The following is a 72,089-nucleotide window of genomic DNA, read 5'->3' on the forward strand; positions in this document are numbered from 1 at the left end:
TTTTCACCAAGTAAATTAGGCTATGTTTTTAGCATTGCCACATAGTATACTCTTTGGTATTACACTAAAGATATATGTAACGTTAGCTAACTAGGTTGCTAGCTATGCTTTGGTTAAAGCCAGCCCATCGGATCCTTTGTTGTTTTCACACATGCAGTTAGCAACGTTAGCTAGCAGAGTTAGCTTGCTAGCTAACTATCTAGTTAGCTTGCTTGCTAGCTAAGCTTCCTATCCATGAAACGTGCAAAACTGTTCTATCGTTGAAGTACATGAGGTACTGTGATATGTACAGTACCAGTCAAAAGTTTGGACAAACCTACTCATTCAAGGGTTTTTCTTTATTTTTACTATTTTTTACATTGTAGAATAATAGCGAAGACATCAAAACTATGAAATAACACATATGGTATCATGTAGTAACCCAAAAAGGGTTAAACAAATCAAAATATATTTGAGATTTGAGATTCTTCAAATAGCCACCCTTTGCCTTGATGACAGCTTTGCACACTCTTGGCATTCTCTCAACCAGCTTCACCTGGAATGCTTTTCCAACGGTCTTAAAGGAGTTCCCACATATGCTGAGCACTTGTTGGCTGCCTTTCCTTCACTTTGCCGTCCGACTGATCCCAAACCATCTCAATTGGGTTGAGGTCGGGGGATTGTGGAGGCCAGGTCATCTGATGCAGCACTCCATCACTCTCCTTCTTCGTAAAATAGCCCTTACACAGCCTGGAGGTGTGTTGGGTCATTGTCCTGTTGAAAAACAAATTATAGTGGGACTAAGCCCAAACCAGATGGGATGGCGTATCGCTGCAGAATGCTGTGGTAGCCATGCTGGTTAAGTGTGCCTTGAATTCTAAATAAATGACAGACAGCGTCACCAGCACAGCATCCCCACACCATAACACCTCCTCCTCCTCCTCCTCCTCAATGCTTTACGGTGGGAACTACACATGAGAAGATCATTTGTTCACCCACACCGCGTCTCACAAAGACACAGCGGTTTGAACCAAAAATCTACAATTTGGACTCCAGACCCAAGCAGGTCTCTTCTTTTTATTGGTGTCCTTTAGTAGTGGTTTCTTTGCAGGAAATCGACCATGACGGCCTGATTCACACAGTCCCCTCTGAACAGTTGATGTTGAGATGTGTCTGTTACTTGAACTCTGTGAAGCATTTATTTGGGCTGCAATTTCTGAGCCTGGTAACTCTAATGAACTTATCCTCTGCAGCTGAGGTAACTCTGGGTCTTCCTTTCCTGTGGCGGTCCTCATGAGAGCCAGTTTCATCATAGCGCTTGATGGTTTTTGAGACTGCACTTGAAGTAACATTAAAAGTTCTTGAAATGTTCCAGATTGACTGACCTTCATGTCTTAAAGTAATGATGGACTGTCGTTTCTCTTTGCTTATTTGAGCTGTTCTTGCCATAATATGGACTTGGTCTTTTACCAAATAGAGCTATCTTCTGTATACCCCCCCCTATCTTGTCACAACACAACTGATTGGCTCAAACCCATTAAGAAGGAAATAAATTCCACAAATTAACTTTTAAGAAGGCACACCTGTTAATTGAAATGCATTTCAGGTGACTACTTCATGAAGCTGGTTGGGAGAATGCCAAGAGTGTGCAAATCTGTCATCAAGGCAACAGGTGGCTATTTGAAGAATCTGAAATATAAAATATATTTTGATTTGTTTAACACGTTTTTGGTTACAACATGATTCCATATGTGTTATTTCATAGTTTTGATGTCTTCACTATTATTCTACAATGTAAAGAATAGTAAAAAATAAAGAAAAACCCTTGAATGAGTAGGTGTGTCCAAACTTTTGACTGGCAGTGTATATGTGTTGTTATATAGCTATGTTGTCAACATTAACTTAATATTTGTGTTGAATTATTGGATTCCTTACCGTCCGATAATAACCGCTGGCCTCGTATCGGTCTCATTGAGGTGTATAAAAAATAAAGTTGATCTCAAGTGTCGTCAGCGCATGCAAATTACGCATGCAGTTATGTCTCAACTCACTTTCGTTTCTTATATTGACCACTAGATGTCTCTGTGGCACCACTATCTTTGATAGCTAGGTCTAAAATGTTACATAACATAAGAAAAACGATACTATTTTTGTCATTTTCGCATTGTAGCCCATCACCAATCATAAATATTTTACTTTTCATTTAAGTTTTGGTTCACAAGATCAAGATAGGGTAAAGTTAAACCAAAACAGGTATTTCATCTGTAAATGTAATGCATAATGTAGTTGATAACGTTATGTACAGCTAACTGCCAAAATAAAGGAAACAACAACATTAAGTGTCTTAACAGGGCGTTGGGCCAGAACAGCTTCAAGGCACCTACAAAGATCACAGTTTTGAAACTGCAGTAAAAGTGCAGTAACTGCTGTTGACTGTGGTATTTTGGATGCAGTGATTGCATAATAACTGCAGTGTACTGCAGTTGAACTGCAGTTTCACTGCACTGTAACTGCAGTTTCACTGCACTGTAACTGCAGTAAAGCAACTTGTGTTATTTTGGACACAGTATTTGCAGCAACTCTAACTGTACTGCAGTATTCCTGCACTCTGACTGCAATCTTTTTTTTCGTAGGGGCATAGATTCAACAAGTGTCTGACATTCTATTGAAGGGATGTGAAGTCATTCTTCCACGAGAAATTCTATTATTTGGTGTTTTGTTGATGGTGGTGGAAAATGCTGTCTAATGGCGCTGCTCTACAATCTCCCATAAGTGTTCAGTTGGGTTGAGATCTGGTGACTGAGATGGCCATGGCATATGGTTTACATAATTTTCATGCTCATCAAACAATTCAGTGACTACTTGTGCCCTGTGGATGGGGCCATTAATGGGGGCATAGCCATTGTAGCCAAAATAATGGCCTGCCCAGCATTTTTATACATGATGACCCTAACCATGATGGGATGTTAATTTCATAATTAACTCAGGAACCACACCTGTGTGGAAGCACCTGCTTTCAATACACTTTGTATTCCGTCATTAATTCAACTGTTTGTATTATTTTGGTACTGGCAGTTACCTGCATGTATTTGTGTATGTATGCATGCATGCATGCTGTTTACAATGATGTATGTAATCAGATGTGAAGGTGGTAGCTAATTCTTCTTCTTCTACAACATTTGGTCAGAATAAGGCCAAAATAACGTATTCTTATGCCATACTAGTCTAACATTACACGTACAGAAATCATGCAGATGATTTCAGTACGATTTGTACTTTGCAAAATATGCCAGTCAGCAAAACTTATTGGCAAACGCATACGGGTCTTTATCGGGATATGTGTTGTCGTCACCCATTCTCAGCCATCTTGTTGAAACGGAGAGAGCCACACAACTCGAATACAAACCCTGTGCTGTCAGTAAAAGCAGAGGTAAGACAGCGAAGACAAAATGCACAGTTTTGCTATAAAATAAAGCTAAACTATCGAAACAAGCATTCACGATGCTAAAGAGCCCAGTTTAAGCGATTTGAACGCGTTTATGAGTGTTGTTGTACCAGCATGTTTGCTTGGCCTTGAGGCTTGGGACTAAAGTATGTGGGAGCACCGCATTGGATCGGAGCGAGGTGGGAGGTATTTCAGCGTTGTGGCAGAAGGCTCGTAGGCCGCACGGAGGTTTGGGGGTTAAGGATTAACTTGTCAGCCCATTACTTCTGTGCGATTTTGTGACAGTATGCCTTTTTGATTGTTTTCCTTAAGATACATTTAGCATTTTCGTAGAAATTACTGAGCATCAATGATCGATTGTTGCTAAAAGCTTTGTAAATCAAAGTTTGCTAACTGGTAACAGTAGTTACGCTAAATAGTTAGCTACCTAGCAAACTAACCTCGCTAACCTTATCGATATAGCTAGCTATTGTACCTACCAGTTAGCTAACTGTCTTATAATGTTTGAACCAGGTATCATTATTGATGGTTAAATACAGTAGCTACAACGTCAATGATTCTGCAAACTGTTTGATTAACTAGCTGTCATGCCGTTACTTAGCTAGTATGTTACTACCTTATTAAGCTAGTTTAGCTGTCGTTAGTTTGCCAACCAACTTGGCAGCACAGGTGCCACATTGGCTAGCTAACTAGTTACTGGTAGTTGGTCTTTAAATGTTAACTATCAGGTTAGCTACACTGTGTATTAACATTAGCTAATTAGCTAGTTAACAGCAGTATTGCTAGTTAGCATTTAGCTAAATTCACGTATGGGAACGTGCGTGGGTCAGTCGGATTAGCAAGCTAATTATGGTCAGCCAAGTGGGAAGTTAGCTAGCTACTGTAGCTCATGTGTTTGAAAAGATATGACGGCGCGTTATACAACTTATGTAAGTAACTAGTAAAGTTTATTGTTAGCCAGGTACCTAATTTGCGAAAATTCCTTGTCTTATAACAACGTTATACAAAATTGATCAGACATAGACATGCATATAAACTCATTTGAGCTTGATAGTTAGGCTTATTCTAAGCCTAGTACATTGTCGGCATTATCCATTTTAACTAAAAGTCCAATAGTATTGGCTACTTGAAATGTGTAGGTTGAAACTTGAATATTTTCCTTACAGTTCCATTTGTTCAGCTGCAATTTGTTCCAAGTCACAACCTGAAGTTACAGGCTACAGTACTGACAGTGACATACTGTATGTTGTAATCTAATACATCATTCGTGACGGGTGTTTTGGTGTAGGATATAAACGTTATTTTTTACAAGAGTTGGCAGCTTGATCTTTTTTTTGTCACAATAAATAATACATCAAATTCGAATGTTGATTGGTTGTAGTCCACACGTGGCTTGCAACAGGCGAAAAGTCCACCCTCTGCATGTTTCCTGTTTATCCTATAGATAGCTGGCGAGACCGATTGCATTTTGAACATCCATTTAGGTAGCTGACTAAACTCCACAGTGAAGGAAGTTTCTGATTAACTCCATCAACGGAGTGGCGCAGAGACCAGGCTTTGTGGAAACCAGATCAGACAACATTGACTGAACCAAGGTCAATATAAAAAAGAAAACAAATAAATTATGAAAGCTTACCTTGTACCTATGTTTGTCCCCTGTAGATGTGTGCCTTTGTTTGCTGTATTTAATACTTTTTCAATAAACATTTTATTATAGGGATACTTCGGGATTTTGGCAATGAGGCACTTTATCTACTTACCCAGAGTCAGATGAACTCTCGGATACCATTTTTATGTCTGCATGCAGTTTGAAGGAAGTTGCTAACTAGCGTTAAAGGAATGACTGGAGGTCTATGGGTATCTGCTAGCATTGAATCTGGGGAAGTAGATAAAGGGCCTCATTGGCAAAATCCTGAAGTATCCCTTTAACGTTTATTGAAAAAGTATGGATTTCATCAAACTACAGAGGACAAACAAACTGTAGGTACAAGGTAAGCATTTCATAGTTAACATATTTTGAAGTGTTGATTTTGAGCGAATCGGAGCTGAATTCCACAAAGCCTGGTCTCTGCTCCACTCCATTGGTGGAGTTAATCAGAAACTTCCTTTACCATGGAGTTTAGTCAGCTAACCTTTAGGCTGACCTAGGGTCATTATCTAACTGGTCTGTGAACTTAAACTAGGTAGCCTGCATACAGCACACAATAACTTGTTTGTTATTATGGGAATTTGCATGCAAACATCCAAGTTTATTGTAGTGTTTCCAGAATAAAGCCTGTCAGTGCAGGGAAGGGGCGACGCTGTTGTCAATTATAGGTGTCTGAGGAGCATCTTTGCTAACTGGGAAACTTCCCAAAATAGCTTCAGTCAATTGAAATTGTACCCCTTGTGTAAGGGAGGGATGGGGCTATCCTCAGGAATGAGCTGGAATACCATCAACTCACTGCAAGATCCAATAGGCCTACATCTAAAGCATTAATAGCTTAGGAAATTAATGGGCTGATGCAATATTTGTTACACCATCTAATTATTTTTTAAACCATTATTTGGGTCTGTAATCTTTGATGACAAGAAATTGATATATGATTTTCAGTTGCATCAGCAGATCGATTACTGAAAACATTTCCAATAAAAAATATTCAACCTAAAGTTTGGTGTTTGTTGTATTAGGCTAATAATTTTGGCCCTTTCCTCCCCATAGAAGTTCTAGGAAGAATGGCAGAAACTCAGACACTCAACTTCGGACCAGAATGGTTAGTATAGCCTCATGTTAATGATTTCTTCTTGCGCTGAAATGTTGTATTAGGTTGATTAACAGGGATCTGGGTTGTTAGCTGGTTTTTCTTTTGATACCTGGTGCCTCACATTTTGAGGCCTGCCAGTTGTCCTCTAAACTTCACTTTTGTCTTTCTCCTTCTGTCCCTATTCCCCCACTGCGTTTTCCCCAGGCTCCGGGCCCTGTCTGGGGGTGGCCATGGGGGTGGTAGCAGCAGTAGCGTTGCCACCTCACCACCTCTCTCGCCTGCATTGCCAAAGTATAAACTTGCGGACTACCGCTACGGGAGAGAAGAAATGCTAGCACTTTATGTAAAGGATAGGGAGGTGAGGCAAATGCATTCTGATGTGTTCTAAAAGGATACAGAAATACATGATTGGCATGTAAATAAAGTGACTTGTATCAGCAGGTTGTAAATGGTGTGAAATTTAGATGTATCCTTTTGTGGAGTAATATTTGTTTCTATTCAAATATATAATGCCCTTTTCCTGTAATTTGTGTATTAAAACCTGACATTGCAATGGCTCATACTCTTTTTTTTCTTTATCCTTATCAGATCCCTGTAGATCTACATGATAAGGATTTTCTGCCAATTTTACAAGAGGAGCCCCTGCCACCACTGGCACTTGTAGCTTTTACAGAGGAAGAGCAGGTTGGTGCTTTCACTGTTCCTATAGGAGGCCATGCTAAAATGAATATGCAAAATTATAACTACACCTTTCTCAGTGTTTTTACCCATTTTGTTTCTAACCTAATAAGTATAATTGTTGGTCATAGACATGTCTTTTTAAAGTCCTGTCAGCCTCCCTCTCTCTCTTTCTTCATCCCCCTCTTTTTCCCTCGATCTCCCCCCACAGAGAAATTTCTCCATGTCTGTAAACAGTGCAGCGGTGCTCAGGCTGATGGGAAGAGGAGTGGGTCCAGTGGGGCCAGGGGCACCGAGGGGTCGAAGTACTTCACGGGGCAGAGGTGAGGTGGAGCGCCTTATTGTGTCAATGTGTGCATCCCAATAGTCTAACGTGACTTACTCTGCTTGTCTCCTCATCTGAAAACAGTGGTATGGAGGAGGCAAAGCATACTTAAAGTTGCTTTCAACTGTTAAGCTATTTCAGTCAGTGCTGATTTAAGGAGAGGAGAGGAACCCACTTTAGATTATATTGATTATTGAGACCCACCCCTAAGAATGTTAACAATCTTGTGCCAGCTGCACAGAAGGGAATTAACAGTAGCACTTTGTTTCTATGCTTGATTATGCCTCTGTCAGTAGAAGCTATCACAGCTGGCTGAATTCATCATCACCAGCTAGCGCCAACATTAAAGTGTAGTGTGTGTGTGTTTGAATCCTTCTCGAGTGTAATGTGATTTGTGGATTCAAATAAAGTATTTAAAATGTGTATCTGGCAGGACGGGGTAGAGGAGACGGAGGGTTTTACCAAAGAAGTTTTGATGACGTGGAGGGAGGCTTTGGCCGCGGAGGCAGGGAGATGCACCGCTCCCAGAGCTGGGAGGAGAGGTAATGGACTACACTCACTGGAGACACGAGCGTGTAACTGGAATTTTCACACACATACACTTTGACTTCAATGTATGATTTATGCAAATGTTGAGTGGGCGCATCTTAAGCTGGGTTCCAAGCTAGTGGAATGAGAATGGTCTAGACCACGGCTTTCCAACCCTGTTCCAGGAGATCTACCGTCCTGTAGGCTTTCACTCCAACCCTCATCTAGCCCACTTGATTCTAATAGTTAGCTGGTTGATACACTGAATCAGGTTAGTTACAGTGGGGAAAAATTGTATTTAGTCAGCCACCAATTGTGCAAGTTCTCCCACTTAAAAAGATGAGAGGCCTGTCATTTTCATCAAAGGTACACGTCAACTATGACAGACAAAATTAGATTTTTTTTCCCAGAAAATCACATTGTAGGATTTTTTATGAATTTATTTGCAAATTATGGTGGAAAATAAGTATTTGGTCAATACCAAAAGTTTCTCAATACTTTTATATACCCTTTGTTGGCAATGACACAGGTCAAACGTTTTCTGTAAGTCTTCACAAGGTTTTCACACACTGTTGCTGGTATTTTGGCCCATTCCTCCATGCAGATCTCCTCTAGAGCAGTGATGTTTTGGGGCTGTCGCTGGGCAACACGGACTTTCAACTCCCTCCAAAGATTTTCTATGGGGTTGAGATCTGGAGACTGGCTAGGCCACTCCAGGACCTTGAAATGCTTATTACGAAGCCACTCCTTCGTTGCCCGGGCGGTGTGTTTGGGATCATTGTCATGCTGAAAGACCCAGCCACGTTTCATCTTCAATGCCCTTGCTGATGGAAGGAGGTTTTCACTCAAAATCTCACGATACATGGCCCCATTCATTCTTTCCTTTACACGGATCAGTCGTCCTGGTCCCTTTGCAGAAAAACAGCCCCAAAGCATGATGTTTCCACCCCCATGCTTCACAGTAGGTATGGTGTTCTTTGGATGCAACTCAGCCTTCTTTGTCCTCCAAACACGACGAGTTGAGTTTTTACCAAAAAGTTATATTTTGGTTTCATCTGACCATATGACATTCTCCCAATCCTCTTCTGGATCATCCAAATGCACTCTAGCAAACTTCAGACGGGCCTGGACATGTACTGGCTTAAGCAGGGCACTGCAGGATTTGAGTCCCTGGCGGCGTAGTGTGTTACTGATGGTAGGCTTTGTTACTTTGGTCCCAGCTCTCTGCAGGTCATTCACTATGTCCCCCCGTGTGGTTCTGGGATTTTTGCTCACCGTTCTTGTGATCATTTTGACCCCACGGGGTGAGATCTTGCGTGGAGCCCCAGATCGAGGGAGATTATCAGTGGTCTTGTATGTCTTCCATTTCCTAATAATTGCTCCCACAGTTGATTTCTTCAAACCAAGCTGCTTACCTATTGCAGATTCAGTCTTCCCAGCCTGGTGCAGGTCTACAATTTTGTTTCTGGTGTCTTTTGACAGCTCTTTGGTCTTGGCCATAGTGGAGTTTGGAGTGTGACTGTTTGAGGTTGTGGACAGGTGTCTTTTATACTGATAACAAGTTCAAACAGGTGCCATTAATACAGGTAACGAGTGGAGGACAGAGGAGCCTCTTAAAGAAGAAGTTACAGGTCTGTGAGAGCCAGAAATCTTGCTTGTTTGTAGGTGACCAAATACTAATTTGCAAAGAAATTCATAAAAAATCCTACAATGTGATTTTCTGGAATTTTTTTTCTCAATTTGTCTGTCATAGTTGACGTGTACCTATGATGAAAATTACAGGCCTCTCTCATCTTTTTAAGTGGGAGAACTTGCACAATTGGTGGCTGACTAAATACTTTTTTCCCCCACTGTACAACAGGAGGGTAGCTCTCAAGGAACAGGGTTGAAGAGGCCTGGTCTAAACCCATTTGTTTTATGAGGTTTACATATTGTCATGTTGATTTATATCTGTCTGTTTTTAACTGCGTCATCCTTTTTGTCTTTTTTCCAAGTCATGCTGAGTCTATTTTCTCCCCATCTAGGGGAGACAGAAGGTTTGAAAAGCCAGGTCGAAAAGAGTCAGGTTTGTGTCAATACTTTCTAATCAAATAGTCAATGCAGTTAGAATGTAATGTACTTAAATGCCAGTTACAGCATTTGCAGGTAATGTAATCATTTATTTTTCTCTGTCGCTCCTCTGTTCCATTGACTTGGCAGACGTTGCTCCTGCCCACTTCCCGATGAATCATAGTAAGTTTGCCCTCCACGCCCTTGCACTTATACACGTCCCTTTCTTGTCAAGGGGAACTAGATGCTGTTTCTCCAAAGAATATATATTTTCTATGCTAAAACTGAGTGTAAAAGTGTACTTCACAAGGGCCTAACTGTAACGCTGTACACTACTTAATCAGGCAACAATACAGCTCTGCAAATGTTTAGACATCTCACCACTTATTTATTGAAATCAAGGACAGTATCAGGCTAAAATATGATCTATTTCTCATGTAGTGCTACATATGTATGTACAAAAATAATGTTGAACTTGATGTTCCCCTTTTGATAAAATAAAGTTATTCAATTGTTTCCCCTCCTCTCCAGTCCGTGCTAACTACGAGGAGGTTGGGACCGGCATGGGGGGCCTGCCTGTGAGGAAGCACGATTTTACACGATCGGAGAGTGAGAACTGGCGTACGTCCCGCGACGAAGTGAATGGTGAGGACGGTGACGAGGGGGGCTGGCGCCTGGCGGGTGCCCCACGACGGGACAGCGACCGGTGGTGCCCCCCGAGTCCAGGTGCGCCCTGTAGTGATCCTACACTGCTGCCACCACATTGTCCTTTGGATGGGTGTGCGGGTGGTGGTTTTAATTGCAGGCCTAACTCGCTACAGGTTGATTTTAAAAAGGCAGTCTTATCCTGAACTCTTAAATCACAATGGACACCTCAAATCATACTACAGTCCTGTAATCTAGCTTGTCAATATATGTATCTTGGTTAGGCCACCTAAATGAGAATAGGTTTTCAACAGGGAGTACTGGAATCCATTCGGACACACGATAACATCACAAAAAAAGGCATCACATCTAAAGTGGTGGACTTCAATGTGAGAGAATGGCTGGGGTAAAGCTGAGTGACAGGGTCTCTAAACCGCTCCTCTCCTCAGACGGGCTGCGGTCGGCAGGGCGGCGAGAGGCGCACCCGGGGGAGCAGCCACGGCAGCGCCGGTTCCCGTTCGACGCCAGAGAGGACGAGCGTGGCTACAGGCGTCCCAGGTCGGGCAGCGGCAGCCTGGAGGAGGATGGTGGTAGCCTGCCAGAGTGGTGCCTGGAGGACGCTGAGGAGGAGACGGGCACCTTCGATTCCTCCGGAGCCTTCCTCTCGCTCAAGGTCCGAGTGAGTGTAAAATCCATATAGTCAAACGAACATCACTTGTTAAAAGGGATACTTCGGGATTTTGGCAATGAGGCCCTTTATCTACTTCCACAGCATCAGATGAACTTTTGGATACCATTTTTATGTTTCTGTGTCCAGTATGAAGAAAGTTAGAGGTAGTTTTGCGAGCCAATGCTAACTAGCGTTAGCACAATGACTTGAAGTCTTTGGGTATCTGCACAATGACTTGAAGTCTTTTGGTATCTGCACAATGACTTGACGTCTTTGGGTATCTGCTAGCAGATAACCATATACTTCCAGTCATCGCGCTAACGCTAATTAGCAACTTCCTTCAAACCACACGCAGACATAATAAATGGTATCCATGAGTTAATCTGACTCCTGGGAAGTAGATAAAGTGCCTCATTGCCAAAATCCCAAAGTATCCCTTTAATGGGTGCTGGGCCAAATAAAGGTTGAAGAAATGAAGTAGGACCTGCACACATTATCGAGGTCTATCGAGTAGATATGCAATGATTATTGGTTTTCCCCAATGGGCAATTTGTTTGCAGCTATTACAAGAGGTATGGCATCGGAGCACTGTGACATGGAACTATGTGAATGCAAGGCTGCTATGAGAAGGAGATATGGAGACTTTCATGACAATTCGTGTATATATTTCTCATCCACAGAAAGCTCCCAAGGAGCCCATCCTGGAGGAGGCAGAGCTGGACTTCAGACCCCTGGAGGAGTGTGATGAGGGCCTGGAGGAGGACAGACAGCCCCGGGAGACCAAAGACTCAGACGGAGAGGCAAGGAGAGAGCCCGACAGAAAACAGGGTGAGTTAAGAGGGGTTGAAACTATGTCCGGCATACTGTATTTTTGCTCCCAATAGTATGTATGTGGAGATTAACATAAATTAATGTATCTTGTCTTGGTTTTTTCCCAGATGTGGGGAGAGGGGTAGAGGAGGCGCCGCCTGCTCCCTCGACTCCAGAGCCCCAGCCACCCGCCCCTCGGCTGCCCCCCAGCCAGCCCGACAGAGCAGAGGAGCCTGAGAGGCCACTTGAGCGGCCCCCAGCCCCCGAACACAGGCCAGAGGCCAACAAAGTCCCCCTGCACGTCCCCATGTCGATGCCCATGTCCAACACAATGCTGGAGTCCCTCCCCATCCCCCACACTGCAGCACACACTCTCACAGGTAAGCTTACACAAAAGCAGGGGATGAGTACAGTCAAATCTGCCACATTTGTTTCTTCTTAAGGCTGTTTGATGACATATTGTAAAGTAAATGACAATGGTATTTCCCCCTGTAACCTTGTGCTTCAATTATACAAACTCAGGATTGCATGTAGTTTGAGATTGTCACCTGCACATAGAATCTAGAAGTTCCACCTCCATCTGTGACAGACTAACCCCACGCCCTCTGTCCTGTCCAGTGTCTCCAGTGTCGGCCCCGTCGTCCACCATCCAGATGCAGCAGAAGCCCCTGGACGTGCCCGTGGCTATGCCGGCCACGCTGCCCTTCAGCGCCAGCCTCATGGCCCAGAGCACATCTATCATGGCCCCTAACATTATGGCCCCCAGCACGCCCATTGGAAGGCCCACGGTCATGCCGCCACACCACACCATGGATGAAGATGAGAGACTGAAGCACTTTGAACAGGTAAGAAGACAGTAGGCAGGTTTCCATTGACCCAGGTTTATTCAACAAAAGCAGTGTCACAAGAAAAATCATTGTGACATTTGTAATGGACATGGCAGACGTAGGAGACATTTTCAAAAGATCAAATACATTTTTATCCATTAGATGGGCGGATTTTTCTTTTGTCTAAGTTTATTGCGACAAATGATGGAAATTCAAATAAATTATGATTGCGAATAATTCTGAAAGTAAGCGGGGCACGTGATGTTATCACGTAACTATAAAGCTCCACTCTTCATTTAATTATAAAAGCCTATTGCTTGCAAAATCCATTCATTAAACTATAAAAATGTTTATTTGTAAGACAAGGATTGTCTTGACTTTCAAGAATGCCTGAATCGCTTTACATTGCAATTTGAAGTTTCATCATCAAATAGTTTGAGATCTCTACTATGAGTGCAAGTTACACTATGGCACGGACTGTGGCCATAATAAGGCACGTGAGAATTATTAGAATACAGTATGGCAAATATGAGTCAATTCTTGCATTCAACCCTTGCTGGCTTTTGCAGGCTACTTGAGACATGAAACAGATGAGTGGGCAGGGCATATAGGCTGTCGCCACTTTATTAATAAACAATTAGTCTATATGGATAATGGAAACACTTTACCACTTCATTTTTATTCGAAATTCATTTTTTTTGCATATATATATATTTTTTTGTTGTGACTTCATTACGTCCAGCTGTTTTGATCGACATGACAGATCAATGGAAACTCACTTTGGCAGGCAATTGTCACATCTACTTTCTATCCGAACTTTCTAAATGTCAACAAAAAAAATCACTGACAAGTTCATGGAAACCTAGCTTATGACGGTTTCTGGTAGAAGTTAGTTGGTTGCAGAGCTGCATGTTGAGCAGGGTAGTGAAAGTTACCAAGCTGGTTTTGGTGAAAATGAATTTGGACCATCTCTGGACATGAAAGTGCAGTGTGGGTTCACTTCTGAAACACGTCAAGAATATGGAGAGGATGTTAATTGAATTGTAATGAAATCAAACGCCTTATTGCCATTCTGTATCTCTCTGGGATAAGCTGAGATAGTGGTGTTTGTTTTGTGATATGTATACATTCATGACGCTCTACAGGACTTGACAAACTTCTTTAGCCACTTCTTTAGCCACTGTTACAGCCCACAAAGGGTCTGTAACACCATGGGCCAAAAAGGTGACTGAAAATAGTTTTGTACGATGCAAGGAAACCACGGCTGGTCTCTGATCCCATGTACAATCTCCTGCTGTTGTGCCCTTAAGCAAGGAGCTTTACCCCCCCACAAAGTAAAGTAACTGCACTGTTAGGCTACTGTATTAAACATTTGGTGAACCCATCTGGAGAGCTACTGGGTGTACAGGCTTTGGATCCAGCCCTGCTCAAACACCAGAGTCAGCTTATCAAGGTCATGTTGAGCAGGTGATTTTTTTTTTTTACAATGTGGTGTGTTAGAGCGGGGAACAAACAAAAGCCTGCACACCCAGTAGCTCTCCAGGAGGATGTAAACATTACATTTACCAACCAAATACTTTTTGTCTTTATTTCAAAGATTTTACCAAGTTACAGTTCATATAAGGAAATCTGTCAGTTTAAATAAATAAATGAGGCCCTAATCTATGGATTTCACATGACTGCGAAAACAGATATGCATCTGTTGGTCACAGATAGCTTAAAAAAGGTAGAGGTGTAGATCAGAAACCCAGTCAGTATCTGGTGTGACCACCATTTGCCTCATGCAGCATGACACCTCCTTCGCATAAACTTTAAAGTTTTAATGTCACATGCACAAAAACCCAACAATGCAATGCTAGAAAAAAAAACATGAGAAATAAGAAATAGAAGAAAACTAAGTCAGTTCCAATACCATATTTACAGTGCATTCAGAAAGTATTTAGACCCCTTCACTTTTTCCACATTTTGTTACGTTACAGCCTTATTGTAAAATTGATAAAATTATTTTTTCTCTCAGCAATCTACACACGCTACCCCATAATGACAAAGTGAAAACAACAGGTTTTTAGACATTTTTGCAAATGTATTACAAATAAAAAACAGAAACCATATTTACATAAGTATTCAGACCCTTTGCTATGAGACTCGAAATTGAGCTCCGGTGCATCCTGTTTCCGTTGATCATCCTTGAGATGTTTCTACAACTTGATTGGAGTCCACCTGTGGTAAATTCAATTGATTGGACATGATTTGGAAAGGCACACACGTGTCTATATAAGGTCCCACGGTTGACAGTGCATGTCAGAGCAAAAACCAAGCCATGAGGTGGAAGGAATTGTCCGTAGAGCTCCGAGACGACAGGATTGTGTCGAGGCACAGATCTGGGGAAGGGTACCAAAACATTTCTGCAGCATTGAAGGTCCCCAAGAACGCAGTGGCCCCTATCATTCTTAAATGGAGGAAGTTTGGAACCACCAAGACTCTTCCTAGAGCTGGCCGCCGGCCAAACTGAGCAATCGGGGGAGAAGGGCCTTGGTCAGGGAGGTGACCAAGAACCCGATGGTCACTCTGACAGAGCTCCAGAGTTCTTCTGTGGAGATGGGAGAACCTTCCAGAAGGACAACCATCTCTGCAGCACTCCACCAATCAGGCCTTTATGGTAGAGTGGCCAGACGGAAGCCACTCCTCGGTAAAAGGCACATGACAGCCCGCTTGGAGTTTGTCAAAAGGCACCTAAAGGACTCTCAGACCATGAGAAACAAGATTCTCTGGACTGATGAAACCAAGATTGAACTCTTTGGCCTGAATGCCAAGCGTCACATCTGAAGGAAACCAGGCACCTGGCCAAAACCTGTGCGAGGTTTCCTCCAGACGGGCTGTCATGTGCATTTTACTGAGGAGTGGCTTCCGTCTGGCCACTACCATAAATGCCTGATTGGTGGAGTGCTGCAGAGATGGAGGCCACTGTGTTCTTGGGGACCTTCAATGCTGCAGAAATGTTTTCGTACCCTTCCCCAGATCTGTGCCTCGACACAATCCTGTCTTGGAGCTCGACGAACCATTCCTTCAACCTCATGGCTTGGTTGTTGCTCTGACATGCACTGTCAACTGTGGGACCTTATATAGACAGGTTTGTGCCTTTCCATATCATGTTCAATCAATTGAATTTACCACAGGTGGACTCCAATCAAGTTGTAGAAACATCTCAAGGCTGATCAATGGAAACAGGATGCACCTGAGCTCAATTTTGAGTCTCATAGCAAAGGGTCTGAATACTTATGTAAATAAGGTATTTCCGTTTTTGATATAAATAAATAAATAAAAAAGTTTATGCTTTGTCATTATGGGGTATTGTTTGTAGATTGATGAAGGGGAAAAAGCAATTTAATCAATTTTAGAATAAGGCTGTAACGTAACAATGTGGAAAAAGTCAAGGGGTCTGAATACTTTCCGAATGGACTGTACAATAAAGGTGTCTACATTCACCCCCATGTCTTTCTCACTCTTCCTGTTTTCCCTCTCTCCTTGTGAAGGAGGCAGAGAAGATGGTGGCGTATCTACAGGACAGTGACGACCGGCTGGCTGCCAAGAGCTCAGTACACAAACCAGCTGGCCTGCCGCTCACACACGAGGCTGCTCTGAAGTGGTTTTATAAAGACCCCCAGGGAGAGATGCAGGGTAAGACAGAGGGAGAGAGTGAGGGGAGGGGGGAGGCTTCTTTGAATGAAAATCTGCATACTCTGCAACCAGTATCATTTCAACTAGTCACCACTGCTAGAGAGAGACTGGCTTCTTTATCTATTATCAATGGCACGGACTGCTCAGAGTGCATACACCTGTATTTCCTGGTCTAAAGTCAATTATTAATCTTTGATTAGAAGTGGTTGTACAGCCCCGGAGTAGAATATCCTTTCAAATAGTCAGACTCGGAACCACTTTCATTTCTAAAAATAGTTTTTAAATGGATAAATGTAAAAGTGACATTGTCAAATCTAATCATCTCCCCCTCTCCAGGTCCATTCAGTAACCCGGAGATGACGGAATGGTTCCAGGCAGGCTACTTCACCATGACCCTGCTGGTGAAGAGAGGTTGTGACGAGGTCTTCCAACCCCTGGGGGAGATCATCAAAATGTGGGGCAGGGTCCCCTTCGCCTCCGGACCAGCACCGCCACCCTTACTGGTAACCATCACTACTTTTAAATATTGTCAAATAATCTTGATATGGGCAATTCAAAATTATTCAGACACTCCCTGGACCACCTTAATTTCTCATTGTCAAGACAGAGCAAGTTTGTGTTGGCCGCCGGCACGTTCAGAAGGAAAATGTTGTGAATGTTGCCATTATTTATTTTGCAAGTCAGAGAGGCATGTTAGCTGTACATAATTTATTGCGTTCCACAACGTTGTGCATGTTGAACGCATCCAAGGTGGGCTTCCGTTTGCCTATCCCATGTCTAACTTGCTGTGTTCACAGGGTGACGCTGGGGACCAGGAGCGTCTGAAACTGCAGCAGGAGCTGACGGCCCTCAACCTGTACCAGCTGCAGCAACTGCAGTACCAGTACCTGTTGAGGCAGCAGTACGCCCAGGCCCTGGCCCAGCAGAAAGCCCAGGCACTAAACTCAGCACCACACCAGCAGCAGCAGCAACAGCAACAGCAGATAAACCTGCTCCTCCAGCAATACCAGGCCCTCAAGATGAGGTCAGCGGAACACACGTAAGTGTACCCACGCACACACACCTCTACTGCAATACCAGGCCCTCAAGATGAGGTCAGCGGAACACACGTAAGTGTACCCACGCACACACACCTCTACTGCAAGACCAGGCCCTCAAGATGAGGTCAGTGGAACATACTGTACGTAAGCACACACACCGACAGTAATACCGGTGTCCGAGAATATGTCAGGCACACATTAACACAGAGTAGGGTGACGTTTTCCCTAGACACTGATCTTGGGTCAGTTGAGCATTTTCCCCACTAATGGTTAAGTTTAGGATTGGGGGAGAGGATACTGATCCTAGATCTGTACTTAGGGGAAACTTCACCCTGGAGAACCCTCACACACACAGCAATACCAAGCCCTCAAGATGACGTCACACATACAGATAATGCAATGTCGATCATGTCTATGTTGTTAATGTAATTTGTTTCTGTGTTTGTCTCCCTGTGTAGAACATCTGAGAGTCTCTTACCTCCTGTGACGCGGTCCATGTCTGTACCAGACTCCCAGGGTTCTGTGTGGGAAATGCAGAACCCCTCCTCTCAGGCCTCTTGCACACCAAACATCCAGCAACCTGCCCCCAGTGGTACGTCTCAACCCAGAACACAAATACTTGCACAGAATTTGTTTCGGCTGAAGTTTTATAGCAAATAGACCTTTTGATAGTTTGAGTATCTGAACCTCTAAACAGGACGTTCTTCAATTTACAAAAATAAGAGAAGCCTCAAGCCTATAATGACCATCCGGCCTGACTGACTGTCTGTTTTGTGTGTCCTTTGCAGCGTGGGAGGGCAGCAGTGTGTGGGATCTGCCCATAGACTCCATGGCCCAGGCCCCCACCATAGAACAGATGCAACAGCTGGAGAAGAACAAGGCTGCTAAGGTAAGAGCACCATATTGTCTATACTTATGCAATCCTTAGTCCTAGATGATGTAGATGTAGGGCTCAATGTGGGGAATTGGGACATTTTAAACCCTTTAAAGCTAGACTAGATTCAGCACTGCATCTATTGAGATGAGAGCGATGCAAGACTTTGCTCTCACACTGTCACACAGAATATCTGCGTATGTGCACGGGTGTGCTTCACGCTGCTACAACGTGGTAACTACCGGACCAAAACAGCGGTGAAGTTTGGCCTCGCGCTTCAATGCTCTTAGTTGTTGCGGAAATCGGACCGATATCGCTGAGTCTACCTTTTTAGAACAAGTATTAAAAATAAAACAATGTGATTTGCTTTTTAAAGGTCTCTCCTCCTCATCAACTGGAGCTGGAGCGGCGTGAGGCGGAGCTGAGAGCCAAGAGGGAGGAGGAGGAGGAGGAGGAGAGGAAAAGACTGGAGGAAGCGTTACGGGCCCGACAGGAGGAGGAACGCAAACGCGTGGAGGACGAGCTAGCACGTCATAAACAGGTTAGAGGGGGTGGTCATCAGACTGTTGCCTGCTGAAATAAGACGGTCATAATACCACTCTTTAGAGAAGTTGGTATGAAATGTTATGAATTTCAGCTGCACCTCACCTAGTCTTTGTTGATTTTCAATACATGTTTGCCTAGAGAGTTGCAATTTGACCCAGTAGCCAGTCTATTCCTAGGAAGAGGCCTTGATTTCTGTTTAATGCAATTCATTTGATTGATTGATTTTACTATCCACAGGAGGAGGAGTTGAGGAGGCAGCGGGAGCAGGAGGAGGCACAGCGCAGACAGATGGAGGAAGAGGAGCGGCAGGCACAGGAGGAGGCCCTCCGCAGACTGGAGGAAAGAAGGCGGGAGGAGGAGGAAGAGCGGAAGCAAAGGGAAGAGTTCCTCCGTAAACAGGTACTGGGCTTAACATTAGGCTATAACTAGCAATGCAAATGGCTTTCTGAGATACGAATAATATTACTACACAGAGCATACATGTAACGTTAGCTAGCGAGCCAGGAAGCTAATGTTCGCTATCTAGCTAGCTAACTACGTTTTAACTTGCAATGAAAACAACTTTCTGACAAAATTAGAAACTTATAATATCTGAAAATGTAGCTAGACTCTTACCCATATGTATGGATGAATGCTTCACAGAAGCATGTCTTTTTCATTTGGTTTGTAGCTAGCTACAGCTTGTTTGGCCCATTGTGTCAAGCCACTCTGGTTCACAATGACCGTGTGCAGAAAGTAGTCCATCACAACTTTTTCCCAATTGATCTATGTTGATAACGCAATGTTGAGAGCAGTAGCAACACTTTTGCAGTTCTCCATGGCTAACATATCTTTCAAAAAAGCTGCGGTAGCAAGGATTATCTATACAGACTGAGCAGCTCATGTTATAGACAGAAGCATGCTACATGACCGACCAATCAGAACTCATCTCTCGGCTTGTCCAGCCCATCCATCTTCTCAGCCAATCATGGCTAGCGGGAAGGTTCCTGTCTTTTTCCGTGGCTAAACCAACTAGGCTCGTAATTTAACAATTGTATTCGTATTTACAGATGCCATACACGTTTGTTATTAAGGCACATGAAAGTTCACGTTACTGAAGACATTTCTGCCCAAAAATGCATTTAGACAAATAAATAAAGTTAAAATGCCTTTCCTGTGAAGTAGTGACCTGTGACATACAGTACGCCTAGCTTCTTGAAATGGGTATGTTAAAATAATTGTTACATAATTTTACCAATATGTTATTGGGCTCATTTCTGGAGGTTGAAATTACATTTTAGTGTGTGTCAGCATCATTTTATGTTGATTCATTTTGGAGTAGAATGTACATTTTAAAAAGTCACCAGAACTGAGCTTCTCAGTCCTTCTACATAAAAATTATCCCAGGGGAGGAACCAGGACTCCCTAAGAAAGGGGACTGGAATTGGCTAGATTCGCAGTTTAATGCATCTACAAAATTATCCTCTTTCCCTAAAAGCATGATGGTCATGACATTTTTACATGAAAGGAGAGATCGACTTAAGTTTCAGTCATGGGATTTTTTTTTTGCTTTAAGATTATATGGACAGGGGTGACCTGATCCTAGATGAGTACTCCTACTCTCAGATGCTTTGTGAATACGGGCCCAGAGCTGCTGTGAGGAATGCTAAAAGGCATGTTGCTACGTAGTGTTAATACTAAAGTTGACCCTATTCTAACAACCACGTTGTTTCTCCCCAGGAGGAGGAGCGCCGGAAGCAGGAGGAGCTGGAGGCCCTGAGGAGGCGCGAGGAGGAGAAGCGGCTGGAGGAGGAGGAGGCCGCGGTGGCATTGGCACGGCAACAGCAGGAGGAGGCGAAGAGGAGGGAGCAGGAGGCGGTGAGGCAGCAGGAGCTAGCCAGACAGAGGCAGCAGCAGCAGGAGGCGCTCCGCCGACTACAGCAGCAGCAGCAACAGCAACAGCTAGCCCAGATGAAGGTGACTAATATTATAACACTAACACAACACTAAAGACACCTAACACTACACTACAGCTAGCCCAGATGAAGGTGACTAATATTATAACACTAACACAACACTAAAGACACCTAACACTTCACTACAGCTAGCCCAGATGAAGGTGACTAATATTATAACACTAACACAACACTAAAGACACCTAACACTACACTACAGCAACAGCTACCCCAGATAAGGGTAACATACTTAGTATGCACACACATCTACCACTACACTAGCCCAGATGAAGGTATGACTACCTTTATAAACTACACACCATATATAACTACCAAAGTAACATTGAAGTCAGAACATCACTGAATACTGTATTTTAAGGTGCCTGTAATTTAGCATGGAAATGTACTGGTTACCTGACTACCCTCGCTCCTTTCCCCTGTCCCGTAGCTGCCGTCGTCCTCTAAGTGGGGCCAGCAGTCAGCAGTCACGGCAGCAGCCATCTCCCAGTCCCAGAACGCCCTGTCGCTCGCTGAGATCCAGAAAGTGGAGGAGGAGAGGGAACGACAAGCACGAGAGGAGGTGTGAACATGGGGGCTGAATTCGTAGAGGGATACAGAGGCTACCAATCTGGACAATGCACAACAGCATTTTGGATACCATAATAACATTTCACCATATATCAACTATTGTTTAAAAAGGCTCTAAACTGTTAAAAATCCTTCTCAACCTTTATAAGGAACTCAGTATATCTCACTCCCCCCCCCCCCCCCCCATGCAGCAGCGGCGCCAGCTAGCAGAGCACCTGAAGCTCCAGCAGCAGCAGGCCCTGCAGGAGTCCCTGCAGCCCCAGGCCAAGCTCTCTGGTTGGGGCAGCGTGGCCAAGCAGCCGGCCACCACCAAGTCCCTGCTGGAGATCCAGAGGGAGGAGGCCCAGCAGGTGAAGCAGAGGAAGGAGCAGGGGGGTGGGGGCCAGCAGCCCAGTCACCCCACCGTCACCCAGCAGAACCGCGCCCAGAACAGAGCTGTGAGTCACTCGTTGGTTCGTTCATTCATTTTTTAAATCGTCTGCATTAATTCTGGTTTGGTCGTCCATATCATGTATTTGACTGTGCTGATAGTGTTGTCTAAAACGGTGTTTCTCAAACCTTTCTTTGAGGACCCCCAGATGTTTCAAAGATTTTTGGTAGTCCTGAACTAGCATACCTGATTCGTCTAATGAAGGGCTTGATGATTAGTTGACAAGCTGATTCAGGTGTTCTAGGTCTGGAATAAATCAAATACATTGAACGTCTGGTGGCCCCAGGAGAAGAGGTTGGGCAAACAGTGCTCTAAATGAAAGACGACTGTTGGAATAATTCTTCCCTTCATTCTTTGACATAATGACAGTTTAGTTTATTTGGATCCTCATTAGCTACTGCACATGCAGCAGCTACTCTTCCTGGGGTCCACATAAAACATATAAATACATGACAAACACAGTAATAGACAAGAACAACATAAGCTATTACATTTACATTCAAAATAAAATAAATTATAAAATTAAAATAAGCTATATATAGGAAAGACAACGACAATACTATTTACAAACTATTCATATATACATATTCTTATATACAGTACAGTTAAATTAGATCTTTAGATAGGCTCTGTTATACAATGTTTTTTAAAGCTAAACATGCTTTTTGCCTGAGTAACCTCTAGTAGCAGAGCATTCCACGATGACATGGCTCTATACATAACTGGTCTGACAAGGTTGGATCTATCTCCCTCTTCCCCCAGGCCACTGCTCTGAGTTCCTCAGTGTGGGGCTCGGTGGCCACCAGCAGCGTGGGAGGCGGGGCTCCTAACTGGGGCGGGGAAAGTAGCAGCATCTGGGGCGACAGCACCAACTCCAACATGGGCTTCTGGGACGAGGCGGCCCAGCCCCCGCCACAGGCCCCACCCCCCGCCAGGAAGCCCAGCGCTCAGAAGAACAACAAGGCAAACGCCAACCTCAGGTACAACCTCAGGACAGTTTTACAGCTTGCACCTGCTTGTCTATTTTGGCTGCTAGACTGGAAAGGTTGTGGTCAGGACAATTCTCTACCACATGGCTGTTATTTACATTTGAGTTAGGGGAGAATCTTCCACTCAGTCCAATGTTTTGTTAGTCATACATTGATGTCAATAACAATGGGAGACTAAGTGAAAATTCGACTTACAGATGCAACCAAATTTTTGGCACCCTTGTATGATTTACTTTTTCTTTTTAAATAAGTTGAAAACTTTTTTTTGGGAGGGGGTCTGTTTTCTCATATCAAAATCATTGACTGAGCACAGATTGCCTCCCTGCACATGCTAGAAGTTGGTCGTATTTAACAGAATTTGACTAAAGTGTGACTTTGTGGCTATTTACATCGTTTTTGTTCACACCCTAGGTTATTTTTCAATATCAGTTTGTGTTTGATGCAAGAGCTAGCCAAGCGATTCTCCACCGTTACCACAGCACCTCCCGCCCTTAAAGGGGCAGCTGAAAATTTATCTCACATAAGTGACTCATATTTGATGGTATACTATGCCTGATTGAGCATGGAACACTCCAAAAACCTTTTATTCATGAACTCTTAGTCATTTCTAAACGTTAAAACACTTTAATTGTGCTCATGTACTCCTTGTAAAAATGTAGCATAGAGACCTGTATAATAGTGTTTATTTACATGAGTTATTGTATTTTAAAGTGAAACTGACAGCGTTTTAACTACTTTGCAGATATGAAACAAACTGACGATCATATCAGTCAACAATATCAAATTCCTAGTTGATGCTACAAATCCAACTTTATGAGAAGTTTAAAAAAGAAGTTATATTTGACTCAACATTCCATGATTTGGAGTAAGGCATTGTTGGCAGAATAGATGGATGCAGTTCAATACATGATTAACATAATTCACCAAAACATTTCTTGGTAGTGCAACAAATATTGCTATCATGTTGTAAATCATGTTTGCTGTTTCAGTTTCACTAACCACGTTTCCATCCACATGGTTGGAACCAAAAAAACGATTATTCTGTTCCACTTTCCGACCAGCAAAAGGAAGTTCTGAACCGGTGTATATCGTCCCCTTCTGTTCCTTTTTTACCCCCCTAGAGTCGATGTCCGTGCCCCCGCGGAAATCTAATTGGCATAATATAAAAACCTGTCAGTTTAAGCTAGAGATATCAGATATTTTTTGCATTGGATGCATCTCAATTCATGTCGCATCTGCGGTGAAAGGTGACAAAGCTAGAGCGGTGTTTGTCAGACCATGAGACATACCGAAAATCGGTCTTCTCACAAAATTATCTGTAGCATCCAAACGGTTTGGCCTACAAACTATTATGACTCCCCTATGGAAAGATAACTCTCATGAACACGATGGTGTTCTCCGTTTTTTTGTTCTACGACCCCCACAAGCGTCAGTACAGCCAGCCAATCTCCCAACTTCTGTCTGTAGTGTCCGAACAGTTTGGGCTACACACTAATATGACCCCTCTGTGGAAAGGTGAGACTCTCACGAACACGTGAGGCCTTGCTCACAGTCAGCTTTCCAATTCATCCCAAAGGTGTTTCGATGGGGTTGAGGTCAGGGCTCTGTGCAGGCCAGTCAAGTTCTTCCACACCAATCTCGAATAACCATTTCTGTATGGACCTCACTTTGTGCACAGGGGCATTGTAATGCTGAAATAGGAAAGGGCCTTCCCCAAACTGTTGCCACAAAGTTGGAAACACAGAATCATCTAGAATGTCATTGTATTCTGTAGCATTAAGATTTCCCTTCACTGGAACTAAGGGGCCTAGCCCAAACCAAACCATGAAAAACAGCCCCAGACCATTATTCCTCCTCCACCAAACTTTACAGTTGGCATTATGCATTCGGGCAGGTAGTGTTCTCCTGGCATCCGCTAAACCCAGATTTGTCCGTCGGACTACCAGATGGTAAAGCGTGATTCATCTCTCCAGAGAACGCGTTTCCACTACTCCAGAGTCCAATGGCGGCGAGGTTTACACCACTCCAGCCAACGCTTGGCATTGCGCATTGTGATCTTAGGCTTGTGTGCGGCTGCTCGGCCATGGAAACCCATTTCATGAAGCTCCAATGAACAGTTCCTGTTCTGACGTTGCTTCCAGAGGCGGTTTGGAACTCGAGGACAGATGATTTTTACGTCCTTCAGCACTCAGCAGTCCCGTTCTGTGAGCTTGTGTGGCCTACCACTTCGCGGCTGAGCCATTGTTGCTTCTAGATGTTTCCACTTCACAATAACAACACTTAGAGTTGACCGGGGCAGCTCTAGCAGGGCAGAAATTTGACAAACTGACTTTTTGGAAAGGTGGCATCCTTTGACGGTGCCACGTTGAAAGTCACTGAGCTCTTCAGTAAGGCCATTCTACTGGCAATGTTTGTCTATGGAGATTGCATGGCTGTGTGCTCGATTTTATACACCTATCAGCAACGGGTGTGGCTGAATAAATGCACTGTTGGTTAAGGGCTGTAAGTAAGCATTTCACTGTAAGCATTTCACTGTAATGTCTGCACCTGTTGTATTCGGCGCATGTGACCAATAAAATTTGATTTGATTTGAAATAGCCCTATCCACTCATTTGAAGGAGTGTCCACATACTTTTGTGTGTGTATATATATATATATATATATATATATATATATATATATATATATATATATATATATATATATATATATATATATATATATATATATATATATATATATATATATATATATATATATATATATATATATATATAGTGTATTAGAGATGTGAGACCGGATTTGTGTTTTACTTGTCTTTATGCACCTCTATAGAACAACTTGTCAGATGCAGGTGCATTGAAGACTGATGTATTCCTGTCTGGAGAGACTAAGATTATTATGCATGTCATGATAAACCTTAAATCCAGACCAAGGAGCCCTACTCCCCCCCCCCCCTACCACAGGACACTATTTTGAAATATGTGTATTATGTACTTGTTATTCTCTGAAAATAAGCAAATATTCTTGCACTTCATATGGACTTTCTACACGTTTCACCTTTTTGGGCCCTTACCAGTTTGCATCCCTGAATATGGTGGATCACTGATAATAGGATGATGGTTTAAAAGGAATTCTTTAAAGTTTTGGAGTCACTGTATCTAATTGTGTGTATGTGTGGTAACTGTGAGCAGCAGTAGGGCCAATAAGAAGGTGGAGGAGGAGGAGAAGCTGCTGAAGTTGTTCCAGGGGGTTAATAAGAGCCAGCAGGATGGCTTCATGCAGTGGTGTGAGCAGACCCTGCACACCCTCAACACCGCCAACAACCTGGATGGTGAGTATATAACATACACACACCGCCAACAACCTAGGTGCGTCCTTAATGGTACCCCCTATTCCTTAGGGGCCCTGGTCAAAAATAGTGCACCATATAGGGAAAGGGTGCCAATTCAGACGCACCCTAAAGATACCTTGAACCTAAAGTAACCTTGACTGTGATCCCATCTTTAAAACTCACCCGGCCCTCTTCCTCTAGTCCCGACATTTGCGTCTTTCCTGAAGGAGGTGGACAGTCCGTACGAGGTGCACGACTACGTGCGCGCCTACTTGGGGGACACGTCTGAGGCCAAGGAGTTTGCCAAGCACTTCCTGGAACGCCGTGCCAAGCAGAAGGTCAACCAACAGAAAGAGCCCCAGGTCCCACAGAACCAGCAGCCGACTCTCAAGCAACGACCGCAACAGCAGGTGAGAGAAACATGGCACAACAGGTCATTGGAGAACTGGGGTGTAGCTATTTATTAGTAACCAAACGAGACAAAAAGGGTGAAGGAACTTCCTGATTTTGTCCAAAAGAAACTTGTTTGTTGCAAACTGTTTTCCGTTGCAAAACCTTTTGCTACGATGTGCACTAATGAATACTCCCCTGGTTTGGAGTTATGTTGTTGTCTATAGTTGTATAATAATTGATTGGTCTTATATAGCGCTTTTCCAGACACCCAAAGCACTTTAAATAGTAGGGGGAAGCTCACCTCATCCACCACCAATAGTTGAACTAGCTAGTAGTGTTGTCACGATGGTAACATTTGATTAATGATACGATAGAAGGCCAAGTAACGCAATACCTCGGGGGGAACATTTCAGATTGGCCTGGCGTCCTTTTCGCCCCGTCCCCTGACACTTGTTCATGTTTTCTAAATGTTATGCACATGTGCTACACAAAAAACCTGTCACTGATATTCACACTTACTCAATACAACACATACACTGCTCAAAAAAATAAAGGGAACACTTAAACAACACAATGTAACTCCAAGTCAATCACACTTCTGTGAAATCAAACTGTCCACTTAGGAAGCAACACTGATTGACAATAAATTTCACATGCTGTTGTGCAAATGGAATAGACAACAGGTGGAAATTATAGGCAATTAGCAAGACACCCCCAATAAAGGACTGGTTTTGCAGTTGGTGACCACAGACCACTTCTCAGTTCCTATGCTTCCTGGCTGATGTTTTGGTCACTTTTGAATGCTGGCGGTGCTTTCACTCTAATGGTAGCATGAGACGGAGTCTACAACCCACACAAGTGGCTCAGGTAGTGCAGCTCATCCAGGATGGCACATCAATGCGAGCTGTGGCAAGAAGGTTTGCTGTGTCTGTCAGCGTAGTGTCCAGAGCATGGAGGCGCTATCAGGAGACAGGCCAGTACATCAGGAGACGTGGAGGAGGCCGTAGGAGGGTAACAACCCAGCAGCAGGACTGCTACCTCCGCCTTTGTGCAAGGAGGAGCAGGAGGAGCACTACCAGAGCCCTGCAAAATGACCTCCAGCAGGCCACAAATGTGCATGTGTCTGCTCAAACGGTCAGAAACAGACTCCATGAGGGTGGTATGAGGGCCCGACGTCCACAGGTGGGGGTTTTGCTTACAGCCCAACACCGTGCAGGACGTTTGGCATTTGCCAGAGAACACCAAGATTGGCAAATTCGCCACTGGCGCCCTGTGCTCTTCACAGATGAAAGCAGGTTCACACTGAGCACATGTGACAGACGTGACAGAGTCTGGAGACGCCGTGGAGAACGTTCTGCTGCCTGCAACATCCTCCAGCATGACCGGTTTGGCGGTGGGTCAGTCATGGTGTGGAGTGGCATTTCTTTGGGGGGCCGCACAGCCCTCCATGTGCTCGCCAGAGGTAGCCTGACTGCCATTAGGTACCGAGATGAGATCCTCAGACCCCTTGTGAGACCATATGCTGGTACGGTTGGCCCTGGGTTCCTCCTAATGCCAGACAATGCTAGACCTCATATGGCTGGAGTGTGTCAGCAGTTCCTGCAAGAGGAAGGCATTGATGCTATGGACCGCCCGTTCCCCAGACCTGAATCCAATTGAGCACATCTGGGACATCATGTCTCGCTCCATCCACCAACGCCACGTTGCACCACAGACTGTCCAGGAGTTGGCGGATGCTTTAGTCCAGGTCTGGGAGGAGATCCCTCAGGAGACCATCCGCCACCTCATCAGGAGCATGCCCAGGCATTGTAGGGAGGTCATACAGGCACGTGGAGGCCACACACACTACTGAGCCTCATTTTGACTTGTTTTAAGGACATTACATCAAAGTTGGATCAGCCTGTAGTGTGGTTTTCCACTTTAATTATGAGTAGTTGACTCCAAATCCAGACCTCCATGGGTTGATAAATTTGATTTCCGTTGATAATTTTTGTGATTTTGTTGTCAGCACATTCAACTATGTAAAGAAAAAAGTATTTAATATGATTATTTCATTCATTCAGATCTAGGATGTGTTATTTTAGTGTTCCCTTTATTTTTTTGAGCAGTGGATTACATTTTACTTCACACTGTTCACTGTATAATAGAATACTGCATAGAATGGCTAATTTGCTCATATTTGCAAAGGCCTACCTGTGATTTGGCTGGAGGAATGGGAGGAAGGAATGTATACTGAACAAAAATATAAATGCAACATGCAACAATTTCAATTATTTTACAGTTCATTTAAGGAAATCAGTCAATTGGGGAGCCAGGCCCAGCCAATCAGAATTAGTTTTTCCCCACAAAAGTGCTATATTACGGACAGAAATACTCCTCAGTTTCATCAGCTGTCCGGGGTGGCTGGTCTCAGACGATCCCGCAGGTGAAGAAGCCGGATGTGGAGGTCCTGGGCTGGCGTGATTACTCGTGGTCTATGGTTGTGAGGCCGGTTGTACGTACTGCCAAATTCTCTAAAATGACGTTGGAGGTGGCTTATGGTAGAGAAATGAACATTAAATTATCTGCCAACAACTCTGGTGGTCATTCCTGCAGTCAGCATGCCAATTGCACGCTCCCTCAACTTGAGACATCTGTGGCATTGTGTTGTGTGACAAAACTGCACATTTTAGAGTGGCCTTTCATTGTTCCCAGCACAAGGTGCACCTGTGTAATGAGCATGCTGTTTAATCAGCTTCTTGATATGCCACACCTGTCAGGTGGCTGGATTATCTTGGCAAAGGAGAAATGCTCAATAACAGGGATGTAAACAATTTTGTGCACCAAATTTGAGCGAGATAAGCTTTTTGTGCGTATGGAAAATTTCGGGGATCTTTTATTTCAGCTCATGAAACATGGAACCAACACTTTACGTGTTGCGTTTTATGTTTTTGTTCATAATGATCTGAATGTTATTGTGGCAGTAAGGAGAAAACACTGCATGAAACCTTTACTCTGTAGTTAACACACACACACTCTCACACTCTGTCTCCCTCATAAACACACACACCACTCTCTCTCCCACAAACACATACACACTGCTCCCAACTTTAAAAACGTTAGGCACCAAACAGAATTTAAGGAGCACCAGCAAGAGAATGATAGTTTGATAGTTGTGGACCTCTGTAGCTCAGCTGGTAGAGCACGGCGCTTGTAACGCCAAGGTAGTGGGTTCGATCCCCGGGACCACCCATACACAAATGTATGCACGCATGACTAAGTCGCTTTGGATAAAAGCGTCTGCTAAATGGCATATTATTATTATTATTATTATTATTATTATTGTTATTATTATAGTTTAATCTTCCTTTAGGCCTACATGAATCCTACCTTCTGAAGCACATCTCATGAGTAGCAAACCCTTTTCCTTTCTTCCTGTGCCAATCAAATTTGCTTAGACCTAATGTCAAGTTACCAGGTTGTTAGCTGGCTAGGTAACATGACTGAATAACATTGTTTGATATCAGACCTATAATTAGAGAACCGGGATTAGTTTAAAACGGCCCGCGCATGGTTTGTGAAATTATAAAAAATATGCGCTATTGCACAGGTAGAAAAAAAGGTAGCTCTGGTAATAAGTCATATTTTTTGAACCGCTAGAGACAAACTGTTGTTTTTGTTTCAAAGTTGCAAAGCTGTTTTTCTTCTCTGGCACTGCTGCGTGACAGCAAACTTGCAAAGCCTATCAGACTGGCCTGTGCTCTTGGTTATGCCAGGTATGAAATGATATACAATGTATCAACTTTGTTCGTGCTGCTCCAATGTATCAAATGTACAAATGTAACAACAGAAGACTGATCAGGGTCTCCATCCCCCCTCGCCATCATGGCTAAATTATATAAAAAAATCTGATGGAGGAATAGATGCGGACGGAGAAAAGCAGGTGAGTAAGGGCTGGAAGGGGATGCGGCTGGCGGATTACAGCTACCACACGTGATATGCACATGAAAGTGAAGTGGACATTATTGGACCGGCGCATACAAGAGACTAGTATTTCTGTTTACGTATTGTTTTACAGAATTTATCAACAAAACTGACTTCATAAACATTTTATAACAGCCGCCCATGGGTTCTTGAGATCGGTATGGCCGAAAAATGTGGTAGTATCATATGAAACGGTAATACAGTATTCTAAAATGTTGGTATCATGACGTTTTGGTACTGGTATACTGTGCAACACTACTAGCTAGTCACGGTCAGATGGTACTAGAATTTTACAGATGTTTCTGCTTTTCCATGTTGTCCTGATCACATCCCTGGGTCTTCATGAGCAGTTTAAATGTTGAGTCAGGTGTGTTGGTTCTAGGCTGGATCATAAGTTCTCCCATAACAAGGTTGGTCACTGCCAACTGTTTTAGGGCTTTCAAAATGTTACCTTGGTCCCCCAGTTAGAGAGACCTATAGAGAACTGAGATAAAGGCAGCTGGACCGTAATATGTGAGAAATCAATACCATGCTACCAATGTTAGTCGTTATCTGACCCCTCATTTCCCAGTGTGACTCCATTTCCCAGGATTCAGTGTGGAGCGGGACGGGCTCTCAGTCTCTGTACCAGTCGAACCACACCAGCCTCCAGCAGCAGTCACGTTTCGAGACAGTCACCTCAGGGAAGAAGAAGAAAAAGCAGAAGATGGTCCGGGCAGACCCCAGCCTGCTAGGTGAGGACAAATACAATTATGCATTAAGAGTATGACAATCATTTGTTATTTTATCACCTTTATTCCTATATCACCACTTGTAATTGATACAGCCTTACCTGGCAACTCAGAGCATTTCTTATCAACTGATGCTGTATTTAAAGAATAAAATAAAAATACCTATTTGACATTGAATCTAACTGAACTCTTCCTGTTCTCACCACTCCCCAGGTTTTTCTGTGAATGCGGCATCTGAGAGGTTTAACATGGGCGAGATAGAGACGGTGGAGGACTTTTAAAGGGACTGCTTTGCTGCCAATCCCACTGACTATATCCGTTTTGAACAGCTGTCATTTTACCCGCCCCCTCTCCCCGTCCCTTTTACTTTTATTTTTTGAAACTGCATCCTCTTTCTGTTCTGTTGAAGTTAATTTAATGTTTGTCATTGGAAGCTGGGGATGCTTTCCAGTGCCAAAGGACCCCCCAAAAAACATCCCTAATGAGTATTTTGCCCTATGGGAGAGCGGGAGAAGGTTAACGAAGCAGCCAGACAATCAAACGGAACATGCAAGCAATGAAACATTGACCAAAAAAATCAATCAATTTAATTCTGACTTCTCCCGGAGAAGAGAGCAGAGCTAAGGGGATGAGGAGGATATGGATGTCTCTCCCTGTCTATGGTCAGCTGTTCAGTTCCCTCCTAGTCTGGTGTCTGAAAGTACCCAAAAGAGAGACCATTTCCTGATGCAATCATCTCCCCATGGAATTTTTTTACGCATGGACTTAAGGGCGGGAATGCGGGGGGATTTTCAGGAAAAAAAATAGCATTTATAACCTTTATTTTGTGTTTTATTTATTGAAAGTTTTTCCTCCCCCCTCCATTTTGTTTAATTTTCTCTCCTCCCTCCCTCCCTGTTTTCTTCAAGTTGTTTGTGGATGATGATTGCATTGTAGGAGCTAAGGATGTGTGCCCACTGATGTCCTGTTTTAAGGACATGTTCGAAAGTTCCAAGTAGTTATCCATTTCTTGTAAAATACTAGGCTGTTTTAAAGAATAAACTTTCAATTCTGCATCTGTATTATAATATATGGAAATGATGAACTACTGAAGTCATACTTTTTTATTGCAGTATGAAATAAAACAGTCTCTTGTGTGGGCTGTTCACGCCTGTCTTTGTATGAATGAATGACTTCAAAAGAAAGTGAAAGTGTATCGTTTTGCCTTCTTGCCTGCACAATGTTTGTACTCCCAACCCACTATAATGCTGATGCACTATAGACACTTTTTACTTAGTTTTTATCCTGTGTAAGAGAGTCTAAAGTTGTATGCAAGAGTTGTGTATTTATCTCATCCCAGTCACTGAGTTCCAATACTACTCTATAACCCGCCTCTGAAGCGAAGCTCAAAGCTTCTCACAACCTACAGCTATCTCCAAGTGGCAAGCTGACCCACATAACCTCTTACCAGTACCACATAAAATACTACCCCCAATGCAAACTTTTGTTAAAAAATACCCGAGTCTGTATCGGTGATGTCTACCAACTGGAAATCATGGGATGATGGACTGAGAGACCTGGGAAGGTTTTGGGATGGCCAGTCTTCCACTCCAAGTATAAGTTTCCCATAGGCAGATCTAGGATCAGCGTACCCTGCCCCATTCCTAACCATAACTGTTCAGGTGAAAACTGTTGATCTAACCTTAATCAGCACCTACGGGCAATTCCTTGTTTGTCTGAGGAGTATGAAGTGGGTGGACCCTCATAAGAGGTGTTGACAAAGTCTTCACTGTCCAGACACTTCTGTCTCCATACACAGTCCCTCCTCTCCCTCTTTCACCTCTCTTCCCCCTTTTCCTTCGCTCCAGCCCTCACTAGCCCATGCTTCAGGAGCTCTGGAGACTCCCAATCCAGTCATCCTCCTCACAAACACAGGAAACATCATGGCCAACTGCAGCAGCGTCTCCAGACTTGTCCTCCTGGCCCTCCTCTGCCTCTGGGTAGCCACCCTCCACTCAGGTAAGTTTCCTGCCGGACGGGGTGTCTCCTGGTTGTCCTTGTATTAGTCATGGGAAGGAGTGTAAAATATAATACATACATCTATTTGGTCTTCACATGTTGAATATCCCAAGTGTGAATGCATCAAAAAAAAGTCCACATAATTATAAGTGTATTTATTACAATGTTATGAGAATTTATAATGTTTAGACATTGCCTTATTTAGACCTCACTGTAAGAGGACAAGGGAGTGGATTGATTGAAGGGGCAATGGGAGAACAGTGGTTTGGTTGTTTAGTCTTTTGTAGAGATGTGGATTAGAAATGACAGCGGGTGTGCTTGTGAAAAACACTCAAGATTTGCCACCAGAAATGCAGGGGTTGTTGATGAAGTCAGTTGTTCGGAAGTTGAAGGCAGAAAATATGCTCTCTGCTTTTTCTTTTGCTCCAACAAACACATCAAGTAGTCTATTATGTGCAATTTCAGTGACATTCAAATTTTATTCAAATCGAATACATTATTTCTGTGGACAAATAATCAGAGTATTGGGGAAATATGGTCATATTTAGCTGAGCTCAAGGTGTGTACGTATCATTTCCCCCCACTATTGACCTAGAGGCCTGGTTGCGAGAGCCCTTGCACTCTAAATGATGCAGTTGTTTGAGCAAAGGGACGTTTGGAGACAAAGCTAGTCTTTGACCAACACGGTGACTCACTTGCTTTCATAATGCCTCATGTTTAGAAATAGTTAAATATGAGCGGAGCTTACCCCAAAGTTAAACTCACCGTTGACATTTAAATTACTTGCACTGATGAAATGGTTGAAAATGACACCAATACTTGGAATTTAATGTCTCTTTTACTAACTGTGTAAGAGTCGTTTTTTTTAAAACAAGAACCCCTTTGAACCATCTTTGTTTGTGCGTGTGGTTTACTGCAGCTCAAGACACAGAATCAGCAGATTCGCTGGAAGTTCACCTTCTCGTTTTTTTTCTCGTTCTATTTCCCCTTGTTTGTGTCTTTCAATCTTTCTCTCTCCCTCCATTTCTCTCTAGCTCTATATTTCTCTCTCTAGCTCTATATCCCTCCATTTCTCCCTCTAGCTCTATAATCCCTCCATTTCTTTCTCTATTTTTCTTTCTAGTTCTCTCTCTGTTTACCGCTTCCTCTCTCCGTTTACTACTCTCTTTCTCCTTTCGTTTCTGTCTCCTACTCACACCTATGTGATAAGCCTAAGGAGAGGCATGGGAAAAGAGGGGATTCCACAAAGCCGGGGATTGTGAGGGCCTTGGGAACGCAGCACTAAAGCCCTAGGGGTCAGGGCAAGGGTTAAAGCCACAGCATGCCACGAGAAACATGGCACTTTTTCCTCCAAACAATGACCTGTACACAACTGTCAGTAGGCAGTGAGGTGGAACAATGACAGCAGTGAGCTTTAGACATCAATGTCATGTCGGAGAGTCTAACGCTAGAATGATAGTTACACACCTAAGCATTTTTAGGATGAGCTGGTTGGTTTGATAAAGTCTTTCTCGAAACAATGACCTGTACAACACTGTTTCTTGGCATGCCCTGGGACAATGTACTGTAGGTTTTTGTGACCGGGCTGAGCTTTTGACATCAATGTTATGTGGGAGAATGTAGCGCTAGGATGGCGTTGTCTAACGCTAGAATGATAGTTACACACCTGTAGCATCGTAGGATGAGTTGGTTGGTTTGATAAAGAAAGGTTTTGTAGACAAGTGTTGAGGTGTTACTGAACTCGCAGTTTCTTAGTTGATCTACGTTTACATGATCATGATGTTCAGTTTAACATTTAACTTGGAACTGCATTGTCTCTTTAAAACTGCACTTCTGTTTATGATTTGTTCTTTTGGTGATTTAGTATTTCCTGTGCCAATGATATGTCTGTGGTCTCACAAGCATAAGATTCTGTAAGCACCACCACAATCCGCACCCCACAAGATCAGCAAATCTCCGAGATGACTCATATGAGTGACGTGAATGACGACTACATGTTGTTTTGGACCCACTAATTTCCTCTGACTGCTGTCATGGCTGGAACACAAGCTGCTTACTAAACTGTTTCCACCAAATCTTCCTTACCTCATTTTATTTCCTCTTTACGACTCCTGACTTATCTAGCTCGTTCATCTCTTAGTGGTCACCTAAGAAAAGTAAACGAGGAAAGAACAGTTTTAACAGTATTTGGACCCAAACAAAAGTACTCCTACGTTCCGCTTCCAGAGACCCAAGCCCTCATCTCTTAGTGGTCACTGAAGGGAAGTAGATTAGAACAGAAAGCTGTTTAGAATTATTTGGACGCAGCCATAGTACACTGCCTCTGTACTAACCTCCCATAGACCCCTCATCTCTTTGTTTCAGCTTGTATTAGTCGTATGTATGGGATACACATGGTATACACCGTCCAATGAAATGCTTACTTGCAGGTTCCTTCTCCACAATGCAACAATAAGAAATAATAAAAGATAAGAATACGAACATAAAGTAAATGGCTCAGTAGAATAGAATACATTTTAGCATAAGTATAATACAGGAAGGCACAATTTACAGTCCAATATTTAGACTAAAAATAATTGATTTATAGTCCAGTGATCACTGAAGTAAAGTACACAATAAAAGGAAGGTGTTTTACAGTAATGGGACCCAGCCATAGTATACCCTCCTTGCCAATTTGTGGCCTTTACCAGCCTACAGGTTGTGATGAGAGCTCTGGTATAAATTCTGAACCTCACAAACACACAGGATATTTGTAGCTATCGCCCTGTGTTTTGTCAGATGGGGTGTGGAGGAAGGAGGAGCAGACCCCCACCTGGGAGGCAGTCAAAGGGGTGAGGCGAGGGCATGGGCACAGGCGATGCCCCTTTTGGAGGTGGGCACAGCCGCAGGACCAGATTGCCCGGGTGGTGTGGCGTTCACATACACCCGTTTGCAATCTCTGTCATCTCTCAGGGGCGTGTGAAATCCTGACTGGACTGGAGAGGTCAAAGCCACCAACGTCTGTTTTTAGTGTCTGAGAGCAGCCTTCTCCTACTGTCTGTGGTACTGTCTGTGGTCCGTTGACATGTCTAGGTCAAACTACAGTAGCTGACAGGGACAAGAGGCACATAAGACTGAGATGGCAAGTTCCATCATGGGATTTCAGTGAGGTAGACTTTAGATGTGACGCAGATTAGCTGTGTAGGTTAGTGGAGTTTGGACCTGTTCCTCTGGGTGAATGAGACATGGAGGTATGCCCTAGCTTAACTGCAAAACCGTGGAAATGCCCACATAATGTCAGAGTGACAGAGAGCCTATGGGCTTCCTTACCGCATACTAGATGTGATACTCATGTTCGTGTCTTGTCACAGATTGGTCGTGTGTAGACCCAGGTAGAAGGATTTGGTAGTCTGGTATTACCTGAAACCAGTAGCGAGAACACCTTTGGAAACTGCGTCATGAGAATAGATATAGCTCAGTGTCAATCTGTGTAAATGGAAGACAGAGATGATTCAGCTAGCCAACGGTAGCGCTGCGGTCAAACCTGGGAGCCATTACTGGAAATTACGGAGAAGCAAATTTATCCTGCCCTCCTTGATGAGGCGAACAAACACCAACAGAAAAAACATCACAGCGCTTTTTTTCTCCCCGTATTTATTAAACCAAGCTGTCCAAGGAGGCAAAACCTTTTCACACACACAGACTATTTGATAAACAACCTTGTTTTTGACGTCCAGTGCCCGGCCATTCTAGGGGCTGGGGCTACTGTAGGTTTGGGGCTGGCCGGCCGTTAACGGTTGGAGCCTGCCTCTACTGCAGCCCTGCAGCCGCCCTCCCTGACCGCACAAGCAGCCTTTTGTGCCCCTGGCTGAAGGCCTCATTGATGGCAGGGCTGGCAGCGGCCCAGGGCTCCGTACCTGCAGCTAACCCCTGCACAGGAAGGCACACGCTAACAGAAGAGTCAACACACTGCAGTAGAAATACTCAGAAATACTCACCCCGCCTATACCCCGCCTGGGTAAAGGCCGCAGTACACAGGCCATCACTAAACTCTGAAAATCTCACAACCAAGTATTCCCACTCACCATTTGATCATCTTGAAAATACACATAACCAAACGTATCACTTCATAAAGATTGTCGGGGTATAGCCGGAGTACACACGCCATCACCAACAGGGTTATCTATCACTGAGTTTGTGTGTGGTGTTGGAATTATGAGTCGTAGTGATGGGCCACAATGGACAAGTCTTTGGACATTATACTGTTTTTATCTTTGCTAGTTGGAATTTATTTGTTCTTATGAGGGAGACAATCTTTTGAAGTAATATGTTTGGTTATGTGTATTTCCATGATGATCAAATAGAACGTGGTAGCTATGGTGAGTGGGAATGCTTGGTTGTGAGATTTTTCAGTAAGGTTATGAAGTTGGCTTTATAGCTGGAAGGTAAATATGTCTGTAAATAACCTGGGTGTAAATATGTATGGTTATGTTGGTATGCGAAGCGTAAGCGTGGGTAGGTTGAGTTGGTGAGTGGGTGGTGTGTGTGTGTGTGTGTGTGTGTGCATGCATACATCCGTTTGTGGACATGTTGTTTTTCTTTGAAGATTGGGATCGAATGTTCGCCTTTTATTTAGAATTTTTAAAAAGGCAAGGTCGCTCAGCTGTGCACTTAAAACAAAAGCCATCGGGGACACAGTGTTTCTCAGATCATTGGAGCGAATCATCATGTTGCAGTTTAGTCAATTCAATTGGCCTTATCCAGAATCCACTCTTAGTTACATTTACATTTACGTTTTACATATTTAGCAGACGCTCTTATCCAGAGCGACTTACAGGAGCAATTAGGGTTAAGTGCCTTGCTTAAGGGCACATCGACAGATTTTTCACCTAGTCGGCTCGGGGATTAGAACCAGCGACCTTTCTAGTTCTCTTGATCCTTCCCTTCTACTGAGGTAGTGAGAGAGGGAGAGCTTTTTAAGAGATCTGGATCATGTTTCCAAGGCTACTATGTTGTGAAAAGTCGCGTAGCACCTCCATGCTAGGACCTGTGGAATGTGGGTGAGAGATGCAGGAGAGACAGAGGAGAGAGGGGAGATGGAGGTGGAGAGAAGAGCGAGGTATGTGGAGGAGTTGCGTGAGCACACAGTGGAGGCTACCTGTACTGTGTACAGATGGTGCTGATCGCCTACAAAGACATCCTTTCAGGCCCTGGTCTGAGGCTGCTAGCAGAGCAGCACAGAAAAGCTATTCAAATCAAATCAAATGGTATTTGTCACGTGCCGAATACAACAGGTGTAGACCTTACAGTGAAATGATTACTTACAAGCCCTTAACCAACAATGCAGTTTTAAGAAAAATAAGTGTTAAGTAAACATTAGATAAGTAAAAAATAAAAGCAATAAAATAACAGTAGCGAGGCTATATACAGGGGGTACCGGTACAGAGCCAATGTGCGGGGGCACCGGTTAGTCGACGTAATATGTACATGTAGGTAGAGTTAAAGTGACTATGCATAGATAATAAACAGAGTAGCAGCAGAATAAAAGAGGGGGTGGGGGGGACAATGCAAATTAGTCCGGGGAGCCATTTGATTAGCTGTTCAGGAGTCTTATGGCTTGGGGGTAGCAGCTGTTAAGAAGCCTTTTGGACCTAGACTTGGCGATCCGGTACCGCTTGCCATGCGGTAGCAGAGAGAACAGTCTATGACTAGGGTGGCTGGAGTCTTTGACAATTTTTAGGACCTTCCTCTGACACGCCTGGTATAGAGGTCCTGGATGGCAGGAAGCTTGGCCCCAGTGATGTACTGGGCCGTACGCACTACCCTCTGTAGTGCCTTGCGGTCGTAGGCCGAGCAGTTGCCATACCAGGCGGTGATGCAACCAGTCAGGATGCTCTCGATGGTGCAGCTGTAGAACCTTTTGAGGATCTGAGGACCCATGCCAAATCTTTTCAGTCTCCTGAGGGGGAATAGGCTTTTTCGTGCCCTCTTTACGACTGTCTTGGTGTGTTTGGACCATGATAGTTTGTTGGTTATGTGGACACCAAGGAACTTGAAGGTCTCAACCTGCTCCACTACAGGCCCGGCGATGAGAATGGGGGCGTGCTCGGTCCATCTTTTCCTGTAGTCCACAATCATCTCCTTTGTCTTGATCACGTTGAGGGAGAGGTTGTTATCCTGGCACCACACGGCCAGGTCTCTGACCTCCTCCCTATAGGCTGTGATCAGGCCTACCACCATTGTGTCGTCGGCAAACTCAATGATGGTGTTGGAGTCGTGCTTGGCCGTGCAGTCATGGGTGAACAGGGAGTACGGGAGGGGTCTGAGCACGCACCCCTGAGGGGCCCCCGTGTTTGTTGAGGATCAGCGTGGCAGATGTGTTGTTACCTACCGTTACCACCTGGGGGCGGCCCGTCAGGAAGTCCAGGATCCAGTTGCAGAGGGAGGTGTTTAGTCCCAGGGTCCTTAGCTTAGTGATGAGCTTTGAGGGCACTATGGTGTTGAACGCTGAGCTGTAGTCAATGAATAGCATTCTCACGTAGGTGTTCCTTTTGTCCAGGTGGGAAAGGGCAGTGTGGAGTACAATAGAGATTGCGTCATCGGTGGATCTGTTGGGGCGGTATGCAAATTGGAGTGGTTCTAGGGTTTCTGGGATAATGGTGTTGATGTGAGCCATGACCAATCTTTCAAAGCACTTCATGGCTACAGACGTCAGTGCTATGGGTCTGTAGTCATTTAGGCAGGTTACCTTAGTGTTCTTGGGCACAGGGACTATGGTGGTCTGCTTGAAACATGTTGGTATTACAGACTCAGTCAGGGACAGGTTGAAAATGTCAGTGAAGACACTTGCCAGTTGGTCAGCGCATGCTCGGAGTACACGTCCTGGTAATCTATCTGGCCCTGCGGCCTTGTGATTGTTGACCTGTTTAAAGGTCTTGCTCACATCGGCTACAGAGAGCATGATTACACAGTCGTCCAGAACAGCTGATGCTCTCATGCATGCTTCAGTGTTGCTTTCCTCGAAGCGAGCATAGAAGTGATTTAGCTCCTCTGGTAGGCTCGTGTCACTGGGCTGCTCGCGGCTGTGCTTCCCTTTGTAGTCTGTAATAGTTTGCAAGCCCTGCCACATCCGACAAGCGTCGGAGCTGGTGTAGTACGATTCAATCTTAGTCCTGTATTGACGCTTTGCCTGTTTGATGGTTCGTCGGAGGGCATAGCAGGATTTCTTACAAGCGTCCGGGTTAGAGTCCCGCTCCTTAAAAGCGGTAGCTCTACCCTTTAGCTCAGTGCGGATGTTGCCTGTAATCCATGGCTTCTGGTTGGAGTATGTACGTACGGTCACTGTGGGGACGACGTCATCAATGCATTTATTGATGAAGCCAGTGACTGATGTGGTGTACTCCTCAAAGCCATCGGAATCTCTGAACATATTCCAGTCTGTGCTAGCAAAACAGTCCTGTGGCTTAGCATCTGCGTCATCTGACCACTTCTGAGTCACTGGTGCTTCCTGCTTTAGTTTTTTCTTGTAAGCAGGAATCAGGAGGATAGAATTATGGTCAGATTTGCCAAATGGAGGGTGTGGGAGATCTTTGTACGCGTCTCTGTGTGTGGAGTAAAGGTAGTCTAGCGTTATCTTCCCTCTGGTTGCACATTTAACATGCTGGTAGAAATTAGGTAAATGGATTTAAGTTTCCCTGCATTAGTCCCCGGCCACTAGGAGGGCCACCTCTGGACGAGCGTTTTCCTGTTTGCTAATGGCCTTATACAGCTCGTTGAGTGTGGCCTTAGTACCAGCATCTGTTTGTGGTGGTAAATAGACAGCTACGAAAAATATAGATGAAAACAATCTTGGTAAATAGTGTGGTCTACAGCTTATCATGAGATACTCTACTTCAGGTGAGCAAAAGCTCGAGACTTCCTTAATATTCTATTTCGTTCCACCAATTCTGTGCCTTTTGACAAGTAACTTGGTATAAAAAAAAAGGTTTGATTTCACCTAATTTTAATATTCTGTCATAAATAGCACATGTTCAACTTCATAAAAAACATGTTTCCCCATTTCAAGAGGTTAAATAAAACAATTACTATAGTAAGTGCCCTATTAAGTGTCAAATAAAGTAACAGGGTTGATGATTTTTTTCTTAAATCCCCATGTGACCGTGGGAATGGAAGCTTGTTGTGTGTAACAAGGAGTGGCAAATGAATGCAAGCTTCACAAAACAAATGAAATTGTTAACATTCCTAGCCTGTCTATCTATGGGTAACAGGGTTGACATGTTTTTCTCGCCCCGCTCTGTCTTCCACCACAAAACACCAGAAAATTGCCAAAAAGAGTAGAACCAGCTCACCTGCTTTTACTCTATGATTTGATTATTAGATATTCAATGTTTCTTTTGAAAAAAAAATATTTTAAAAGGAATAGTTTCACCATATTAAAACGAGAGTTCAGTTCACATAACAGGGTTGGCTTTAAAATGACCTTAAAATGAATCCCTAATCACATAACATAAATCAAAATCTTTGTCAAAGCAACATTAACTAGGGCTTTACAATGATGGTGACACTTGGAGACATTTTGGGATTAAGTTTGTTAAAATCTTCCTAGAAGTGACAGGGTTGACGGAGGGACTTGTCAAAATACAGATTTATTGAATTATCCGTGATCTATATTAATGGTACTTAATTTAAAATCATAGGCTTTAAATTTAAATATTGATGCACAATTTCTACTTAAAATATCAAAGAGACGCAAAAGGCACTCTTTTCGTGGAATGAACCACTAGCTTAGCAGCTTTCCACTGCAGTATCAAAGACTGGGGCTAAAAGTAGATTATCAGACACTCAAGAAGAAGGTCTGATTTCATTATTACTGAAATAGGATACAAGTGGAAAATATAAAGATCCAGTCCATTCAAAAAATTGGAGGCCCCTTACACTTCAGTGTTGTGATGCAAAAATTCTAGCAAAATGTATAGCGCATAGAATAAAAAAGGTATTGTCGGATATTATTCATTCTAATCAGACAGGTTTTTTACATGGGCAGCAGGTAGCTTAGTGGTTAAGAGCGTTGTGCCAGTAACCGAAAGGTCGCTGGTTCTAATCCCCGAGCCGACTAGGTGAAAAATCTGTCGATGTGCCCTTGAGTAAGGCACTTAACGCTAATTGCTCCTGTAAGTCGCTCTGGATAAGAGCATCTGCTAAATGACTAAAATGTTAAATGTAAGATACATTGGAGATAATATAAGGCAAGTCCTGGAAACAATAGAACACTATGGAAAATCTGGGAAACCAGGCCTGCTATTCATAGCAGACTTCGAAAAGGCATTTGATAAAGTACGACTGGGGTTTATATATAAATGCCTGGAGCATTTCAATTTTGGAGAATCTCTTATAAAATGGGTCAAAATCATGTATAGTAACCCTAGGTGTAAAATATTTCTCAGAAAGTTTTAAACTGTCGAGGAGTGAAACAAGGTTGTCCACTATCGGTATATCTATATATAATGGCCATCGAGATGTTAGCTATTAAAATCAGATTCCAACAATAATATCAAGGGATTAGAAATCCAGGGCTTAAAAACAAAGGTGTCATTGTACGCTGATGATTCATGTGTTCTTTTAAATCCACAACTAGGATCCCTCCACAGCCTCATAGAGGATCTAGATACATTTTCTAACCTCTCTGGATTACAACCAAATTATGACAAATGTACTATATTACATATAGGATCACTAAAAAATACAATTTTTACATTACCATGTAGTTTACCAATAAAATGGTCTGATGGTGATGTGGATATACTCGGAATACATATCCCAAAGGAAATAAATGATCTCACTCCAATACATTTTAATAGAAAGTTAGCAAAAATAGATAAGATCTTGCTACCATGGAAAGGTAAATACCTGTCAATTTGTGGAAAAATCACCCTGATGAACTCTTTAGTATTATCCCAGTTTACCTATTTGCTTATGGTCTTGCCTACGCCTAGCGAACAGTTTTTCTTTTTAATTATATGAAAAAAATATATTCCATTTTCTTTGGAATGGCAAGCCAGACAAAATTAAACAGGCCTATTTATATAATGAATATGAATTCAGAGGACAGAAATTATTAAATATGAAAGCATTAGACCTATCACTAAAAGCTTCAGTCATACAAAAGTTATACTTAAATCCGAACTGGTTCTCTAGCAAATTAGAAAGATTGTCTCACCCAATGTTCAAGAATGGCCTTTTTCCCTTTATTCAGATTACAACCTCTCACTTTCAGTTATTTGAAATGGAAATCATCTCCAAAATATCACTATTTCTTAAACAAGCCATATAAAGTTGGTTGCAACAAATATTGTGGACCATATGTCCCCTGTAGCTCAGTTGGTAGAGCATGGTGCTTGCAACGCCAGGGTTGTGGGTTCGTTTCCCACGGGGGGCCATGAAAATGTATGCAGTCACTAACTGTAAGTCGCTCTGGATAAGAGTGTCCGCTAAATGACTCAAATGTAAATGTAAAATGTGGTTAAACTCAAATATGCTATTTTTTTTTGGGACAAAATGTTTAAAAAAGGTATAATCTTCGTAAATGATATCATCGGTAGGACTGGTGGAGTTATGTCACACATGCAGCTAACAAAAACATATGGAAATATCTGCTCTACCCAAAATTACAACCAAATAAGTGCAGCCTTACCGCAAAAATGGAAGAGGAAAGTGGAAGGGGGAGAAAGTAAGGAACTTGTCTGTCGGCCTTGCATTAAATAACATAATTGGTTAAAGAAAACTGTGATAAATAAAAAAGTATACCAGTTTCATTTAAGGACCAAATGATTGACAGCCGTCCCATATAGATTGCAAAATAGTTGGGAAGAGATTTTTGACGTACCTATCCCATGGCATAGTGTTTATGAACTGATACGCAAAACGACACCTGATTCAAAACTTAGAATCTTTCTATTTTAATTATTATATAAAATTCTTGCTACCAATAGAATGTTATTTATATGGGGGATACAATCTTCCCAGCTCTGCAGATTTTGCTGGGAAGAGACAGAATCATTAGATCATTTGTTTTGGTACTGTCCATTTTGTAGCTTGTTTTTGGACACAGGTCCAGGAATGGCTAAAGGATTGCAATATTTACCTGGAGCTAACCTTGCAGATAGCATTACTGGGTGATCTGAAAAGTCATAATCAATCGATCAATAATATAATAATACTTTTAGCAAAAATGTTTATTTTCAATTTACAACCTGTAGAAACAATGAGAATAGAAAGGTTCAGAACTTTTGTAAAACATCACAGTACAGTTGAAAAATATATGGCAAATAGAAATCCAATATGGATGGTGTTAAGAGATAGATGGGTGGTGTTGAATGGGGTTGAAGGATGGGACTAATAACAACTAACAACAACTAATAACAAGATAACTAATAATGTAAGCATACTGTGCCCATAATAAGTATATAGGTTGTAGGTTGGGAGCTTTTGTGAAAGAGCACAGTTAGAAAGATATGGCATATAGAAGCAAACCGGATGGACATCATGAAAATGATCGGAGAGGTTGAGAGTAGAAGAAGTTCAGGAGAAAAAACAAACAAAATATAATTATTGTAAAATTGACTGTCTTTCACAAATGGAAGAAACACAAAAGAAGTGTCAATCTCCCTCGGCCTGGGGCTCCATGCAAGATCTCACCTCGTGGAGTTGCAATGATCATGAGAACGGTGAGGAATCAGCCCAGAACTACACGGGAGGATCTTGTCAATGATCTCAAGGCAGCTGGGACCATAGTCACCAAGAAAACAATTGGTAACACACTACGCTGTGAAGGACTGAAATCCTGCAGCGCCCGCAAGGTCCCCCTGCTCAAGAAAGCACATATACAGGCCCATCTGAAGTTTGCCAATGAACATCTGAATGATTCAGAGGAGAACTGGGTGAAAGTTTTGTGGTCAGATGAGACCAAAATGGAGCTCTTTGGCATCAACTCAACTCGCCGTGTTTGGAGGAGGAGGAATGCTGCCTATGACCCCAAGAACACCATCCACACCGTCAAACATGGAGGTGGAAACATTATGCTTTGGGGGTGTTTTTCTGCTAAGGGGACAGGACAACTTCACCGCATCAAAGGGACGATGGACGGGGCCATGTACCGTCAAATCTTGGGTGAGAACCTCCTTCCCTCAGCCAGGGCATTGAAAATGGGTCTTGGATGGGTATTCCAGCATGACAATGACCTAAAACACACGGCCAAGGCAACAAAGGAGTGGCTCAAGAAGGAGCACATTAAGGTCCTGGAGTGGCCTAGCCAGTCTCCAGACCTTAATCCCATAGAAAATCTGTGGAGGGAGCTGAAGGTTCGAGTTGCCAAACGTCAGCCTCGAAACCTTAATGACTTGGAGAAGATCTGCAAAGAGGAGTGGGACAAAATCCCTCCTGAGATGTGTGCAAACCTGGTGGCCAACTACAAGAAACGTCTGACCTCTGTGATTGCCAACAAGGGTTTTGCCACCAAGTACTAAGTCATGTTTTGCAGAGGGGTCAAATACTTATTTCCCTCATTAAAATGCAAATCAATTTATAACATTTTTGACATGCGTTTTTCTGGATTTTTTTGTTGTTATTCTGTCTCTCACTGTTCAAATAAACCTACCATTAAAAGTATAGACTGATCATGTCTTTGTCAGTGGGCAAACGTACAAAATCAGCAGGGGATTAAATGCTTTTTTCCCTCATTTTTCCCTCACTGTGTGTATGTGTGTATGTATATGTATGTATATATGTGTGTGTGTGTGTGTGTGTGTGTATATATATAAAACATGGGGGATTGGAAGTGATGCAGACAATTACATTGATGGAAGTTACAATCTATCTGCAATATTAAGCTGATCTACCCCCTAAAAAAAACAAAAAGACTAGGGCTAACGTAGCTCTGTCAGTACTCTATTTTACGTTCACAGCTCTGTCTCTCACTGACTCTCTGTTAGAGGAACATACATACATTAGCAGCCGCCTCACCAGCAAAACTACTCCTTAGACAAAAAACAAAGTGTAATATAAAATTTCATTTTCAGTTCACACTTTTGCCTCAGGGTTGGTTTTATCTAGTTAATAGTATCTGAACAGCTGAAACTGAAAGTGTAGGGAGTTGCAGGTATGACTGAGCTTGTTGAGTTATACTTTGTTTAACCAGGTAGTCCCATTTTCCAAGGGAGACCTGTACTGTAAAAGTAATGTTTTCCATACTTTTGCACTAAAAATATGTACAAAATGCTACATTTAAACAGTTATAGACTCTTAACTATTTGAACAAGCCCAAATTGTAAACACACACACACTGTTGCACTGTTGTTGTTCACAGAGACCGTGGCAGACCCCGCACCCACTTTACAAGGGGACAACCAGGACATGCTGTCCGGAGAGGGGGCATATGACGTCACCACCAAAGACCCCTTCCAGGATATGACGGAGAGAGTGTTCACCTTAGAGTACGAGGACACCACCCACTCACAGGCCATGGACGAGGAGGAAAGTGAGACGGGCACTTCATGTTTTTCTGAACATTTCCCATAACCAGTTAAATTAATATAGAAATGTTATTAATATCAAGAATTTGGGTTATACCCAGAGGATTTAGAAAATAATATATTCTGCAAATATTTGCATGGTAAGAGCCATTGGACAAAGCACACTGGTGGGGTTATTTGTGTCTATCAGTTCATCCACACCACAACCCCTTTACATGTAATGAATTGGTAATAAACCTTACAATTGTAAAGTGTATTGAGACTGTGATGATGCACTTTAAATCAAATGTAACTTTGATTTGACAATCCTACTTTGTACACTAGTGTCAGGTTGGTGGCCTAACCTCTGACCTGTGCTCGTTGTGTGTACTCTGTGTGCCCCTGTATCCAGATGTCCTGGGCCCTGGCGCCATCACAGCCATTGTCATCGCAGTCGTCCTGGGGACTTCAGTCCTCCTCGCCCTCATCATCATCACACTCAGGAAGTTTACTGCTTCCTAGAGCCACTTCCTCTTCCTCTCTCGCTCTCTCTTGCTCTCATTGTCACTTCCATTCATCTATCTTTATTGTTTTTCCCATTCTCTCTACATTCCGTTTCCCTTATACACACACATATTGTGAAAGTGAAACCCTCTACAACCCTGGACAACCCCTGGATGCTATAATGGTATGTGGCAGGTCCCTTTGGCCTTGAAGAGCAACTGACAATGAAATTCCTTCAGACTCTAGCTACTATAATCATGCTGTTCTTCTTAGCACACGTCCACTATTACATTGTCAATTGGAGACTAAGTGAAAATGTACCTTAAGTGGAAGTTAGGATTTGCACCTAAGAGGATATTAGAGACTGGCAGGTTCTTCCAGTGTAAAGTCAGAGCTTTAATATGATTTAATAGTGAAAATTAAAATCCCTTTATTAACTTTATTTGTAATGATCTGTAGTTTATAATTGTGTGTCCAAATGTTTTGTCGAGCTTTGTGATTTGTTTTTGTTGATCTTTGTAGAAGTATTTTTTTTCTGACGGTTATGTTGTATGTTGATGTATCCTGTCTATGTGTTGGTCTTTGTGCATGAAAGGGTGTGATGAGTGTGTCTTTGTGAAGATGTATCCACCATGTTCATTACGTTGCAGTATTACGGAGTTATTTTGAATGATCATATCTCATGAGAGAATAATTTTCCCGATGCCCACAATGTGCTACCATTTGTTGCCAAATAGGTTTTATAAAAGAAACGTTTGCCATTTTCCACTGGAACAAACATATTGATAGTGACCCAAAAATATAACATTTTAAAGATAAATGCTGGCATCAATAAATAAACATAAACAGGGTACTTTGTGTGTTTTTACCTGCAAAGCAAATATTAACCTTGGGTATAAAACGACAGCATGACTGTTGTGTGTTTGTGTATGGGTGTGTGTGTGTGTGATATGATTTTGGGGGGTTGGATGGGATGCATTGTATAATATTTAGATATTCTATATCAGAAGACAACTATTTTCTGTATTACTCTTGCGTTTTACCAATCAACTAATGCTTTTGTAAAACAATAAATATTCTTCAAGGTAATATCACCTGTTTGAACTATGTTTTATATTGTATAAATCAATAAATCACTTCCTACAACCAAAAATTAGTTAGTCTTGTCAATTATTTAAAATGTATATGGGTAATATACTGGTACAGTAAGTTTATCTGTAAGGCAGAATAGAGGGCTTCAATGATCCAATACATAATACAAACAAGTAGTGTTATTGTATCGGATTGATACAATAGCTACTGAAGAGTGGAAGTCACTCACTCACTCACAGGTGCTGGATATGCTAGTCAGCAGCACATGTTTGGCGCTTAGCGAAACTGGAACAAATGAGTCATGGGAACACAATTAAAAAAAACATTCCATCATGGTTCCAGATTAGAACTGGAAAATACCCATATCTTCAGAAACATGGAAATATAATCTATTTATATGATCAGGACACTGACGGAGGTCAAAGGTTAGAATGGCACACCAGGCAAGTGGTTGATCCTCAAAAGGAAAAGAAGGGAAATGGTAATGGAATATTCACTGTCAATCAATGCTATAGTCGAGCAGTGGAACAGTCACAACATTCCACTAGGGGGAGTAAAAGCTAGTCTATTTCACTGTAAAACGTTGGGCGCTTTCTCAAAGTTGTCATGAGGAAGTTGACATGGTGCAGTATGTTTTATTTAGCTGATCACCTGTAGTAGAATACTGTCCAGAAACATTCAACATTATTGGAGAATAATGTTGATGAAATTGTTCATTTTTGACCATCAATTCTCTTTTCTAATCTTTTCATGAAAGAGTGTGGTTTACAATATCATCAGTGAACATGAGATTAATAGCTTTGTATAACATATAAAATGATGATAATTAGTCTTCAATCCCTTTGAGGAGAGCGATGACAACCTTGATTCAACATTGTTTCAACGCCTCCAATCTGAAACCAGGAAACTCTCAATTACTGTACATAAAATCTGACTGCTGTCACTCAAACTTGGGCCCTTTCACAGAAATCAAGTCTGTTGAGTAATCAAAGTGTCTCAGACTTGATTTCAACATAATCTTCATAAGAAACCACTTCAAGTATGGCGTGACCAAGAGTTTTTTTCACAACAATAAACTATACATTTGAATTCAACATTAGAAACACTGTAAAAAGCACCTCATTGACAGCAGGATGATACTATGTTCTCAAGTGGTTGTTACATTGATACATTGATTGTTGTGATCTGTTATTTCTTTGTATTTCTTAAGGATGTCACAGACTTCACCCCATTTTCTGCTGCATAGAGCCGCTATCTAGCTACTGTAGACTAACGTGGATGTCGCACATAGGAAGTGGTCAAAGAAAACAGAACTATGAAACTACTGTGTCTGGCACAGAGAGTCAGACAGACTGATAGACAGACGCACCAGCAGAATGGCATCTATAAGGTAAGGATTCACTTATACTGTATTCTGTTTCATCATTACAACAGAATTGACACAAAGTTTTGGATTTTATTATTTTATTTTTTACATTTTAGTCATTTAGCAGATGCTCTTATCCAGAGCGACTTACAGTTAGTGAGTGCATACATTTTTCATACTTTATCTACAACAATGTAGTAAACAAAACCAGAAGTCATATTTAACTCCTTTAAAGCGTACCCCATTTAAATTGAACAGTCAGAATTGTGTAAACATTTTTCAAACCTTTATTTTACCTGTTTACTTTCATTGAGAGCTCTTTACAAGAGAGACCCAGCCAAAATAGCATTTCTGTTTGGAATACTCTGGCTGTTTGGCGAGCAGATGGGTAGTGAAGAGGTTAAGGATTCTCACACTGTCAGGCACTGCTTCTGCACGTGAGGAGGGTACAGATACTGTGCCCACACAAGAAAGGGAAGGTGGTTTTGCATAATGACGTGTGTGTACGAGCGAGCATGTGGGTGATTCACTTGCCAGTCAAATGATATATGGGGTACATATGGACAAACTTGCTAAATATTACGGTAGTGGAAAAATGATTGTGAGGAAAAAAGTTAAACAATTATGAGATTCAATTATGCATAATTCATCCACAATCAAAATACCATAATTCCTTTTAGATGTCTTTCCCTTTAGATTTTTGTAAATCAAAGGGCCTATTGAATTTGTTTACCACATACAGTATGCCTTCACTAACTACAGTTGAAGTCGGAAGTTTACATACACTAAGGTTGGAGTCATTAAAACTCGTTTTTCAACCACTCCACAAATTTCTTGTTAACAAACTATAGTTTTGGCAAGTTGGTTAGGACATCTACTTTGTGCATGACACAAGTAATTTTTCCAACAATTGTTTACAGACAGATTATTTCACTTAGAATTCACTGTATCACAATTCCAGTGGGTCAGAAGTTTACATACACTAAGTTGACTGTGCCTTTAAACAGCTTGGAAAATTCCAGAAAATGATGTCATGGCTTTAGAAGCTTCTGATAGGCTAATTGACATAATTTGAGTCAATTGGAGGTGTACCTGTGGATGTATTTCAAGGCCTACCTTCAAACCCAGTGCCTCTTTGCTTGACCTCATGGGAAAATCAAAGGAAATCAGCCAAGACCTCAGAAAAAAATTGTAGACCTCCATAAATCTGGTTAATCCTTGGGAGCAATTTCCAAACTCCTGAATGTACCACGTTCATCTGTACAAACAATAGTACACAAGTATAAACACCATGGGACCACGCAGCCGTCAGGAAGGAGATGCGTTCTGTCTCCTAGAGATGAACGTACTTTAGTGCGACAAGTGCAAATCAGTCCCAGAACAACAACAAAGGACCTTGTGAAGATGCTGGAGGAAACAGGTACAAAATTATCTATATCCACAGTAAAACGAGTCCTATATTGACATAACCTGAAAGGCCGCTCAGCAAGGAAGAAGCCACTGCTCCAAAACCGCCATAAAAAAGCCAGACTATGGTTTGCAACTGCACATGGGGACAAAGATCGTACTTTTTGGAGAAATGTCCTCTGGTCTGATGAAACAACAATAGAACTGTTTGGCCATAATGACCATCGTTATGTTTGGAGGAAAAAGGGGGTTGCTTGCAAGTCGAAGAACACCATCCCAACCGTGAAGCACGGGGGTGGCAGCATCATGCTGTGGAGGTGCTTTGCTGCAGGAGGGACTGGTGCACTTCACAAAATAGATGGCATCATGAGGAAGGAAAATTATGTGGATATATTGAAGCAACATTTCAAGACATCAGTAAGGTAGTTAAAGATTGGTCGCAAATGGGTCTTCCAAATGGACAATGACCCCAAGCATACTTCCAAAGTTGTGGCAAAATGGCTTAAGGACAACAAAGTCAAGGTATTGGAGTGGCCATTACAAAGCCCTGACCACAATCCTATAGAACATTTGTGGGCAGAACTGAAAAAGCGTGTGCGAGTAAGGAGGCCTAAAAACCTGACTCAGTTACACCAGCTCTGTCAGGAGGAATGGGCCGAAATTCACACAACTTATTGTGGGAAGCTTGTGGAAGGCTACCCGAAACATTTGACCTAAGTCAGGGGTGTCAAACTCATTTTAGCTCAGGGGCCACATGGAGGAAAATCTATTCCCAAGTGGGCCGGACCGGAAAAATCATGGTATATATAACTTAAAAACAACAACTTCAGATTGTTTTCTTTGTTTTAATACGATCAACATACAACATAAAGCTGGAGCCTGAGGACAGTGTGTCCAAAATAGTACAAGCACAACATCACTATTAATCATAAAACACGTCAAGTTTATTTGAAAATTCTAAAGAAAAAGAACACACAAACACACACTGCCTCAGTGATTAACAGAACTGTTTCACAGATCACAGAACTATATCAGGGTGTCCATTTCTCAGGCAGAAATGTAGATAAAAATAATGAAATCCTGTTCCCCAAACAAGTGCAAGAACCACAGAGTCAAGAATAGGTTAAATATACAAATAAAATAAAATCAATTAAAAACAATAGCACATCAACATAAAAACATATAAACATAAAGCTGGAGCCTGAGGACAGTGTCCAAAAGCACAACACCACTATTAATCATAAAACACCTCAAGTTATTTGAATGTTCTGAGGACAAAGAACACACAAACACACAATGCCTCAGTGATTCACAGAAGTATATCACAGATCACAGAACTATATCAGGGTGTCATTTCTCAGGCAGAAATGTAGATACAAATAATGAAATCCTGTTCCCCAAACAAGTGCAAGAACCACAGAGTCAAGAATAGGTTAAATATACAAATAAAATAAAATCAATTAAAAACAATAGCACATCAACATAAAAACTTATAAACATAAATCTGAAAGCGTTGCTCAAACTCCCGTAACAGTCCCGTTATTTTATCTTTGAACCGCTTCATGTCTGCCACATGTTGGGTCGCGCACACATTTTTCAGACAGGGGAAGTGAGCTGCATCACCACCGGCAAGTTGCGTCTCCCACAATGACAGCTTCAACTTGAAAGAACGTATGCTGTCATAATACTGCGTGACAACTTTGTTGCGCCCTTGCAGCTGTTTGTTCAAGTTATTCAGGTGCTCTGTAACATCCACCATAAATGCAAGGTCCTGCATCCATTCTGCGGAATGAAATTCTAACACTGGTTTGCCCTTTTCTTCCATGAACTGTTCAATTTCTTCTCGTAAATCAAAGAAACGCCTCAGCACAGCACCTCGGCTTAACCATCTTACCTCAGTGTGGTATGGCAGGCCATAGATGTGGTCTTTCTCTCTGAGAAGGCTGGCAAACTGACGGTGATTCAGGCTTCTGGATCGGATGAAATTAACAGTTTGGATGACCACCTTCATGACGTTATCCATCTTTAATGACTTGCAACACAAAGCCTCCTGGTGCAAAATACAGTGAAAAGTCAAAAAATCACGTCCTCCATTTGCAGATTGCACTTTCTCTCTGAACTTTGTCACAACGCCTGCTTTTTTCCCGATCATTGAGGGCGCACCATCTGTAGCCAGGCTGACAGCGCGGGACCAGTCCACTCCGACCCTGTCCAGCGCGCCGACGAGTGCGGTAAAAATATCAGCTGCTGTCGTTGTATCTGTCATCGGCACCAACTCCACAAACTCCTCGGTGACGGTCAATGTGTCATCAACTCCGCGGATGAAAATGGCCAGTTGTGCAACATCTGTAATGTCCGTGCTTTCATCAATTGCAACCGAAAACGCAATGAATGACTTTACTTTTTGCTTCAACTGGCTGTCCAAATCCACTGAAAGATCGGAAATCCTGTCTGCAACTGTGTTTCTTGTCAGGCTGATATTTGCAAAAGCCTGCCGCTTTTCAGGGCACACAATCTCCGCTGCCTTCATCATGCATGTTTTTTAAAATTCACCCTCACTAAATGGTTTTGAAGCCACTGCGATTTCATTAGCAATGAGGTAGCTAGCTTTCACTGCAGCGTCACTGATGTCTCGGCTGTGAGTAAACACAGACTGCTGTTTCTTCAGACCCGCCAACAGTTAATTCACCTTCTCTCATCTCCGCTGTCCTTGAAAGTTGTCATATTTGTCGGCATGAAGACTCACATAGTGGCGACGAAGGTTATATTCTTTCAGCACTGCAACATGCTCTGAACACACCAAACATACAGCTTTCCCATTCAATTCCATTAATAAATAGAAGGATGACAATTTTTCTTGGAACACTCTGCACTCTGCGTCCACTTTTCTCTTTTTTGACAGAGACATATTGGGGCAATGAGGGTGCCAAAGCACATAATGTTAAAAGTAGAAGCCGTAATAAATATCGCGGGCAAAACAAAGTAGCTCATTGGCTGCACGTGCTTGACCTACTTGCTCTGCCCCGGTATAAACAGTTTGCTTGCTTAACACAATTGCTATTGCGCCATCCAGTGGACGCAATTGGAACAGCAGTTTATTTTATTGAAAAATTGCAGCGCATTTTTATACTTGACAAAATTATTATTCAATATTTTTTTTTTGTATATATATTTTTTTTAATCATCTCGCGGGCCGGATTAAACCCGTTTGCGGGCCTGATCCGGCCCGCGGGCCGGACATTTGACACCCCTGACCTAAGTTAAACAATTGAAAGGCAATGCTACCAAATACTAATTGAGTGTATGTAAAATTCTGACCCACTGGGAATGTGATGAAAGCAATAAAAGCTGAAATAAATAATTCTCCCTACTATTATTCTGACATTTCACATTCTTAAAATAAAGTGGTGATCCTAACTGACCTAAGACAGGGAATTTTTACTAGGATTAAATGTCAGGAATTGTGAAAAACTGAGTTTAAATGTATTTGGCTAAGGTGTATGTAAACTTCCGACTTCAACTGTAAATAAAGCACCAACCAGTTTCTCCCTTTGACCCCTCAGCAACACCATGACAACCAACTGCTCCTTCGACGAGGTGGACCACCTGATGACATCACTGGAGCTCGCCATCTACATGCCCATCTTCGTGTTTGGCCTTGTCCTCAACATCCTCGCCCTGGTTGTCTTCTGCATCTTCCTCCGCAAGTGGAGTGAGTCCACCATCTACATGACCAATCTGGCCCTCATGGACCTCCTTCTCCTCCTCTTGCTCCCCTTCAAGATGCACGCCACCAACCACCAATGGGCGGCCCACCACCGCTTCCTCTGCTCCTTCCTGGAGAGCCTGTACTTCGTGGGGATGTACGGCAGCATCTACACCATCGCCTGCATAGCTGTGGACCGCTGGGTGGCAATACGCCACCCCTTCCGTGCCAAGCAGCTCCGTTCCCCCCGGGCCGCTCTGGGGACCTGCATCCTGGTCTGGGTGGTGGTGCTAGGGGGCATCTCCCCCATCTATGGGTTCCGCAAGGCGGCGGATGTGTCCTTCCACTGCTTCCACAGCTTCTCAGAGAAGGGCTGGAGCCCAAAGGTGATCGGCTGCCTGTTGAGCTTCGGGTTCGTGGGGCCGGCCCTGGTGCTGGTAGTGTGTTCAGCCCAAACCATCCGGACGTTGAGGCAGTCGGGCCAGGAGAGCCCTAAGAGCAGAGCCTGCGTGAAGATCATCTACAGCAGTCTCTGTGCCTTCCTGGTCCCCTTCACGCCCAGCCACCTGGGCATCCTGCTGCAGTTCCTGGTGTGTTCATAATAAAGCTAGAGATGCCATAAACACTTTCTTAAGGTTATCTTTTGTGCATATATTTGTCTGGGGGCATCTTCATCCTTTGGCTCTGGTCTGTTATTGCTAAGACCCAGAGTTTTTCCTGGCCATGTGACCTGACCTGACAGGCATAACCTCTATCTAATCCTCTATGTCCTCCCAGGTGCATCGAGGCCTGATCGAGGACTGCTTGGCCAAGACGAGGATCAGCCTTTTCTTGCAGGTGGCCATGAGTCTGGCCAACATCACGTGCTGTCTGGACGCTCTGTGTTACTACTTCATCGCTAGGGAGGTGAGGAGCTCCAAGCAGACCTTCACCTTCAGGAGGTCCAGGTCCATCAGCCAGAAGAGAGCCACCACCAGCACCTCAGAGCTCTGACGAGACCCATGGAGGAACAAACACTGAGCCAAACTGGTTGAAATGACGTTTTAACCATTTTTGCCCACTGGGAAGTTACTGGCTTTTCTGACTAGGTTTGTGAGATATTCTGCCACAGTTGGAGTACAAGGGATGTTGACTAGGAAGAAGGAGTATTTATTATTGAAAACCTAGGCAACAAGATATGTTGAAGGACAACAAGGTACTGTAGGTTGAATAGGAGAAGTCAGTTTGCTTACAGTAGGCATTCATGAGGTCGATGAGTCATACAGTATGTGGGCTAAGACATACAGTCAGGTCCAAAAGTATTGGATCCCTTGATAAAGATGATTAAAAAAGACTGTATAAAATAAATGATACAAATACTGAGCTATATTGTATGCTCAATTAAAAAATATATTATTTTATGCTAATACCATTTCTCAGAGAAAGAGATTTTGTTTAACAAGTAATTAAACAAAAATCTCTAAAAGATAGGGATCCTCTGTTTTTAATCCTCCAGCACTCTCCCTTTGCAAGGATAATGACACTGAGCCTTTTTCTAAAATGTTTTATGAGATTGGAGAACACATTGGGAGGGATGTTTGACCATTCATACAGAATCTTTCCAGATCCTTGATCTCCTTCGTCTGCGCTTATGGACTACCCTCTTCAATTCAAACCACAGGTTTTCAATGGGGTTCGAGTTCGGAGACTGAGATGGCCATTGCAAAATGTAGATTTTGTGGTCAGATAACCATTTCTTTGTGGATTTTGATGTGTGCTTGGGGTTATTGTCTTCCTGGAAGATCCACTTGTGGCCAAGTGTCAGCCTCCTAGCAGAGGCAACCAGGTTTTGGGCTAAAATGTCCTGGTAATTGGTAAAGTTCATGATGCCATTGACTTTATTAACAAAGGTCCCAGGACCAGTGGAAGCAAAGTAGCCCCATAACATCAAAGATCCACCACCATATTTTACAGAAGGGATGAGGTATTTTCTGCATATGCATTGATCTTTCGAAGGCCAACCCCACCAGTGGTGTGCGTGGCCAAATACCTCTATTTTCATGTCATCTGACTATAGTTTGCTAAATGGCATTGGCACTTAGATTGGAACCGGTGCTATGGTCATATGACATATTTTATTTTATACAGTCTTTTTTGCTAATCTTTATCAAGGGATCCAATAATTTTGGGCTCTACTATATGTTGGCTAAGACAGCACGCCACTGGTTTCAATTGCCGTCATACGGATAAAATCCCATTTATGCTGAATGTTACTGTGGAGTTACGATAAAACACATGTACATCAACTATATATTATGTTCTATATTGAATATTGTATATTATAATTGTATTACATTATTATATGATCATAGTTTTGTTCATTTCTGTGATTAAGGTAAAAAATAGTATATTTAAAATATGTATGTACTGTATAGGGTTGATAGGATTAGGATTGCAAAAGATATGTGGCTTAGGAGAATTGTAATAGAATTAACCCCAACCCTGCTAAATTATATAAAAAGCCTGTGCATTATTGTTTTAGCTGCATTAATTGACGCTCTTGTGATAATTAATGACTGCTTTGTTAGAAAACAGTCCAAACAGGAGTACACATTATTAAAGCTGTTTCTATTCATATTACAGCAACCTTCAAACATATGTTACTGACTGCTAAAATAAGTTTTGTTCTGTCATTAGATTAAATAATTTTGTATTTTATTCCAATAATGTAAACAATGTAATTTTTCATGTTTTCTTAAAGCGGTTGTTCAAAACAATCCTTATCAGCACGTTACATGAACCTTTAACTGGTGTTTTGAAGCTGATAGGAGGATGAACAGAAATGTAGACTGATGTCTGGCTGAACTCTCAGGATCTTGATTTAGTCTGGGTTTGATGGAAAGTCCGTTTAAACCTTCATGCTGAAAAAAGAGAACACAAATGGAACACAGTGGTAAAGACTTCTGAATAAACTCCTGATCCATTTCCCTTTGAGGCCCGACTAGGTTGGCTACATGAGCCTCTACAATGACTCACTTTCCTGTGGCTTACTTTACACAGAATCAGAATCTCAGTAATAACCATATTTACCCCACAGACCCATACAGTATATGGGACTTCTACTAAAGCTCATTATAGGTCTCATGTAGAACATGAAGAAAAGGTCTCATACATGACCAGATAAACTTTTAGCAGTTTGCACCAGGTACAAACTTTGCACCTGTTTTTTCAGTAAGGGATTTAACACCTAAAACAAGACTAAAACATTTCGCTTTCTTAACCTTTCTGTAATTGTCTTATTCTTTCTCTTAAACCTTAAGAGTCTATTGACGCACCCGTGCATCAATCTAAGTAACATATTACAAAAATCCCCTTCACCATCAGTCAGTTTAAAGGTATAGTTCACTTTTCTGAAATGCACGAAAATTAACCATAACTTTAACTATGTTTTTGTTCTGTCCTTAAAGCTGCAATATATAACTTTTTGGGCGACCGGTCCAAATTCACATAGAAATATGAGTTATAGATATGTCATTCTCATTGAAAGCAAGTCTAAGAAGCGGTAGATCTGTTCTATGTGAACTATTTCTATGCCTCCCATTCTTAAGTTCGTTTTTTGCGTCTTTTACTTTCGGTTTTGTACACCAGCTTCAAACAGCTGAAAGTAAAATATTTTTGGTTATGGAAAATATATTTCACAGCGGTTTAGATGGAACAATGATTCTTTACTCTATACTTTCTTGTTTTGTCACATAAACTGAAATTAGGCGAACTATTAGAATTATAGCAACCAGGAAATGACGGAGCAATTTCTGCATAGTGCACCTTTAATGTTGAATTAATTCAATTTTGAAAACACAGGTGCAAAGCAGGTGCAAATGCTTAGCTAAGACAATCTGGCCCACGGTCTTTAAGAATGAATGGCATTATACAGAGGGATTCTTCTTTCATCTAGCTTTTGAAAGGGGATGTTTGTGAGCAAATTGTACCTCCATAATGATGAGCAATGTCCTTTAACTGCTTGAATGGTTGTTGTGTATGCCACTTCAAGGTTGTGATAATTTTTGCATTCTGCATTTCTCTTTCCTCAACCTTGGTATAACAATGCCACCCGGTGGCAGGGGTTGTGATTGCAGCAGAATGAACCGAAGCCATGATTTCAGAGCATGAATGTTTACATGCTACAGGCTTTTGAGCAACTCTGTGCACGTTTATTTGAATGAGGGGATTTAACAAAATCATTAAGGAATACTTTCTGTCTGTTTCCTACGGAGCCCAACAGGTGAAATTGACTGAGATCTTTTTTTAAACAAGCACATGAATTATAAAACAAGCTCAAAAATGATAAAACATGCTCCCAAATTACTAAAACGTGTGCATGAATTGATATAAAACATGCTCATGATTTATAAAACGAGCTCACGAATGATAAAACATGCTCACAAATTACTAAAACCTGTGCATGAATAGATATAAAACGTGTTCATGATTTATAAAATGAGCTCACGAATTGTGAAACGTCCTCAAGAAGCTAGGGAGACAATCTCAACCACCACCACCCATTCCCGAATCCCGACCAACAGGAACACACACAGGACAACTGACACACAACACAGACACACAACATGCAAGTGCTGCTTTCCAAATTAAGAATGTGTGGTAGGCTATTACAATGAACTTTCCATCTAATGTTATCCATTGAAAAATGTAAGTCCCGAAAGCATTGCTCTACTAAGTTGAGCGTGGCAGTGGTGGCACCGTTCCATCCCTTCCCTGTTCCTTCAGTAATCAAGCTATATATCTTAGGCCTACTAGCTAGCTACAGTGCCTTGCAAAAGTATTCATCCCCCTTGGCGTTTTTCCTATTTTATTGCATTACAACCTGTAATTTAAATGGATTTTTATTTGGATTTCATGTCATGGACATACACAAAATAGTCCAAATTGGTGACGTGAAATGAAAAAAATAACTTGTTGAGAAGTGTTGTGTGCATATGTATTCACCCCATTTGCTATGAAGCCCTTAAATAAGATCTGGTGCAACCAATTACCTTCAGAAGTCACATAATTAGTTCAATAAAGTCCACCTGTGTGCAATCTAAGTGTCATATGATCTGTCACATGATCTCAGTATATATACACCTGTTCTGAAAGGCCCCAGAGTCTGCAACACCAAGCAAGGGGCACCACCAAACTAGCGGCAACATGAAGACCAATGAGCTCTCCAAACAGGTCAGGAACAAAGTTGTGTAGAAGTACAGATCAGGGTTGGGTTATAAAGAAATATCCGAAACTTTGAACATCCCACGGAGCACCATTAAATCCATTATTAAAAAATTGAAAGAATATGGCACCACAACAAACCTGCCAAGAGAGGGCCGCCCACCAAAACTCACGGACCAGGCAAGGAAGGCATTAATCAGAGAGGCAACAAAGAGACCAAAGATAACCCTGAAGGAGCTGCAAAGCTCCATAGCGGAGATTGGAGGATCTGTCCATAGGACCACTTTAAGCTGTACACTCCACAGAGCTGGGCTTTACAGAAGAGTGGCCAGAAAAAAAGCCATTGCTTAATGAAAAAAATAAGTAAACACGTTAGGTGTTCGCCAAGAGGCATGTGGGAGACTCCCCAAACATATGGAAGAAGGTACTCTGGTCAGATGAGACTAAAATTGAGCTTTTTGGCAATCAAGGAAAACGCTATGTCTGGTGCAAACCCAACTCCTCTCATCACCCCGAGAACACCATCCCCACAATGAAGCATGGTGGTGGCAGCATCATGCTGTGGGGATGTTTTTCATTGGCAGGGACTGGGAAACTGGTCAGAATTGAAGGAATGATGGATGGTGGTAAATACAGGGAAATTCTTGAGGGAAACCTGTTTCAGTCTTCCAGAGATTTGAGACTGGGACAGAGGTTCACCTTCCAGCAGGACAAGGACCCTAAGCATACTGCTAAAGCAACACTTGAGTGGTTTAAGGGGAAATGTCTTGGAATTGCCTAGTCAAAGCTCAGACCTCAATCCAATTGAGAATCTGTGGTATGACTTAAAGATTGCTGTACACCAGTGGAACCCATCCAACTTGAAGGAGCTGGAGCAGTTTTGCCTTGAAGAATGGGCAAAAATCCCAGTGGCTAGATGTGCCAAGTTTATAGAGACATACCCTAAGAGACTTGCAGCTGTAATTGCTGCAACAGGTGGCTCTACAAAGTATTGACTTTGGGGGGTGAATAGTTATGCACATTCAAGTTTTCTGTTTTTTTGTCTTAATTGTTGTTTGTTTCACAAGAAAAAATATTTTGCATCTTCAAAGTGGTAGGCAAGTTGTGTAAATCAAATGATACAAACCCCCAAAAAATCAATTTTAATTCCAGGTTGTAAGGCAACAAAATAGGAAAAATGCCAAGGTGGGTGAATATTTTCGCAAGCCACTGTACATGGCTTTGCTTTGTGATTGTGTCCATTGTGTGGCTCTCACTAACTCATTTGTGTTGTATCCACTCAATGGAGCGGCTGTGTGTGTGTGTGTGTGTGTGTGTGTGTGTGTCCTGTTCCCGCAAACTTTACATTATGTTCAGCCAGGCATTCAGACTAAGATGCTCCTCGATTGTCCATTTATTCAATAACAAACACTCAACATATACATTGTCAGACACCTGAACTCAACCATCTTCATGCTGTCCTCTATTGATGTGAACATGTTCTTTATTGAAGCTGGGTTGTGTTCATTAGAGCACAAACCATACCAAACCTGTTGCAACGCCGAAAAACAAAACAAGCATTTGATATTGCACAAGTTGTGATAGTATTCTACCTCCCGGTTTCACTGGGTTTTCTTTTGTGTTGTGCCTTATGAACATTACCCTGTCCTTTATTGACTTATTCTCTGTCAAATCAAACCTAAATCAAATCAAATGTTGTTGGTCGCATACACATGTTTAGTAGATGTTATTGCGGGTGTATCGAAATGCTTGTGTTCCTAGCTCCAACAGTGCAGTAATATTTAACAAGACACACAAATCTAAAAGTAATAGAATGGAATTAAGAAATATATAAATACTAGGGTGAGCAATGTCGGAGTCCGGAGTATAAATATATATATATATATATATATATATATATATATATATATATACACTGTGGATATATACACTGCTCAAAAAAATAAAGGGAACACTAAAATAACACATCCTAGATCTGAATGAACGAAATAATCTTATTAAATACTTTTTTCTTTACTTAGTTGAATGTGCTGACAACAAAATCACACAAAAAGTATAAATGGAAATCAAATGTATCAACCCATGGAGGTCTGGATTTGGAGTCACCCTCAAAATTAAAGTGGAAAACCACACTACAGGCTGATCCAACTTTGATGTAATGTCCTTAAAACAAGTCAAAATGAGGCTCAGTAGTGTGTGTGGCCTCCACGTGCCTGTATGACCTCCCTACAACGCCTGGGCATGCTCCTGATGAGGTGGCGGATGGTCTCCTGAGGGATCTCCTCCCAGACCTGGACTAAAGCATCCGCCAACTCCTGGACAGTCTGTGGTGCAACGTGGCATTGGTGGATGGAGCGAGACATGATGTCCCAGATGTGCTCAATTGGATTCAGGTCTGGGGAACGGGCTGGCCAGTCCATAGCATCAATGCCTTCCTCTTGCAGGAACTGCTGACACACTCCAGCCACATGAGGTCTAGCATTGTCTTGCATTAGGAGGAACCCAGGGCCAACCGCACCAGCATATGGTCTCACAAGGGGTCTGAGGATCTCATCTCGGTACCTAATGGCAGTCAGGCTACCTCTGGCGAGCACATGGAGGGCTGTGCGGCTCCCCAAAGAAATGCCACCCCACACCATGACTGACCCACCGCCAAACCGGTCATGCTGGAGGATGTTGCAGGCAGCAGAACGTTCTCCACGGCGTCTCCAGACTCTGTTACGTCTGTCACGTGCTCAGTGTGAACCTGCTTTCATCTGTGAAGAGCACAGGGCGCCAGTGGTGAATTTGCCAATCTTGGTGTTCTCTGGCAAATGCCAAATGTCCTGCACGGTGTTGGGCTGTAAGCATAACCCCCACCTGTGGACGTCGGGCCCTCATACCACCCTCATGGAGTCTGTTTCTGACCGTTTCAGCAGACACATGCACATTTGTGGCCTGCTGGAGGTCATTTTGCAGGGCTCTGGCAGTGCTCCTCCTGCTCCTCCTTGCACAAAGGCGTAGGTAGCAGTCCTGCTGCTGGGTTGTTGCCCTCCTACGGCCTCCTCCACGTCTCCTGATGTACTGGCCTGTCTCCTAGTAGCGCCTCCATGCTCTGGACACTACGCTGACAGACACAGCAGACCTTCTTGCCACAGCTCGCATTGATGTGCCATCCTGGATGAGCTGCACTACCTGAGCCACTTGTGTGGGTTGTAGACTCCGTCTCATGCTAGCACTAGAGTGAAAGCACCGCCAGCATTCAAAAGTGACCAAAACATCAGCCAGGAAGCATAGGAACTGAGAAGTGGTCTGTGGTCACCACCTGCAAAACCAGTCCTTTATTGGGGGTGTCTTGGTAATTGCCTATAATTTCCACCTGTTGTCCATTCCATTTGCACAACAGCATGTGACATTTATTGTCAATCAGTGTTGCTTCCTAAGTGGACAGTTTGATTTCACAGAAGTGTGATTGACTTGGAGTTACATTGTGTTGTTTAAGTGTTCCCTTAATTTTTTTGAGCAGTGTATATATATACAGTGGGGGCATCAATGATCATGAGGAAGGTGAGGGATCAGCCCAGAACTACACGGCAGGACCTGGTCAATGACCTGAAGAGAGCTGGGGCCACAGTCTCAAAGAAAACCATTAGTAACACACTACGCCGTCATGGATTAAAATCCTGCAGCGCACGCAAGGTCCCCCTGCTCAAGCCAGCGCATGTCCAGGCCCATCTGAAGTTTGCCAATGACCATCTGGATGATCCAGAGGAGGAATGGGAGAAGGTGATGTGGTCTGATGAGACAAAAATAGAGCTTTTTGGTCTAAACTCCACTCGCCGTGTTTGGAGGAAGAAGAAGGATGAGTACAACCCCAAGAACACCATCCTAACTGTGAAGCATGGAGGTGGAAACATCATTCTTTGGGGATGCTTTTCTGCAAAGGGGACAGGACGACTGCATCGTATTGAGGGGAGGATGGATGGGGCCATGTATCGCGAGATCTTGGCCAACAACCTCCTTCCCTCAGTAAGAGCATTGAAGATGGGTCGTGGCTGTGTCTTCCAGCATGACAACGACCCGAAACACACAGCCAGGGAAACTAAGGAGTGGCTCCGTAAGAAGCATCTCAAGGTCCTGGAGTGGCCTAGCCAGTCTCCAGACCTGAACCCAATAGAACATCTTTGGAGGGAGCTGAAAGTCCGTATTGCCCAGCGACAGCCCCGAAACCTGAAGGATCTGGAGAAGGTCTGTATGGAGGAGTGGGCCAAAATCCCTGCTGCAGTGTGTGCAAACCTGGTCAAGACCTACAGGAAACGTATGATCTCTGTAATTGCCAACAAAGGTTTCTGTACCAAATATTAAGTTCTGCTTTTCTGAGGTATCAAATAATTATGTCATGCAATAAAATGCAAATTAATTACTTAAAAATCATACAATGTGATTTTCTGGATTTTTGTTTTAGATTCCGTCTCACACAGTTGAAGTGTACCTATGATAAAAATTACAGACCTCTACATGCTTTGTAAGTAGGAAAACCTGCAAAATCGGCAGTGTATCAAATACTTCTCCCCACTGAATATATACAGTACCAGTCAAAAGTTTGGACACACCTACTCATTCAAGGGTTTTTCTTTATTTTTACTATTTTCTATATTGTAGAATAATAGTGAAGACATCAAAACTATGAAATAACACATATGGAATCATGTAGTAACCACAAAAGTGTTAAACAAATCAAAATATATTTTATATTTGAGATTCTTCAACGTAGCCACCGTTTGCCTTGATGACAGCTTTGCACACTCTTGGCATTCTCTCAACCAGCTTCATGAGGAATGCTTTTCCAACAGTCTTGAAGGAGCTCCCACATATGCTGAGCACTTGTTGGCTGCTTTTCCTTCACTCTGCGGTCCAACTCATCCCAAACCATCTCAATTGGGTTGTGGTCGGGTGATTGTGGAGGCCAGGTCATCTGATGCAGCACTCCATCACTCTCCTTAGTCAAATAGCCCTTACACAGCCTGGAGGTGTGTTTTGGGTCATTGTCCTGTTGAAAAACAAATGATAGTCCCACTAAGCGCAAACCAGATGGGATGGTATATCTGATAGATGAATTTGTGTATTAAAATAATGACTAAAAGATTTCACCCCAAATACAGTAGAAATGTGTATACGATATTCGAATTATCATGTAGTGTCAACCCACTAACATTACTAAACATTCAAGCATGGGCGGTGTGTTCAATAGGGCGATATGGGCGACGCACTGCCAAACGGGAAAAGGAAGGGATTTTTTTTCTAATCAATTATATCATGGCAACAGTAGTTCAGTGTTCACGTCTGATCTGCCAGCCACTAAATGTCCAATCAGGCTAAAGTCGTGCTTCAAATGTCCCCGCCCGTTTTGGGGCGATTTCAGTCAGGTTGAAAATCGCCCAGAAGTCTCTCATAGCCTCTAATGTAAAATATTTTTTTTTCAAATTTCTGAGCTTTCAATACATTCTCTATGGGTGTCTGAGGGCTTGCACTTACGCGCTTTCGTCATACGTAACGTAACGTAACCATGAACGGCAGACAGCAACGCTTGGACAGCGACTGGTGTAACCGACATGCACCATCTTTCAGAAAAGATTAAGAAAAATGAGCTGTCAAAGACCCACATTGATAGCTGTTTGAGATTGTCTGCTTTGGTGAGAGTGAATATTGCCACTCAACTGGATGAGGGATACAGGCTAGCTGTCCGCCGCCACAACGATGAGGTTAGCAACAGCAGAGTCGTGAACACTGTCTACGAGAATCGAGACGACCTCATAGAATGTTTTGAAGCCATCCGGACGGGTTCATTGGGTTCATTTGACCAGCCCACCGTACCAGAAGCTACAGAATAAGGACATCGATGCTGTCTTTATCAAACGTGCCCTCGACAGCTTCGCAAGCAGTGTGCAGGCCATAAGGTAAGATAAAGATTAAACAATATCATTCGATCTTTCTCAAAGCAGAGCTTTATTTGAAAATGTATGCATGAAAGGAGACTGCATTTGTGTTTGAAATTACATTATTGTCATTATATATGGCCAGTGGTGTAATCTATCTTATTTTATATACTATGTGTACTGTACAGTGGTGCTCATAAGTGTATGAACACATTCTAAAGCTGACTAAAAAGAGGAATAAAAAAATAAAAAAATCTGTTCATGTTCATTTTTACAAATCTATACAATTGGCCAGAATATGGTTGTTCATATTTACAAATCTATACAATTGGCCAGAATATGGTTGTTCATTTTTACAAAGCCATACATATTGTTTATGCAGTGTTGAGGAATGTGAAAGAACACCCTTGATTATTTTTACTGTGATAACTTATTTTGCTTTTGTAAGCCAACACTTTTGAGATCAGTCAATAAATGCTTCTGGTATTGACTTATATGCTGCCCCTGTCTTCATGTTGTTGCTGGACATATCTTTTAAAAAATGTGTGTAGGTCACCTAAATCATCAGAAAAATTGCCCCTCCTGAGAATTTTTTCAGGAGCCGCCACTGCATTCAAGGGTAAAGAAGAAGGCGGGAACTGTTTTAAGAAAGCCACCTAAAGGTGGGAGGAGCATAATGCCTTTGTTTGTCAAGGGGTATAAAAACAGTATGTTTGTGTTTTTGGTCAGAGCTCTCCTTGAATAAAAATCTACCGATAATTACTTGTGGATTGTGGACCTTGAATCATTGATGATTAAAACCAGAGCTTTACAACCTCTGGTAATGATTCAAGCTTAGGTTGAATTAGAGATAGAAATTCACGTGACAGATTGGTCCTTCGAGCCGGATCTTAATACATCTTTATCGTTCTAGAGACACCGAAATCCGTGCACGGCCGGGTGATTGCATCCGTGAAGAATAGTCCTGGCCTTCGACGTTAAGGTTAATAAACAGGCCGGTGATTACTCTTTATGAACGATAAAGACGTTAACGAGTTTGAAAAATTATTTGAATCCAAACTACAAGGAAAAGGTCAGTAATTTAATTCATGAATTTTGGTAAAATTATTTGAACTTGTATGAGAGAGTGAGAGAGGGCAGAAAATAGTTACCAAAGTAATAATTATTACGAAACAGGGAGGGTCCGCAATTGACCCTAGGTAAATAGCTATTACCAGAATAATCTAGTCCGAAATGACAAGGGGTGAAGGCCATCACCAATGTAAACTAGTTTTTTATTGAGACTGTATTGGGTACAGTACTACGATAAACAGGGAAAGGGATGATTTTCGTCGTGTGCTATAGATAAAACGGGTCAAAAGTCGCGTATACAACTGGGGATTTGCTAGAACTCTGTGTGTTTCATGAAACTAGAGCAGTTACGACCTCTAGGTTACAAATAGGTTTAGCAAATGACTGTATAATGTTATGTACGTGTGAGACTTGAGTATCCATCAGTGTACGTGTAAATCGTTTCAAGGAAGGAGCTAAATTATTAAGTCGCGTGAGAAAAAATGGTTATTTGACTCTTCTCATGAAACCAGAGTTTTAAATAAAAGCTCTGGGTTAGGGGTTGAATAATTTTAAATGGTTAATTACAAGAGCAAATCATACATTGGCTCAAGAGACGCACAAAAATAATAAGCTCCTAGAAGAATAATTCTGGGAATTATTACGAAAGGGGGGAATTTTTTTAGTTTTCCACCATGGGAAATAAATCTTCCCGGGAATTAACGGGGGATGAAAGATATATGTTAGGGAGAGATCGAAGGAATGTGTTTTATGGATCCGTTTGGGAGAGAAAGTATGGATTTATTGGGCATCTCGAAGTAGAAAAATTAGAACTTATGATCAAACAGATGCATGTACACTGCGGAACCAATTTGAAAAAACAGCGAAAGGAGGGGATAGAAACAGCGAGGGTATGGCGGTTTGAGGCGCGAAAAAGAGAGGAAGGACAAAAGAAAAAATTATTAGAGATGCAAAGAGAAAGGGACAGAAAAAAAGAAGTTTCAGGGCCTCCCCCAGAGCAAAGAGCAGAGAGGTTATATCCAGAGTTGGTAGAGCAAGCTTGGAAAGAAAGCCCAGATGATACCGTTGTCATGTGTAGGAGAAGATTAGGGGTGATCCCCGTCCCTCCCCCACCATATGACGGCCAAGCCGGAATGTTGGAAGGGCAAGAAGAGGGGGGGCAGAGTAAAGAGGCCAGTAAAGAAAACAAAGAGGGGGACATTTTACAAAATGAAATAGTCAGGTTAAGGGCAGAATTGGATAGAGAGAAAGAGGCAGGAAAAGCAAGAGAGAGTAAACACAGAGAGTTTAAAAACAGGGAGTTAAAAAGATTAGAAAACTACAATAAGCCAGGGAAGAAAGAGTGGTTAGATAATGAGGAAGGGGATGACCAGTACCCTTTGATAGCCTTGCCGAACCCAAGGGCTGGGGAGGAGCATGCACCAGACACACTGGATGTATATAGGGCATGGACACAGCGAGATGTAGTGAGAGCTATAGAGGGTGTAGTGCACCCTAAGACAGGAATAGAGGGGTTCAGGAGGGATTTGGAGAGTCTAGCGGCAAGCTTTAAGCTAAACACAGGGGAAATTGAAAGGGCAGTCAGAACCCTAGTTGGGAAAGATTGGGCAGCTGTTCGGGGGCAGTGGGTTTCAGGGGATGCCAATGGAGCAGTCCTACCATGGGCAGATGATGGGCAATATGTTGGGAAAATAACTGAATTGTGTAATAATTTAAGGGAACATTACCATCGACATGCTGACTTCTCCAAAGTACATGAATGTAAACAGGAAGACAGTGAGACCATCAGCCAATACTTAGAGAGACTGAGAAATGTATTTAACGCAAATAGTGGGATACCTGAGCCTCCCCAAGGGCAAGGGAATGATACTCCGTACCATCAGCAGTTAAAAATAGCATTCCTTAGTGGAATGAGACCAGAAATAAGCAGGAATATTAAGAGAACTTTAGTGGGATGGGGAACTACATCATTAGCCGAGGTCAAAAGATATGCAATCCATCATGAGCAGAATAGTAGACAGGATAAAGTAAGAAAGGAACAAAAGGGAGCAGAATATTTAATGGCTACTCTAGGGGAGATAGCTGGGAGAGGTAGAACTCCAGAAGAGGGGGGAGGGAGGCCTCGCTCTTTCCTGCCCTATGGGAAAGGAAGTAGGTGTTTTAACTGTGACAAAGAAGGACACTTTGCAAGAGAATGTTGTGCCCCGTGTAAATACTGTAACGAGACAGGTCATAACCATCGCGACTGTGGCAATAAAAGAAGGGGCAAACAAGATAATCGGGGTGGAAAAAGAGAGAGGGCCTACAAACACCCACCACCCAGTTCCGGTAGGGAGGAAGAGGAAGATGAGGCATGACTAGAGCAAGGGGAAGATAGTAAGACAGATAGTGAAGGAGAGGGGTCAGAGGATACCATTGATACGGGGTGTGAAGTGTTTGAATTGGAAACGATTGAATTGGCTCTGCAGCAAGAACAGAAACCATACCTCACCTTAACAATATTGGGGAAAAATATTAAATTCTTGTGTGACACAGGGGCATGTCGCACAGCAATCTGTGTAGCCGACATACCCAAAGGAATTAGAATTAATGGGGAAAAAATCATGGTACGCTCGGCCTCGGGCCATCAATTTATAGAGCGATTATCGGCCCCGGTGACTTTAAAACATGAAGATTCAGGGGGAGAGGTATGCATACCTGTACTTGTATCAAGCCTGTGTCCGGTCAATTTGCTAGGAAGGGATGCCATGACTCAGTTGAACGTAGCTGTAAAGCCAACGCTAAGGGGTATGAAGGCATATGTCGTAAGAGATAATATGGTATTGAGCGGGGAGGGAAAACCATGCTATTGGTATAGCCAGGATCTGCTAAGAGGGGGACTCACAGACATACCGAAATCACTAATGGACCTAAGTAATGAGTTAGTGATTGGATCAACCAAGATGACGGTAGATGACTTACACTGTACATTATTGTGTAATGAGCACCCAGGTCCTAACCCAGATTATGAGGAAGAATTGTTAAAAACCACAGAAAAAACAATTGGGTTAAAATGGGTTCACTATGATAAAAAACGGGCAGCTGTAGAGGTGGAGTTAGGACCACAAAGCCAGAGACTGTACAGAGAAAGGTGGAGCCCCCATGTTTCCCTAGTGAAAGAACCTTCAGAGGAATGGTTATCACTAGGTAAATGGATAAAACAGGGGAAAAACATCACTGACTGGCAAAATACACCAAATGGGGATCAGTATAGCCACTCCACGGGGAGATATAGAAGAAAATTGAATTGGAGAGCAAAAACCCAGGCCGGAGTCCACCTGGAGACAAATTTTAACGGATTACAGGAAGAGATTTTCTTAACTCAGGAACAGGAGGATGAGTTGGCAGCAATTCCGTTCAAATTATGGTCACAAGGACCAGCCGATGTGGGACTAATTAAGGGGGTAGCTCCAGTACAAGTGATTCCTCGATCCGATCATAGACCATACCAAAAGCAATACCCTATGAAACCAGAAGCAATAAAAGGGATAACACCTACATTTGAGCATTTACTTAAGGGAGGGGTGATAATTCCTGGAGACGAGGCACAATGCAACTCTCCAGTATTTCCTGTTAAAAAGGCGGCACCTAGCGCCGACTGGAGGATGGTAATGGACTTGCAGGGGGTTAATAGAAATATCATTCCCAGAGCTCCATGTGTACCAGATCCACATACATTGCTGAACCAATTGAAACCAGAAAACTCCTATTTTACAGTGATAGATTTAGCTAATGCTTTCTTTAGTATCCCAGTTCATCCGGATAGTCAGGGGTGGTTTGGCTTTACTTTTCAGGGAAGGAAATGGACATACGCTAGGATGCCTCAAGGCTACTCGGAAAGTCCTACAATCTTTGCCCAGGCTATAACTAGGAATTTGGGAAAGTTTGAACCTCAGGAGGGAAGCCAAATGTTAGTTTATGTAGATGATATTCTATTGGCTAATCCCACTCAGGAGGGATGTAAGAGGGATACAATCCAATTGTTAACCTTCTTGGCAGAACAGGGACACAAAGTGAGCAAAAAGAAACTTCAACTTTGGCAGAGCGAGGTGATTTACCTAGGACACGCTATAACTCAGGAAGGGCGAATGTTAAACTCATCCAGGAAAACTGCTATACTTGAAGCGCCAAAACCATTGAAAAAAAAACAAATGATGAGCTTTTTGGGGATGATAAACTACTGTAGAGCTTGGGTACCACATTATGCACTGCATACTGGGAAGTTAAGTGATCTTATCTATGGGAAGGCAATGGCAGCACATGATAAAATCATTTGGAACTCTGAGGCGGAGGAACAATTTATAGAGATAAAAAAGTTGCTCACTTCCCAAACAGCCTTAGCTTTTCCTAGATATGACAGGCCTTTTACCCAGACGGTAGATTGTAGGGAGGGATATATGACATCGGTTTTGACTCAAAAACATGGGGATAAGAACAAACCCATTGCGTATTATTCATCTAAATTAGACCAGGTAGCACAAGCAATGCCACTATGTTTACAATCTGTGGTAGCTGCAGCTCAGGCAGTGCAAGATTCGGCATCAATATTTTTATACCACGATTTAACACTAAAGGTTCCGCATGCAGTATCCATACTGTTGTTGGAGCATAAAATGGCCTATATGTCACCTGCTAGACATTTATCTTGTATGATAATCCTGTTAAATATGCCTAATTTGACCATTGAACGGTGTACAACTCTAAACCCCTCTACTCTAGTTCCCATTGCGACAGATGGCAGCCCACATGATTGTATAACTGAAACTGAGAAACTTGTGTTGCCAAGACCTGACTTAAAAGACCTAGCCTTAGTGGATGGGGAAGTGACTATGTTTGTTGATGGTTCATCTAGAAAAAACCCTGATGGTACGAATGCTACAGGATATGCAGTTGTAACAGAGACTGACGTCTTGGAAGCTGAATCATTACCTAGAAATTATTCTGCACAACAGGCAGAGATAGTGGCTCTCACTCGGGCATGTCATTTGAGTAAAGGGAAAAAGGTTACTATTTACACCGATAGTGCCTATGCATTTAATACAGTACACGTATTTGCTGCACAATGGAGAAACAGGGGAATGGTAACCACTTCTGGCAAAACCATT

The 72,089-nt window shown here is 42.6% G+C and overlaps 3 protein-coding genes across 3 annotated transcripts; all 3 read left to right on the forward strand.

The window, feature by feature from the left end:
* The first annotated feature begins 3,340 nt into the window (after positions 1–3,340).
* Positions 3,341–32,336, forward strand: LOC311099072 (GRB10-interacting GYF protein 2-like). Its single transcript, XM_084139688.1, has 28 exons — positions 3,341–3,409; positions 6,126–6,177; positions 6,373–6,526; positions 6,757–6,852; positions 7,058–7,169; positions 7,605–7,713; positions 9,694–9,764; positions 9,899–9,931; positions 10,280–10,474; positions 10,843–11,072; positions 11,744–11,891; positions 12,002–12,253; positions 12,492–12,718; positions 16,234–16,378; positions 16,715–16,881; positions 17,176–17,417; positions 17,877–18,010; positions 18,207–18,307; positions 18,669–18,833; positions 19,076–19,237; positions 20,558–20,794; positions 21,221–21,352; positions 21,552–21,797; positions 22,553–22,770; positions 25,974–26,113; positions 26,315–26,523; positions 31,059–31,203; positions 31,414–32,336. Exons 2-28 carry the CDS (start codon positions 6,140–6,142, stop codon positions 31,479–31,481), a joined length of 4,176 nt encoding a protein of 1,391 aa, XP_083995814.1. The 5' UTR covers positions 3,341–3,409; positions 6,126–6,139; the 3' UTR covers positions 31,482–32,336.
* Positions 32,337–33,053: 717 nt separating this feature from the next.
* On the forward strand, positions 33,054–47,204 carry LOC311099080 (protein SNORC-like; the record flags this gene model as incomplete). Its single annotated transcript, XM_084139697.1, has 3 exons — positions 33,054–33,198; positions 46,538–46,708; positions 47,095–47,204. Exons 1-3 carry the CDS (start codon positions 33,123–33,125, stop codon positions 47,202–47,204), a joined length of 357 nt encoding a protein of 118 aa, XP_083995823.1. The 5' UTR covers positions 33,054–33,122.
* A 2,448-nt stretch (positions 47,205–49,652) lies between these two features.
* Positions 49,653–55,891, forward strand: LOC311099076 (G-protein coupled receptor 55-like). Its single transcript, XM_084139693.1, has 3 exons — positions 49,653–49,668; positions 54,615–55,347; positions 55,535–55,891. The coding sequence occupies exons 1-3, from the start codon at positions 49,655–49,657 to the stop codon at positions 55,748–55,750; spliced, it is 963 nt and encodes a 320-aa protein (XP_083995819.1). The 5' UTR covers positions 49,653–49,654; the 3' UTR covers positions 55,751–55,891.
* Positions 55,892–72,089: the final 16,198 nt, after the last annotated feature.

Source organism: Coregonus lavaretus (genome assembly GCF_964263955.1).
Source record: "Coregonus lavaretus genome assembly, chromosome: 23".
NCBI lineage: Eukaryota > Metazoa > Chordata > Actinopteri > Salmoniformes > Salmonidae > Coregonus > Coregonus lavaretus.

What these genes read in the sequence shown, in the direction of transcription:
- LOC311099076 (XM_084139693.1), top strand. An exon ending in GCATCCTGCTGCAGTTCCTG is followed by an intron (nt 55,348 to 55,534) that starts GTGTGTTCATAA and finishes ATGTCCTCCCAG; the next exon opens with GTGCATCGAGGCCTGATCGA.
- LOC311099072 (XM_084139688.1), top strand. Translation starts at nt 6,140, where the DNA reads ATGGCAGAAACTCAGACACTCAACTTCGGACCAGAATG. An exon ending in TGCAGCACACACTCTCACAG is followed by an intron (nt 12,254 to 12,491) that starts GTAAGCTTACAC and finishes TGTCCTGTCCAG; the next exon opens with TGTCTCCAGTGTCGGCCCCG. An exon ending in ACCGCGCCCAGAACAGAGCT is followed by an intron (nt 21,798 to 22,552) that starts GTGAGTCACTCG and finishes CTCTTCCCCCAG; the next exon opens with GCCACTGCTCTGAGTTCCTC.